At 44.3% G+C, this 72089-nt stretch overlaps 2 protein-coding genes across 5 annotated transcripts in view; one reads left to right on the top strand and one right to left on the bottom strand.

Moving 5' to 3' along the window:
• The first annotated feature begins 17627 nt into the window (after window positions 1-17627).
• On the top strand, window positions 17628-46122 carry NOCT (nocturnin). Of its 2 annotated transcripts, none has more exons than XM_068269966.1 (3): window positions 17628-17991; window positions 41710-41970; window positions 45204-46122. In XM_068269966.1, exons 1-3 carry the CDS (start codon window positions 17730-17732, stop codon window positions 46037-46039), a joined length of 1359 nt encoding a protein of 452 aa, XP_068126067.1. In that variant the 5' UTR covers window positions 17628-17729; the 3' UTR covers window positions 46040-46122. The 2 variants fall into 2 exon arrangements, with proteins under 2 accessions (XP_068126067.1, XP_068126076.1); XM_068269975.1 differs by lacking the exon at window positions 17628-17991 and adding an exon at window positions 37189-37322.
• Window positions 46123-69288: 23166 nt separating this feature from the next.
• ELF2 (E74 like ETS transcription factor 2) overlaps window positions 69289-72089 on the bottom strand; it is a 166574-nt gene continuing 163773 nt past the window's right edge. For all 3 annotated transcript variants that reach the window (XM_068279741.1, XM_068279734.1, XM_068279747.1), the window contains one exon: window positions 69289-71237. In XM_068279741.1, the coding sequence (XP_068135842.1) occupies window positions 70616-71237 (622 nt within the window). In that variant the 3' untranslated portion in view covers window positions 69289-70615. The remainder of the gene's footprint in view (window positions 71238-72089) is intronic.

The raw sequence follows: 72089 nt of genomic DNA, 5'->3' as shown, positions 1-72089 counted from the left end.
AGTGCCACAGGTATCACCACGTATACCAGAGAGGAACTTCTGTGATGGGAGGCTTGTAACGCGGGGACCTATGCATCCCTGTGGAACATAATCTGGGATCACATCAAGCTACTCACCAGGAGGGACAGGCGGGCCAGCAGGTACCACCGCCCCAGGGGCAATAGGGCAGGAGCACAAGTGAGGCTTAAAAAGAAAGGCCTGCATTCACCAACACCAGCCATTCTCCTTGCCAATGTCTGCTCCCTCCCGAACAAGCTCGACGAGCTGCTTGTACTACTTGGCAGCAACCGATCAATGGGCGTAAACACCCCAGTCCTTTGCTTCACTGAAACGTGGCTGAACTACACCATCCCGGACAACTCCCTTCAACTACCAGGTTTCAACTTCTTCAGAGCGGACCGATACAGTGCACTCTCCGGTAAACAGAGGGGAGGTGGCATCTGCTTCTATATTAAGGCCTCTTGGTGCACAAACACATCCATCATAGACAACCACTGTTCTCCAGACATTGAGCTCCTAGCCATCAACTGCAGACCACAGTACTCTCCAAGAGAGTTCTCCTCCTATGTTCTTGTGGGTGTATATATCCCCCCTAGCGCAAACACCAAGATTGCGGTGCGCATGCTAAGCGACACCATCTCATGGTGGGAGACATCGCTCCCAGACTCCCTCTTCATCATCTGCGGGGACTTCAACAGCGCGAACCTCCGCACGGAGATGCCTCGCTACAAACAGCACATCACTTGCCCCACCAGGGATCAAAACACCCTGGACCATTGCTACACGGTCCTCAAAGACGCATACAAGCCCACTCGTCGGGCACCCCTAGGTAACTCTGACCACTGTCTAATCCACCTTATACCCACCTACAGGAGACACCTTGAGTCTTCCAAGACAGTCCTCAAGACCGTAAGAAAGTGGACAGAGGAAGCTAAACTGCAGCTACAGGCCTGCTTTGATTGCACCGACTGGGAGGCCCTTAATGCACCCTGCCTGGAAGAATGGACGGAGAATGTCATCTCCTACATCAGCTTTTGTGAGGAGTTGTGTATCCCCACAAAGTCTTTCAGGGTCTACCCCAACAACAAGCCTTGGTTTAATGGCAAGCTACGCCGGCTCCGAAAAATCAAGGAAGTAGCGCACAAGTCGGGTACACCGGAGGAGTTCAAGGCAGCCAGGTACACTCTCAAGCACGAACTTAGTGCTGCAAAGAAGGACTACTCCAGCAAGCTAGGCCTCAGCCTTCGATCCAATAACACACGGGAGGTTTGGCAAGGCCTTAGGGCAGCCACAAACTTCAAACCTCCTCCTCAACACGTTCCCCCGAGCCTTGCACTAGCCGAAAAACTAAACGAATTCTACTGTAGATTCGAAAACCAACCCACCAACATCGGAGACCACGGGACCCCCCCCCGGGCACCCCCCTCATCCACTTCCCCTAGCGCGGACAGGGCCATCCCAGTCCCATTAGCAGTCCAGGGGACCGACGTCCTCAGGCACCTCTGGAAATTGAATCCAAGAAAAGCCTCTGGCCCAGACGGCGTGTCATCTATGTGCCTGAGAACATGCGCCAACCAGCTAGCCCCTGTACTGACTGCTATTTTTCAGAACTCCCTGACAAGGGGCAAAGTACCCTCTTGCATCAAAAGGTCCGCCATCATCCCTGTTCCCAAAAAATCAGGCGACACGGACCTCAACAACGACAGACCCGTTGCCCTTACCCCAACTGTAATGAAGATCTTTGAAAAACTGGTCCTCAGACATCTAAAAGCCTCCACTGATGCTCTCCTAGATCCACTTCAATTTGCGTACAGAGCAAACAGGTCCATAGAGGATGCCATTAACATCAGTCTGGAAATCATCATGGAACATCTGGACAGACCCAACACCTACGCCAGGATTCTTTTCCTAGACTTCAGCTCTGCCTTTAATACAATCATTCTGGACATCCTGCATAACAACTTATCGCAACTCGGGCTTGATCGAACTCTCTGCGATTGGATCAAGGACTTCCTCACAAATAGGACGCAACGAGTCAAACTCGGCAACTGCCTCTCCCCAGTGAGGACCACAAACACCGGCGCCCCCCAAGGCTGTGTACTGTCCCCGATCCTTTTTTCGCTATATACGAATAGTTGTACCTCTACTGCTGACTGCGTAAAGTTCATCAAATTTGCGGATGACACAACCATCCTTGGACTCATAAGCGGTGAGGATGAACGCTCCTATCACAGTAAGATCGAGCGCATCTGCAACTGGTGCAAGGACAACATGCTCGTCCTGAACGCGGCAAAGACTGTCGAGCTGGTTGTGGATTTCAGAAAGCGCCCCCCCCCCACTTAACCCGATCTTCATCGCAGGCACAGAGGTCACCAGAGTATCAAGTGTTCGGTTCTTGGGAACTACCATCACCAATGACTTGAGATGGAGGGAAAACACCACTAAATGCCAAAAGAAGGCTCAGCAACGGCTGTTCTTCCTAAGACAGCTAAGGAAGTTTGGCATGCCGCAGGAGCTGATGTCAAGCTTCTACACTGCCACCATCGAGTCTATCCTGTGCTCCTCTATCATCGTCTGATATGGCGGCGCCACCACAAGCGACAAGTACAGACTACAGAGAGTAATCAATGCCGCTGAAAGAATTATCGGTACACCCCTGCCACCACTGGACTTCCTCCATGCTTCCAGGCTGAGAACAAGGGCAAATAGGATCACGCAAGACCCCCTCCACCCCGGTGGTCGCTTCTTCAACCGCATGCGCTCCGACCACCGCTACAGAGCTATTTCCACCAGAACCTCCAGACACAGGAACTCCTTTTTCCCACAAGCAGTGCGCTTATTGAACTTGAGCCATGCACACAGCAAAGCTGAATAGCAGGGCTGTCACCCAGACCTAAATAGCTTGTATGTACTTAACCTGAGGCAATTCTTCATTTCGTGTGTATTTGCACCTAGTACTAATTAACTAAATAGCAGGACTAGCTGCTAAGCACCTGTTCTAGGTCTGTTCATTTTGCACATGTACTTGCACTACCTTGGTCAAATATCTGCATCTGTTATTCAATGCACTTCTGTATTGCTACTGGCTAGTTATGTTTTGATGTTTTGTTGTTGATGTTTTGTTGCTGTTTTTGTTCTTGTACTATGCTCTATGCCAATGTGTACCACAAATAATTCTGGGTGTGGCAACATAGATAAAAAAGGGTAAGGGGAGAAAAGTGATTACATAACTAAATAAAAAAGAAAAACTCTAGAGTGCACAGACAAAAATAACTAGACGGCTCGGTAGCAGAACATTCAATGAGTATTTGTCCAATCAAGGTTTGGGACCTGTAGTCAGTACAAATGTTCCCTTCAGTTTTATAATTTTAACATGCTTGAGTCCTCACCAACCAAATGTTTTAAAACACCTTTAATTGGTAAAAATATAATGAAAAAACAAACATTTAAAGGACTTACGAGGCCAAATCTCGAAATTTTGATCATTACCTGTTTCATATTAGAATCCATAGATGAGTTCCTCCGCTCCCTCTGTCCCATTCCACCTCAAATGTATTTATTACATTGCCCCCAGCCTGCGACCCGACCCCACAGCACGGGTCGTCTCCTATGCCACAATCAAGATGGCCGCTGCCAAGATCCGCGCCTGCGCAATACGCATGGAGATGTGAGCGCGCCCGCTGCCACGCTAGGAGGACGCTGACACCGAGTATGCGGCTGGGTGAGGGCGGAGAGCTGCGCAGCCATACTCTCCGGCATGCGTACTGCGCAGGTGCGGATCTTGGCGGAGGCCATCTTGATTGTGGCATAGGAGACGACCCGTGCTGTGGGGTCGGGTCGCAGCCTGGGGGAAATGTAATAAATACATTTGAGGCGGAATGGGACAGAGGGAGCGGAGGAACTCATCTATGAATTCTTTTTTTTTTCAAATTCTTTATTTTAACTTTTTCAGATACAAAAAATGTAGAACATAGCGAACAGTAGCAAGTCTAACAGGTACAGACTTATATAGGCATGTATAACACAGATAACGGGCAAAGGAGAATACAGCATACCAGCGCTGTTACTAATAGAGTATACATGACCTGCATTTCTGCCTGGTGACATCTGGCCCGGTCGAGAATTGTCCACCGCTGTTTGGACTGTGGGCTGTCGGGCAATGAGGGATAAGCTCCCTACACCCAACAGGGAAAATAGAATTGAGCTAAAAGTTAATGTCAGGTCCAGAGAAAGGGACTTATGAACATTGGAGATCCGGGAGCCCAATGGGATCACACAACCCGGAGCCACATCCATGAATTCTAATATGAAACAGGTAATGATCAAAATTTCGAGACTTGGCCTCATAAGTCCTTTAAAGAACAAACTGTTTTGTGTTTTTTTCCCTCACTGGTCATCCTGCTCGCACTAGCTGTACAAGTAACCTAACACCCAGGACCTGGAGGTCAGTCAAAGTGCAGACTATTATAAAGTTAATGTTTGTTATTGTAAGCAGTCATGTACTTTGGTCTATTATTAGTGATGTACCAGTGATTTGTAACAAGGCAATAACAAACTATGATCAAAATGGACTTTATACTTTTTTTTATCTTTGCTCTTGAAATTGTTCATTCCGAGAACTGCTGACATCCATTATATTTTTAAACTCACAAAAACACAGCTAATCATGTTGCTTATTATAACATATAAAGTGAACCGAGCACCATTTTTAGCACCCAGGGCATCTCAATAGCATATTAAACATGCATGCTAACAATGTGGCTCATTATTCAAAAAAACCTTTTTCTTTTTTACCTAATCTTTTTACATTTAAAAGTTTAGCAGAGGCCTTTATTAGCCTACTTCTGAGGCTTGTTCTACCACAGAAATTTCAGACAGATAAGGACTGCTATAATTATTTTATTGCACACATTTTCAGAGAATAAACAAAAACGCTTTCATCAGCAGGGGGGGGGGGGGTGGAGATATTTAACACTATGCTTCAAATAGTTTAGAGAAGCCACATATGCTATCTTCACACCTTTTCCTGGATAAATAATGGGCAGCTTGCAGGGTAGGGGGGAACATGGCAGCTCTTATAACTATTAGAAAGCACGAGAAACTGCAGGAAACTGTAACTGACCTTTGTGAAAACCACCTAGGCCTTAAATTCCCCCTTGGTGCTAAACCCTTTATGATGCCTAACTTCTCTACACCTAATTCTAATCTGCCCCATGCTACCAAGTACCTCACTATACCCATAGTGACCAGACGATGGGACAGAGGCCAGAGAAAAGAGGATTTTAGTGGTAATAGAAAAGGAAAGTGGTAGCATCAGTATGTGTAAAAAAAAAAAAAAAGAGCCGAAGACTCCCAAGCCCTCTCATTCCAACTGTGGGGGCGCATCCACACAAGTTTGCCTCCGACAGCAAAAAGTCTAGAACCGGCCCTGTACAGAGGTACAGTAAGTCAGACGTACTGTAACTTTTGAACCAAATATCAAGATTAAAACATGTAAATATTATTCTTGATTAGAGGACTATTCCAGAGGGAGTTGTTAATAATGTGTACCTTCAATGGCTGCAATCCAGTGTGATTTGAGAACTAAAGGGCCTCTTCCTCAGGGGAAATCCTTAAAGGACTACTGTAGGGGGTAGGGGGAAAAAGAGTTGAACTTACTTGGGGCTCCTAATGGTTCCCCAGAGATGTCCTGTGCCCGCGCAGCCACTCACCATTCCTCCGGTCCCCGCCTCCAGTTCACTTCTGCAATTTCCGACTTTAAAGTCAGAAAATCACTGAGCCTGCGCGTGGCTGTGTCCTCGCTCCTGCTGACGTCACCAGGAGTGTACTGCGCAGGTTCAGACCGTACTGGGCCTGCGCACTAAAGCCCTGGTGACGTCAGTGGGAGCGAGGACATGGTCACGCAGGCGCAGTGGTTTTCCGACTTTAAAGTAAGAAATTACAGAAGTGAACAGGAGGCGGGACCATTAGAAGCCCCGGGTAAGTTCAAGGTGAAGGGATTTTTCAACAGAAAAAAGGGGCACCATGTGAACCCCAAGCTTATTGAACCAAGCAAGAAGCCAGCACCATCAATGTAATTAATGCTTTTTTATTAGGGAAAGTAGGACATTCATGGCAACATTTTGGAGCTATGTCAGTAGCTCCTTTCTCAAGCCTCCCCACCTCCTTTAATGTTAACACGCACATTGTTCCACTTATATAATATCAAAAGCACTAAATCCACCAATAAGAAAACAGCACTAAATCAGCTCGTAACATGACATCAGACACCCCAAACGGACCTGATAGAGTACTACAGTCACAATATTCAAATTGCGGAGCTGCCGTCCAATGATAATTTACCTCATAGCATGTCAGCGCAGCTTTCTACAAGTTCTATAGTAGACAGAATGATCTAAAGCGTCTACCTGATGGAAGGAGCTCAAACAAGGTGTTTCCAGGGTGAGTTTTGTGCTTTTGGCCCTTCTCATACAGCAAGTCTTATACAAGAGTTCAGTGGCGTAGCTAAGAAGCTAAGGGCCCCAGTGCGCTGACACGGCGGAAGTCTTTCACAAGCGTAGGGAAGGAGAGTACCCAGCTTTGGTGCAAGCACCAGTAGAGGGAAATTCCCACCGGCAGATGGAGCTGTGGAGTCCAGAGGATTAAAACCCTCTGCACTGCCACAAATGCCAGATGAGAATTGTCCGAATTGCAACAATGCAGGGCAAGATAGCCCTTAAAGAGAAGAGCACAGAGATAGGCTAAATGTGTGTTCCCCAATCTACCCGCCACCCAGCGACGGTGAACACACATTCGCAGAAACAAAGTATGAACGCGATCGCGAGAGAGGCGATCGCCAGAAGTGACACAAGACTGACCAGAACAGAACACAAGAGTAGCAAAGGCACAGCAAACGACAATGAGAAAATAACGAAAAATAACAAACGCTAGCTAAACGCGAACACCGCACTCATTCACAACAGCGGACGCGTTTACAGCGAGATCTCCGCACGTTAAGCGCAACAGAGACAAGCACGCCTAACTAACCACCGACAGACAAACACGAAACAAAGAACGCGAGCGCTTGCTTAACGGTTACCTCACCGAGCCTACAGCAAGCGTTCGTATCAGACAAGACAGACAAACGGAAAACAGGAATATGAGAGGAAAGATCCACTGCTCTTTCCGTTAGAGCGAGTGCGATCCGAGTTCAGGAACAAGAAAGCAGATCAGAAGGATCCACAGCCACTACCGCTAGGGGCTAGTGCGATCCAAGCACGACAGACAGATGAGATAGCACAGAGCAACCGCTGCTCCAGCTATACTCCAAGAACAAAGATCAGAAGGATTCACAGCCGCTACCGCTAGAGGCTAGTGCGATCCAAACAAGACAGACAGATGAACAGAAGGGGCTACCAGTAGCGACCGCTGCTCTGGTTAGCACCCCAGACAGACAGAACAATTTCTTGACAACCACCGTTGGCGACAGGACAATCTCAACAGAGAGGCAATACAGACAAAACAGATAGCAAAGCTAACTGCACTAGGGAAGCTGCCTAGTGCAGTCCCAATAATTACTCTAAGATAACATTAACAAGAAATAGCATGGCTGACACTCTAGGAGTGTTTCAACAAACAATGAAGGAATGACCAGCAAAGGACTCTGGGAAACATAGCTCTTTATACTGCCAGCCTACACAGGAGTTAGCTGGGTGATTTGCATAGCCAATGTATGCAAATTCCTCAGCAGCAGAGCAGATCAGAAACTTGCAAAGGAAAGGCAGGTCTCTCTTCCAGAGACCTGCAGCCCACAGACTAGAGGAATGGTCAAACAGCTGTCTGCCTGTGCAGCCAGCTGAGCGGATCATTACAATCTATAGAGGTGATTATTACCAGGTTTCTTCATAGGAGGATCGATTTAAATCAAGTGAAGCCACAAAATAGTGATCTGTTTCCAAAATTTTAGTTTCACACTTTATTATATTCACACAAAATTATTTTTCTTCTTCAAAAAGGTAGAAAATTCTTTGTAAAACAGCAGAAGAATTTGTGGTACAGACATATAATAAAGCAATACAAAAAGCAGATCATAGACACTGTGTGCTTTGTTTGATGAAAAAAGATAATTTTAGTTCAGGCGACGACACTAGTCCATTTCGGGTTATTGACCCTTCGTCAGGCCTTTACAAAGCATAGAGAATTATCTTGACCAGAGAATATGTACAGTCATAAAAGGTCTTTTATGACTGTACATATTCTCTGGTCAAGATAATTCTGATGCCCAAAGCCCACCCTTAACACCCAGTGCAGGCATGGTGCCAAGTATTTACACCTATGTCACACTCAGTACCTGCACCTAGCACCCACATGGCATCCAGTACATGCACCCAGATCTCACATGGCACTAAGTACTTGCAATCAACACCGGCATGACACTTGATACCCACCCCTAGCCAGAACCCACATGACACTCTGTACTCACACCCAGAACCCATCTGGCACCCACCAAGCATCTGCATTCAGCACTCGCATGACAACAAATACCCCCTAACCAGAAATGAGGAGGGGGGTGTTGCGATGCCCCTTTTTAAAATGTGAGCACCCCCCACTTAAAGCCAATGGGTACCGCTAATGGAAAAAAAAAAGTCAAATACTCACCTAAGGAGAGGGAAGGCTCGGTCCTAATGAGCCTTCCCTCTCCTCTCCCGGTGCCCTCGGTGCTGCGCTGGCTCCCCCGTTCGCGTCCGCCGCCGCAGGGACTTCGGAGGTCTTCGGGAGCACTCGGGCTTCCGAAGACGGGCCACTCCATACTACGTACGCGCGAGCGCGTCATAGAGGGCGCTCGCGCATGCGTAGTATGGAGCGGCCGCGTCCTCGGGAGCCCGAGTGCTCCCGAAGGCTTCCGAAAGCTCCCTTCGGCATGCGGAAGTGGCAGTATTTGACTGAACTGGTCGAATACTGCCACGGGGGATCCTGCGCGGGACCGGGCACCGGGAGAGGAGAGGGAAGGCTCATTAGGACCGAGCCTTCCCTCTCCTTAGGTGAGTATCTGACTTTTTCTTTTTTATACCGGTAAACATTCACTTTAAGGACCCTCTGCATGGCCCTGGTACCCTGAAAATAAATCATAGCATTCTTTTTTAGGATTTTTGTGGATGCCCGAAATATAAGACCTACTCTGAAAACGCCTAGTTACAGTTCATAAAGAAGTAAATTAAAATAGTGTGCAGGCAGCTACAGTTTACATGTAGAACATTAAAATCAATTGGCAAATGGCAATAAGGTAAAATGCAGCAGGACAGGTAGACCATTCACCAAGAAAAGCAGACACTCTCAAAAGAATCAGGCCCTTATTCAATTCACCATACTGCGGCTGCGCTGTCCACTGCATTGTACCGGGACCATTTTATGAAGAATGGAGATAGACTCTGGGGCACGGGAGGTGCGGTAAGCCTATGCCCACCTCCACACACACACAGGGCGTCAATTTCAGAATGTATTAAGGGCTAAGGTATACTTTAAATTAGCACTAGTTTTCTTTGTCTTTAAATTACATCTAAGCAGATGTAAGATCAACTGAACAGCGGGTTACAGGGAGGAACGGGAAGATTCTATACTATCCAGGGCCTTCACTCTACTTAGGTAGTTAATTTTTTCACTTCAGGTTTGCTTTAATATGCATACATTTAAAAGCGCCAGATATTAAAATGGGAGCAAGGTCTACTCGATAGTACAATATTGATAATGTTATCGCCTTATCTTTTCCTATTCTCACACTCATTTTCCTACTATGTATGCCTAACTCTAACCTCCCCCTTCCTATACCTAACACTAACCTCCCCCCTACCTACACCTAACACTAATCTCCCCCCTACCTACACCTAACACTGATTTCCCCACTATCTACACCTTACACTGATCTCCCCACTACCTACACCTAACACTAATCTCCCCCCTACCTACACCTAGCACTGATCTCCCCCCCCCCACCTACACCTAACACTGATTTCCCCACTACCTACACCTAACACTAATCTCCCCCCTACCTACACCTTACACTGATCTCCCCCTACCTACACCTAACACTAATCTCCCCCCTACCTAATCTCCCCCCTACCTACATCTAACACTAATCTCCCCCCTACCTACACCTTACACTGATCTCCCCCTACCTACACCTAGCACTGATCTCCCCCCCACCTACACCTAACACTGATCTCCCCCCTACCTACACCTAACACTAACTTCCCTCCTACCTACACCTAACACTGACCTCCCCCCCCCCCCACCTACCACTGATCTCCCCCTACTTACATCTAACACTAATCTCCCTCCTACCTACAGCTTACACTGACCTCCCCCTACCTCCCCCTAGCACTAATCCCCCCCCTACCTACACCTTACACTGATCTCCCCCCTACCTACACCTAACACTGATCTCCCCCCTACCTATATCTAACACTAATCTCCCCCCTACCTACACCTTACACTGACCTCCCCCTACCTACACCTAGCACTAATCCCCCCCCCCCACCCCACCTACCACTGATCTCCCCCTACTTACATCTAACACTAATCTCCCTCCTACCTACAGCTTACACTGATCTCCCCCTACCTACACCTAACACTAATCTCCCCCCTACCTACACCTTACACTGATCTCCCCCCTACCTAATCTCACCCCTACCTACACCTAACACTGACCTCCCCCCTACCTACACCTTACACTGACCTCTCCCCACCTACATCTAACACTGATCTATCCCCTACCTAAACCAAACACTAATCCCCCCTACCTACACCTAACACTGACCTCCCCCCACCTACACCTAGCACTAATCTCCCCCTCTACCTACATCTAACACTGATCTTCCCCCTACCTGCACCTAACACTGACCCCCCCACCTAAACCTAACACTAACCTCCCCCCCACCTACACCTAACACTAATCTCCCCCCTACCTACACCTAACACTGACCTCCCCCTTACCTACACCTAACACTGACCCCCCCCCCCCCCCACCTAACACTGATCTATCCCGTACCTACAACTAACACTAACCCTCCCCCCTAACTACACCTGACCAGCACCACCATTCTTTGTAGCTGTCCGAAGTCACTGCCACAATCTCAGGTACCGAACTATTGTAGCCAAACTGGCACCGCTGCAGTCCCCGCCTCCAGTGCCCAAATTACCAGATTTATGCAGCTGAAGCACCGCTGCTGTAGATGTCACTGTCCATAGCCACAATGCCTAAATTAGCAGAGTTTTGCAGCTGAACCCCCACAACTATAGATGCCGCTGTTCCCAACCTCCAGCACATGTCACCGCGGATGTTGATCGGTAACGTGCTGATGCTTTTACATCAGATGTGTTACTTCTGGAGCATCGCACTGTATCAGGTATGAAATGTCCCATAGACTTTCATTGCTTTAGCGTTACCCTGTGATAAAAAAAAGGGTAACGTAACGCATTGAAAATGCTGTCGTGTGAAAGGGGCCTTAGCGTGTTTGCATTAACATTCATGGTATGTGTCCATTGCAGTTCATACACATTATAACATGTGTTATGCAACGCGTACAGTGTGAATTCAGCCTTAATCTTCAAGCCGTGTACTTTTGCACTACTGACAGAATAATGAAGATTTGCAAAAGCAAAGATTTTACAGTAATGTTACAGACAGGGTCGGACTGGGACACTGGGGGCCCACCAAAGAAATTTCAACCTGGGGCCCACACATACCATGATTGCAGTGAAAAAAGGGTGTGACCATGCACCAGAAGGTGGGCGTGGTCATGATGTATTATGGACAGGGCCAAATGTACATGATCTTAGCAGCATTGCAATTCAGAGACACTGCTGCCCAGCAAAACTTTGCATAGAGTCCCCTCCTTTAATATAAAGTAATATCCTACTTTGCAGAGGTTGTGACCACAGAGGTTGCAGAGGTTGCGACCGCATCGGGGCCCTTGGGCAAAGGGGCCCCGAAGGGCCCTCCCTCAACTACAGTATTACCTCTCTATTGGTCCTGTGCTCATAATAATCACTTCTATAGATACTTTGAACAGTGGTAATCATTAACAAGCTATTTCCCATCCCCCTTTTGCACCTCTGACACTGTAGTTGCCATGCCATTGGCAGGTTTTGGTGCGTCGTATCAATTGTTATGTATAGAGTGCTTGGGGGGGGCCCATTGTAAAATTTGCATCGAGGCCTACAGCTCCTTAGCTACGCCACTGCTCTCAGCATGAGTGGTGGCAGCACTGAGAAGAGAATTTTTTTGTGCTGCAGGCAGCAATTGGAGCTCTGTCAGACAAAGAGGTGACCAGAGACCTGGAGGCGGGGCCCACCGAGGGAAAAAACTGTACTACTGTGGCCCAGTCCAGCCCTGGTTACAGAGGCAGAGTTCAATTATGTTTACATATTTTAAAGCATACAGAACTAAAAAATAATAGTGCATAAGTATTCACAGACAAAGGGAAAAACTCAGCAAATTGAAATAATCCTACCGAAGCCCTGGAATCTGCATCCATGGGCTGCAGCCGTGTCAGGCACTGAGGGCGCAGGCGCAGAGCCACGGGCCTTGCCATGTGCGTGGGGGGACGAGGGTGCACGGTGGGGGGGGGGGGGTGGTCGCTGGTGCATGTGCCCACACGGGGGTGGCAGGCGTTTATGCGTAACTGTCCAGCACCGTTCAATGCGCTAAAATGACTAGTAACAAATAATCAAGCAAAACATATGTACATGTCAAGTTCTTTATGCCTAAAAATCCAAGTTACAAAATGTACAGCTCTGCAGTCTTTGAGCTTCCTGGGAAGACCTTGTCTGTGTCATTTAGCAACAAGATTACCAGTCCAAATGTAGCTACATATCCAGTGTAGCAGGACTTTTTGAGGAGCAGAACAGGGAGGGTCCCAGTTGTCCAGCCTGTCCCAGAAATGTTTAGGCTGAGTCAGGGGCACACTTTTTGCATTAACCTTTATTGTCAAACCCAATTTAGCAACATTTTATGCACAATTGGTTCTCTGATATTTCATAGTGGGAGAATGATACAGGTTTGAAAGTAAGGACATTTTCAATTTTCGACCAGTCTAGACACCGTTGTGATTCACTAGAACCAGCTATTACTGTTCTTTCTGAGCTTTGGGGAGTTTTAGGACAATACTCCAGTGATACAGACTGGGTAAACTGCTCCTTCATAACTAGCATAATTTTGAAAGCATGAAAATGTAAGGCATTTCTGCCCTGTGATCTGTGCAGGTCAGCTTAAGATCACTAGCAAGCTAGCTCTGACTAGCCTCATACATACTCTACTAGACTATTCTCAGCCAAACCAGCGGTTCTCTGCCATGGGGACTCCAAGTCCACACCAAACACGACTCAAAAATTGTTTTAACTGGATTTGGGTTTACAATGTATGAGTACATTCAAGATTTTCTATTTTAGTCAAATAAATCCTAATAAACCCCCAAAACATGCAACTGATATTTTGTAAGACAAGAGCCTAGTTTACTGGAACTCAGTATGTTTTTCTTTCTAATTATTATAGATAGATAGATTTATAAATCGCCAACATATTCAGTGGCGCTGTACAAAGTAAGAAACGAACATGGGGTACATAATAATACAGACAATGGTGTACACCAATATACAAAATACATAATTAGTGACAAATAAAGGGTATTTGTATTCCCCACTGAAAGCTACATATTTTTTTTACCTTTGTGAAGTCACATCGCTGGGATACAAATTCCACTTTCTGCATTAGGACTTAAAGGCCAAGGTGAGAGGTATATGGGGGCTGCCATATTTATTTCCTTGTAAACAATGCCAGTTGCCTGGAAGCCCTGTTGATCTTCTGGCATAAGTAGTGTCTGAGTCAAAACCCTGGTTTTGAGTCAGAGTACCTGATCTGCTGCTTGCCTGTTCAGGGTCTATGGCTAAAAGTATTAGAGACACAGGGTCAGGAGGACCTCCAGGCAACTGGTATTGTTTAAAAGGAAATAAATATGGCAGCCTCCATATAGCTCTCACCTCGGGTATCCTTTAAGCTTGGTACCCACATAAAGACTGCAGAAGATGGATCTGAGAACTTCTGGTGACCAGTGATCCGATGAACGCTCTTTCCCTGATCCATCTTCTGCAGTGGGTACAAATGACAGAACACGGCAGGTCTGACGCGATCACAGTACTTTCGTGTGGAAGTCTGGCAATTGGAACGATCAGATCCGCCGTGACGGTTGTTTAAAAAAAGCGATTGCTGTGGATTGCTACATCATGCAACATAATTTAATGAGGCTTTGTTAATCAATGTTGCAAAAAATTGCCATAAAAATCGCATTGTGGGTACGGGCCTTTAAGATGGCCATACACTCTTTGATTTCTCCCATCAACATCCAACTGATTTGATCACTCTGAATGAATCAGCTAGAAATTCAAGACTATTCAACCCATTTTTGGCTGAAATCAGTTGAATAGATTGGGTGGTCCAGGCTGAAAATCTAGGTCGATCGGCAGCAGTCAAGAGTGGCAGCAGATCGATGGCACATATTGTTGCACTGAATGTTGCAATGCTGTGGTTTGATAGATTCTATTGAAAATCTGCTCATTTTGTGTGGCACACATCAGATAGATAGCTGTCAAATTTGATCTAACGGGCATCTATCTATCTGATGGTCGAATCTGGAGACCATCTAAAAGTGTATAGCCACTAGTGATGTATGGGCAGATCGACCAAAAGACAGATCTCTCTCTCATCAAATCTGATCAGAGAGAGATCTGTTAGCTGCATCTACACCGCAGGCCGATTCCTGATCAATTTCAGCATAAAATCTCTCAATAATGGGCCTCTTGATACTGCCTGGCCGATGTCCCCACAAATGTTTGCACCCAACGGTGCCTGCCGCGACTGTCCATCTGCTCCCAATCTCATCCACTGCTTCACCATGAGTGCCGCCGACACCCACAGCCACCATGTGGTGGCCGCGTTTGCAAGTGGCACATGTGTGAAGTCACACACAAGCGCCTGGTGTCTGATGGTCGATTGGGCTGCAAAATAAAGAGATGTATAGACACCTTTATTGACAGTCTACAGGCAGTAATGGTGTGTACACACTTGAAAAATTAATGAAAGATCCACCTTCCATGATAATCTGCAGATCAGATCCACCAGGATGGATCTTCAGATCTGCAGATGATTGTCAGATCTGCAGATGAATGTCTGTTAAACAAGGTGTGTATGAGATCTGCAGATATCATAGACTATGAATGCATTTTGCAGGAACGGATCTTTTGCAGGAACAGATTTTTTTGCAGATACTGATCTGTTGCATATGTACAGCATCTTTGTGTGCAGCATCTTGCAAAGATTTTATCTGATGGGGAGTTCAGCTCAATAAAATAGACTGTGTAGAGTATGGCTCTCATACTACATGGAATGGGGTAAACTTGGTCTGTGATCTTGCCTTTTCCAAAGACTTATATCTCAAGTGTGTATGTAGCATAAGGCTGGCGAGCCGAATGCGGCCCCCTGAGACTTTTCCACTGGCCCTCAAACACAAAATGTATAACTTATAGATGTGGCCCACTGCACCTTTAAATATCAGCAGCCCGCACATAGAATAGCGGTGCTGTCACCACCCATCCACATACTATAGAAGCCAGCGAGCAGTCATTTGCTGGCTCCCAATCCAATTCTGCCTCAGTTGACACTGCTGTCCAACTGGATGGCACGGCAGATTGTCACCTGGATATGCTTCACTGTGTGGTGCACAAAGACTTTATTTTGGGCGCTGTATGACTGAATGGCTGCTACTGGGAGTTCTCTTCCAGGCATGATTGGGGGAATCAATACCTAGATTTAATGTAATGTTTTTCCGGCCCCCCAGCAATCTGAAGTGTGTTGACCTGGCCCTTGACTGAAAAAGTTTGGGGACCCCTGGTGTAGAGTATGCTCTCATACTACATGGAAGGTGGTAAAATTGGTCTAAGATCTTTCATTAACTTTTCAAGTGTGTACACACCAGCAGGGTGACCATCTGAGAGATGGGACTTCACAGAGGGAAAGTAATGGTATGATATTGTTCTTCACTAATTAACCATGCTTTCAATAACAAATACCTTTTATTTAAAAAAAAAACAAGACTTCTAGAACTCAGGTAGATTAAGTAATCAGCACACCGCAGTACTTTGCCCTTCCCTCCTGCCAGGGCCGGGCCGAGGCATAGGCTGGAGAGGCTCCAGCCTCAGGGCGCAGTGTAGGAGGGGGCGCAGAATTCATTCAACAGTCATTCCTAATTGTGTTTGAAGCAGAAAGAAATAAGAAAAGGGAACACCTAGCAGTGACTGCAAGCCATATAACTAGATATTAAGGTGCTGGGGAGGTTGTGGGCCCTGTGGCGCCTCTTAGTCTAATAGCAATCGGTGTGTGACAGCTGGGGTGAAAGGGATGGAGGGGCGCACTTTGGTGTCTCAGCCTTGGGTGCTGGAGGACCTTGTCCCGGCTCTGCCTCCTGCTCTCATAACCTTTTACCTAGTTCCCTGCGGGGACTCTTCTCTCCCGATTCAGGGAAGCCCTGGGTGAGGTTGTACCACTCTACAAGTTAGGAGGGGAAGGCAGTAAGGCACCACTGAAGCAAGAAAAATACTTTCCAACTTCCGAGTTTTATCACTGAGGACTCTGCCTCCGATAACACGTTATTTATTATCCATGCAAGCGAGAAGCCGTTCTTTCTATTCGTAGTGAGAGTGAATGACGTTTCACAGCTATCAGAGCACAACCTCCCTTCTCCTCTCGCAGTGGAACATGCCGGCCCGTGGGTGACGTAGCCGGTCCTCTGATGAAACCTTCTGGTGAGGACTAGAGATGGGAAGTTCGGATCTTTTCAATGATCCGGATGATTCGAATCGGATCATTGAAGAGATCCGGATCTTTGATCCGAATCTCGGATCATTTTACTACCGGAAGCATTCGGGGGTGAAATGAACAGCAGGACAGGTCTGTGGACAGGAGAAGGGGAGGGAGTGGACACACAGAGAAGGGGAGAAGATGGACAGAGGGCAGGGAGTGGACAGAGAAGGGAGGAGCAGAGAGCAGAAATGTTTGCACGTAATACCCACATGCTGAAGTCATATGCTTTACATATATTTCACCTATATGTTCATCTGTACACTTTGAAAGAAAAGGTCGCACAGTGAAAGAAAGCATTCCCAGAAGATAAGTGCAGCTGTTTAGTGCCGAGTGCAGGAGGATCAGGATCATATTACGCTGCAATCACAGTGCCTGCAAAGTTACTGAGCTATGCTGAGCCAAAAGCTTCCAATGTGATCACTGTGCAGCACTACGGAACAGCCAGCCTATAATGGGCAGCACATTGCAGCCAGTATGTGTGCTCTACACATATCTGGCAGTGGCACCCATGTCCCCTCTCTCTCATCTACCTGTCTCCCTGCAAGGCTGGCTCCCATCCAACAGAGCGATCCCTGCTTCCAGGACCCTGCTGCCCGCTGAGAGGGGGCGTGTCGCTCCTGGCCCCGCCCATTTTGCGATCCGAATCGTTCATTTTGATGATTCGGATGATCGACTCATAAAATAGATTCGGATCAAAGATCCGAATCGTTCATGATCCGGACAACACTAGTGAGGACTGAGGAGGAGCGGCTCAGATGCCGAGTAGCCGGTACACGCCGGGCATAGTTGCTGCACTGCGTGTATATCCTGTGGGCACAGCCGCAGAGGCCCGTGTTCAGGCATGTATCACAGTGCGGCAGGCAGGCTGTGCTCGGCGCTGAGAGACGTGCCCGCACTGTGCGCCTCCTCTCTGCGGCAACAGCCACACCACTCCCCGGCACGCAGGAGGACCCTCTCCCCGCCTGTCCTGGGCTCCCTGGCCAGCCTCGGCTGCTGCCATAGTTTGGCTGGCTGGGTGGGCGACAGCTCGGCTAAAGCTCCCCCGACCCCGGGGACAGCAGCGCCTCCAGCAGGTGGAGCAGCGGTCAGCGCCCCCAGATCAGGTGAGTGAGGTGTGTGTGTGTGTGTGTGTGATGGGAGGATGGGAAATGTACTGTCTCAGGACAGACGGTGTCCGCAGTGTTCGGCCCGAACGCTGCCCTCGTGATGATGATAGAACGTTCGCTGGTGTATTGCGTATTGTATTGCGTCCTGTCCTATTGTACATTGTGTGAGGATGCGGTTAGAAACCTCCATTATCTTACGTAATCAGTGCTATCTCCAGCTGTGGAGGAGGGGAGGGCTGACTATGCAGGGGCTCATCTTATCAGTACTGCAGTGTGGGAAGGGGAATCCATATGGTTAGGAGTCTGCCGGATAGAATCTGTAAACGGCCGCGTCATCTGTGTTTCATGGTTACCATGCACCAACGGAGTCCTAAAATTAAAGTGTATGTAGTACTGGAACACTGCGTAACTATGCCGAGTACTCGATGGAAAATAAAACCATTCTAAAGAGGACGGATTGCACACAATCTACATATTAGAATGAGATGGTTATGCAGATTTTTCCCGAATGGTCCAAAATAGATGCCTCGGTGGTAGAATGGATGTGTGTTTGATCTATTTACATACATCCCAACTTTTTGAGATGAGAAAAAGGGACACTTAAGCCACACCCCTGCCACACCCCTGATCACGCCCTCACCACGCCTCTAGTCATGCATACCATAAAGATTTCATAAGAAACATATGTTGTTTTATAATTCAAACCACACTGATCCTTTCTATCCTGGATCATTTTCCTTCATACTAACATTTTAAAATTAGTAATATATCAATTTAAAGGTTGGGAATAAAGTTTAGAGTCAATCAAACACATTTTTAGTACAGAAATACATATATTTACATAGAAAGAGGGACAAAGTCCTGAAAGAGGGACAAATGAGGAGGAAAGAGGGACAGAGGGACAGGGCTCCCAAAAAGGGACTGTCCCTCCGAAAAAGGGACAGTTGGGAGCTATGTCTATTTATGTTAACATGAATGGATAGTTTTAGGTAGTCACTCATTTAAAGTGTAACTGTTGTGAATAAAATCAAAAATCAATTCTTTATTTTTATCTGGTAAACCAGTAATAAGGATGCTAACCAGGCAATCCAAAAGTTAAAATCTCTATTACTTTTCTTGTTTATAAATGATCCTTCCCCAGTTTACCTGACTATTATTTGGTATGTTGCCGCACAAAGGAAGTTGCAGGGCATGCTGGGTTGGCTTTTTTTGCTTCATTTCCACTCAGACTTAACTAATGTACAGAAGCAAAAAAGGACCACACAGCATGCCCTTCAACTTCCTTTTTGCGGCAACATACCAAATAAGAGTCAGGTAAACTGGGGAATGATCATTTATAAACAAGAAAAGTAATAAAGATTTAAACTTTTGGATTGCCTGGCTAGCATCCTTATTGTTTACCAGATAAAAATAAACAATTGATTTTCTGCCCGACAGTTAAGGCCCATACACACGTCGGATTTTTGCGAACGACCCGTCGTTTGAACGTTCCGTCGTTCGCACGTCAAATCCGGCGTGTGTACAGACTATCGTTCGGGTGATGAGACTGGTTTTCGGCGATAACCAGTCTTATCACCCGAACGATAGTCTGTACACATGCCGGATTTGACGTGCGAACGACGGAACGTTCAAACGACGGGTCGTTCGCAAAAATCTGACATGTGTATGGGCCTTTACACTTTAATACAAATTTGGTGGTGTAGTACAATCAGGATTTTCATCGATGGGCAGCTTTATGCACCAGATTGTTTGACTGGAGTGGAAATTGTCATTTTGAGTCATTTGATTAGAGGAGATCCAATCTATGTAATTATTCAGATCTGTTGTTTTTTAAACATCATGTCGAGTTAAGGCCTATCTGCACGCTAGATTAAAGTCTGCTGAAGTCAGTGATAACTACTGTGTGATGTCATATCTGCGCAGTCTGTCAACCTCGCATTGCACCCAAGAGCGTCATTAGCAGGTTCTAATCCCCCATCGGGCGGCATCCATTTAACTTGTGCACAGGCCTTTAGTATTCCGCTAACTGCTTTACTAGTATTGTGGCTTATAGCAGGTCCTGCCCATCTTCTCCTCTCCATAGCAAAGGATTTGCTGATGTGTGTACTACAATCCCTTTAACTGCTTTCGGACAACACTTGTTGAAATCTGTGCCCTCTTTGGGAGCTGTTATCCCTGCTGAATACACATCATGTCTGTTGGTGTACAGAGGAGTTCCTACTCCCACCTTCTCCTATTGAAGATTTGCATCACAGGAGACAGATTATTGCCAATGACTAAATTTTGCTTTGATACAGGGACACTGCGTGGCTCTGAAATGTTGGCTTGTTCTTTTTTACAGAATTCATAAAGAATCATTGTTAATATGCCAGCTTTCTACCGATTTTGAAGTCACACGGGGTGTCATGCCTCTTTCTCAGCTGTAGCACATCCATGCAACACCAAGACTTTATTCTGTAGTGTGTGCGAGACAACACTAACTTTGATGGCTCCTGCCCCTGTGATCACTGTGAGCCAATCTTATTGGCTCACATTGATGACGGTCAGGAGCTAATGAAACCTGCTCCTGAGTGTCTCACAAAGCTCTGCTGTCATAGCAATAGCGGAGTGAGTAGACTGGGGCGGCGGTAGCCGGTGATGTCAACGAGCCCCGGTTTTTGGTGCCATAGTCCCTGGTCCTTAAAGTGGATCAGATGTGAACTTTTACACATTGCATAATTGTGTTCCTTTCCTATTGTTTTATAGGGCATTTCTCAAGCCAAATACTTTTTTGTTTTTAATACTCTAATTCCCTATAAACTAAACAAGCCACGCCCACAGGTTTTCAGAGAGCCAAGGCACTTTCGGACAGTAGAAAGGGTTCATTTGAGCTCAGTCTGGGCAGGAGGAGGAGGAGGTGTTACTAGCCATTGATTTCAGAGGCAGAGGGGAGGAGGAGAGGGGATTAGGCTGATGGCTCAAGATACAGATAAGCCTGCCTCTGTGTAATGTTTACAAACATGGCGGCTGTCATTAAATCACAGAAATAATCATATTATTTTAAAACTGTTTGCAGCTAGATTTGCTGTGTAAACCATCTAAACTTTAGATAAGATATATGTATGTGTATGTGTATATGTATGTTACTTGTTATAGTTAGTTTTTTTTATCTCGGATCCGCTTTAAGGGGCCAGAGATCGCTGGTACTGAAGTGGTTAAACATCACAAGTGATTCTTTTGGGTAACAGATATCTCTTCATTTATGTGTAGTTGTAGGTTGTTCTGTGTAATGCTAGGTACATACCATACAATTTTCTGTTAGATTTACCTGCCAGATAGCTTTTTCCCTGTTGTAGGTAAATCTAACAGAAAATTGTATGGTGTACCTAGCATAAGGCCACCGTGAGCACATCTAAGCTTGTGCATGCACTATTTGGATGTTGAAAACCATGTAATCCTAAAGCAGCCCATACACTCAGCCAATTTTCTGGCCGACCGATCGATCCCGATCGATCGATTGCAAATCGGTTGGCCAATCGACCGATCGACGGCCGATTTCGATCGATTTCGATGGATTTCCATCGAACTTGCAGAGTGGAAAATTTAGGTCGATCTGATGAGATTGCTTATCAGTTTGCATTGGCCTTAATGGAAATCTGATGGCAAAAAAATGCCATCAGATCGAATTTCAATAGATTTCAAACTGAAATCTATTGGAATTCTATCCTGGTAAAAAAATGTTCTAAAAACGCATCAGATAGATCATCAGATGCATTTCTTATCTATCTGCTGCCAATCTGACGAGTGTATGGGCACCTTAAAGGCCTGTACCCACATTGCGATTTTTCAGTCGATTTTCCCAACGACCATTGTTTTGAGCGGATGGTTGTTTCCGTGATCCTGTGACGTGGGTACAGGTGCATGGTCACACGAATGTCGTTTAGCGGTGATTAAGACCGTTGTGGTGCATCGGATCTTTAAGATCCCCGACACCACCTGCGCAAAGTAACGTGATCGATTGAAGTCATGTCCCATTGCGCATACACGCCGGCAGGTAGATGGATCGGGGATCGCTTGTCTTCGTAAGATGTTTCTGTGATCCTTCTTTCTTTGTCGAGAGGTAAGTATTCAACTTAATATTGATCTTATATCGCATTGCCCCTTGTGATACCAGTTCAGATTTGCAGTGTACAGCCACAGCCATTCATTCTTGTGCTGCTCCTGCCTGTAGATATCTTCCCTGGTGTTTATGTAGAATCTATAAATGTCTCTGTGTTAAATGTAACCTAAACCGAGAGGGATATGGATGTTTCCTGGCAGTCCTGATGACCTCTTTGGTTGCTACTAGTGGCTGAATCACACACCTGAAACAAGCATGCAGCTAATCCAGTCTGACTTAAGTCAGAGCACCTGATCTGCATGCTTGTTCAGGGGCTGTAGCTGAAAGTATTAGACACAGGATCATCAGTCAGGCAACTGGCATTATTTTAAAAGGGAAAAAACCATATCCTTCTCAGTTTAGGTTCCCTTTAATATGAAATGTGTATGTACAGTCCCAATCTTAAAGAACCTGTAACAAAAAAAACCTCCCCTGGGGGTACTCGCTTCGGGTGGGGGAAGCCTCCGGATCCTATTGAGGCTTCCCCCGTCCTCCTCGGTCCCACAGCAGCAGCAATAAAGCTCCCCGAACAGCGGGTATGTAAATATTTACCTTAACGGCTCCAGCGCAGGCGCAGTATCTGCTCTCCGCACTGAGATAGGCGGAAATAGCCGATCAATGTTGGGCTGCTCTACTGCGCAGGCGCAAGTCTCCTGCGCAGTAGAGCAGACCCGACAGATCGGCTATTTTCGCCTATCTCCGTGCGGAGAGCCGCAACAGCGTCCCCGCTGGAGCCAGGAAAGGTAAATCGGAGCTTGTCGAGGGATGATTCCAGGACACTTCGGGGGAGCCAGCGCTGGACTGCCTGCAGCTACAGGGGAGGGAGAATTCTCGTTGGGACCCTGAGGCTTCCCCCTTCCGAGGGGAGTACCCCCCAGGGGAACGTATTTTTTGTTACAGCTTCTCTTTAACCTCCCTGGCAGTATGAGAAGTGCGGCTGCGCAACCGCGGGAGGGTTTTTTCACTTTTTTTTTTTTTTTTTAGCATGCAGCTAGCCTAGCGCTAGCTACATGCTCCCCCCCCCCCCCCCCCCCTGCGGCGTCCCCCCGTAGCGTCCCATCGCCGCTTGCCCATAAGGAAATCCCGTTCTGAACGGAATTTCCTTGAGGGCTTCCCCCGTCGCCATGGCAATGATCAGAGTGACGTCATCGACATCGCCGACGTCGTGACATCACAGGGAATCCCGATCCACCCCATAGCGCAGCCTGGCGCCAATTGGCCAGGCTGCGCAAGGGGTATGCGGGGGGGGATGCGACGGGCATCGGCGGCGCCGATCAGACCAAATGCGTGTTTGAAAAAAAAAATTATGTAAACCGGCCCAGCAGGGCCTGAGCGGCACCCTCCGGCTTACCCCGTGTCCAGCACGGGGTTACCGCTAAGGAGGTTAAGTAGAACTGGGAGCTCTGTGAAGATGGCCCCACTACAATCAGCACAAATAAAAATTCCATAATGCTTGGTTAGTGCTAAATTTGTGCTGCTTTCGTTTTGAAGAATAGCATTATGTTTTCCAAAACAATATCACCTAGCCCATGTACAAGAATCTATAGACATGAAATTGGTATACATGGGTAGTGGGCTGAGTGAACTTTTGACCTTCATAAAAACATGAATATCTCAAACTATAAAAGATAGAAAGATGATTTTGCAGCACAGATGTCTGTGTACCTGCACAGCACTACCCATGCATACCAGTTTCATTGTACAGGTTGTTTCATTGATGTAGAGATGTGCAGATTGTTGTACGGGGGCTGGGTGATGTTTTTGAAAATATAAGTGCTATTATCTTCAAAACAAAAACAGCACACATCTTTAATTTTTGCAGCACAAATGTAGCACTAACCAAGCCTGATGGAAATTTTATTTGTGCTGATTGTAGGTGGGCCAGCTTAACAGACCCAGAGCAACTCTGTATTCATGGACGTAACCATAGGGTAGCAGCGACTGAAGGGGGCCCCAACTACTACACTCCCTGCGATAAAGGGGCCACATCCTTCAGGTTAGGGTTTTTTGTAGCTACGCTTGTTATGGGTGTGAGTATTATGATGTCCACACTTGCATCACCCCTGCAAGAATGGTCTCTAGGCTGTGAGGGTCACCTGGGGTAGGTAAGGGTTTGAACCAACCCAAAACTGGCTGCCGACAAATCGCTGCACGGACCCGTCTCGCCCATCGTCACAGGCCCTTTGTTTTGCCATCACTATGACTGCAGAGCTCTGTGAGGTGCTCAGGAGCAGATTTCATTGGCTTTTTACCCTGGCGGAATTACCGGTCTGCCTAGCAGAAGATTCAGGTGGTGTGGGAAGATGGCGAGGGACTGGTCAGCCTGAAGGGGGCGGGAGGAAACTCAAAGGTATGTATAATTTCATTCTTTTGCCACATCTCAGGTTCTCTTTAAAAACAAAATAGGGCTGTCGGTTTCCAGGAAACTATTATTTAGGTTTAGGACTAAAGTCTAACAATACAATTTCTATAGAACAATCGTTCACTACACCATCAGCTAACCAATCTTTGCTTCCTATCTATCACAACCAACAAGCAAATCCAAATTTTGGTTTGACAAAAATCCAAATCGGATGATTATTTTAAAATTGTTCGTAATCGATTGTGCCCATCAATGGATATTTACAACAATCCGGTCAGAATTTCTGATCGCTCGAACGATTTTTCGCTAGAAATTGGACCGTTGGTGGCCACCTTTAGGGCCCGTTCTCACCTGAGCGCAAACCGCTAGTGGTTCTCCAAGACCCACTACAGAATGTAGCGAGTGGCAGTGTTCTCGCATGCAGCGGTTTGCCGACGACGAGCGTTCCTCGATTAGCGATCGTAATTATCGTGCATAGCACGCTAATTGTGATCGCTCCAAAACCGCCGCAGTGTCCAGTGATTTTTTTTTCCACGCTAATCGCGGGAAAATCACTCCCGCAATTCTGTGATTTGAAGTGTGAACGGGCCCTCAAGATACAATTTAGAGACAACTGTTTATTGCATTACTTTATTTTCTCTGCATGTTTGCTTTAACCTGTGCCTGAAATGGGGCCATAGCAAAAAATATACATACCTGGGGCTTCCTCCAGCCTGATTGCTCCTACGCTGTCCTCTTCTGACTTCCTGTTTGCCTGTAACTGACCCTGGAAAATCCTCCAGTCAGAGGACTTTCTGGGGCCAATTGTGGGCAAACTGAGTCAGAAGAGGGTGGTGTGGGAGTGATCAAGCTGGAGCAAGGTTTGTGTGTCCCCATCTCTGGTTCCCTTTAAGTGTGGAAATCCAAATTTAGATCACTACCATCTAGCTTTACAGATATGATCTCCATCTTTATACCACCATGTTTAGCTGTAGGTGACCATTTTCTGGTCTCTGGTGATGATCGGTCTTTGCCATGAAACCATTCTCCTGCACTGGCAATCCATTGGTGTAACAAATTGCCTGCTGTGCTCAAAAGTTCGTCCGCATTCACTGAGTAATAACAATCCTTTGTTACTGTATGCACGCAAGTCTTATTACAACAAACAGTGCTGTGAAGACATCCTACGCATTTCAGATCATATGGTCCTTAGTCATGGCTCACAGTGCGAGCCGTGATTGTATTTGCATGTAAAAGTTGGACTACTGTTTAGCAATTTTTAACATGGCTGGCAAGCTTGCGAGCAGGGATGTGATTCTCACTTGGTCTGATGCCACTGTTCTCCATTGTAGCCTTGGGCGGTTACCGCTTTATAAGTGCTGTAGTGAGTGCAGTCTGGCTATTTATGAAGTAGCACTGTGATGACTACTTCATAAATACGGCAAACTGATCCAAAATGCTAATTGATTTCTGGCGATGTTATAAGTAGCTGATGTTTTCAAAAGAAGAAGAAAACTGAATGCCTTGTGTAGCGCTAAGGACACTTTTCTGGTGATCAGCTGATTTTGTCTTGTATATTCTCCTCTGTGTTGCCCCCGGTGCTGTGTGCTGTCTTCTATTCAGCTGTGTGCCATAGAATAATATATGGGTGCTGTATTTCAGTGCATTTTCTTACAGCAGTAGTATTTTCAGTTGATTTTTTTTTTTTTTTTTTTTTTTTTTTTTTTTTTGTGAGGGCGGTTTTACAGCATTCACTTCTTTCTTTGTAATAATGCGTTAGAGCGTTTTTGGCAAAAGGTCCAAAATACCAAAATAACAGAATCCTACACATACAAAACCTGTATTATTTGGCAATGAGGCCTTTTTGTTTCTGTGACAGGAATAGAGATGGTTTCTTTTTTATATTTAAAAATGTGATTTTCAGAGTAGAGTGTAATTATATTTTCTACTTGAGATGCATTACAGCAAAAGTAGGCTGCTTTTTCATCATAACCAGTGGCTGAGGGTAAAATGGTGTCATTAATCTGTGTTGCTACAATGAGTCACCTGCATCATGAATAGATTGATGACTGCCTCGTGTTCACTAGAAATGCCATCAATTATAATCAGTTTCCGACTGAGTCATTTATAACGCTCATAAAGGACTCTTGCGTATGTCTGTCATGCATTATAGTCTGTGCATGAAGCAGAACTTATTTCAGATTAAAAAAGTAGGTCAGTGCATAGTAAAGTCATTGTAGTAACCATGTTTAAAGCCTGTCTACAGATGGCTGCTTCCCCAGTCCTGTGTGGCTGGCCTTCAGTGACAGTACGTGTTTTACCTGTGTATAGGCACCTTGACCAGCGGATGATTGGAATGGTGCATAAATAAGCAGTTTCCCTAAATTCAGGTCACTTGCCAGGATTGAACTTCATACTGTGTGGAACCCCGATGCTGAACAGAGGCATTGCTAGGCAAAAGCTAAGTGGCGTTTTATGTGTGTGAAGAACGGGCTAACCACGCAGAGAATGACTGAGAAGCTTCTGCAGGTGGGGCAAGGAGGGAAACGATGGGTTTTACCATTGATTGTTTAAAGCAGAGGTGTCTATGCACTTAAATATACCTGCCCTAAAACCTAGTTTGGACTAACCAAAAATGTGCTTAAAACCTGAACAATTGACCCTTTTTATCTTTCCTGCTCTCAGAAGCCATTTTCTGCTAAGAAAATGTTTTATAGTTAGAATTTCTTACCAGGGAGGGTCACACTGTAGTCACGTCCTGTCTGAATCGGGGCTGAGTCAGCCTCTTACATACTTGATGTTTAACTCTTTCAGGCAGAGAAATAAAAAAAAGGAACACAGCATAGTTATCTGTGTGCTAGGCACTGTACATACACGTCTCATCACGTCACCTTGGGTATCCTTATTTTTTTTGTTTTGTTTGTGATTACCTTCTGTTACTGGTACTTATGTGTTCTGTTATTTTTAATATTGAATTTTATGATCATGGTTGTTTCCTCTAGAATACCATTGTGATACATTTTTGTGTTCCTCTACAGTGATGGTTTTTATATATTACTGGGTTAATGCTATGGACTCATGTGCTTATCTTTGTGAGCCCTTTGGGCCGCATTGCTTGCATTTGAGGACTTCCCTTTATGGACACAAGGAGAAGCCGAAAGATGGTGCACCCTGCTCTAGCTATTCTGCTTTATTTTGAAACCTCTTGCTCTCCTGCTTATTTTGAAATCTATTCCGCTACTGATAACCTAACTTTCTTTTTTCCCTGTGTAATTCGGGCTGGAACACAAATGACAATTTTATAGTAATTTGGCCTCTGGCTATTGCCTCCGTCCATATTAGTGAATGCCGCCCAAATTACCAGTCTCGATTAGGATTACTGGGTGGCTTATATAGCCTCATATGCACTTACCTATATATATATAGGTATATTTTTTTCCTTGCATTTAGTTATTAGACTAAAATTTGAGCCCAAGCACTTTATCTGTATCCTGAACCAGGTTTAATCCTGAGCTACACAGATAGCCTATCTAGCTATATTTGCCTCATACTAATTTCTACCTAATGTAAAACAGTGGGCCAGTTACGATGCTGTTAATATATTTGAATATGACTCATGAATATGATAGTTAGCCATTAAAGGATACCAGAGCCCAAATAAATATGAGAAACTGGGAGCAGACATGTATGGTGAGGTGTCCTGAAACTCACCGCTCCACCTGTTCTCCATTCTGCCCCCTCCGCTGCCTGTAATTGCCCTTCCGGCACTCTCTTCTTGTCGGGCATCAGTGCTCCTGTGCTGGCCCGACTGCACACATTCGAAAGTACTCAATGGCGGTGGCGGCCGGGAGTGCTCTGTGCATGCACATAACATCACGACGATGCCATGCGCACAGCGCTCCCAGCCGTGTTTGTGTATTTTAGAACGCGTGCATCCGGCACAGGTTCACTGATACCCGACCGGAAAAGGGTGCCAGAGGGCAATTACAGGCAGCGAAGGGGGCAGAATGCGGTTTTTTTTGTTTGTTTTTTTTTTTATCGTTGCGCTGATTAATCACGAACACTCAGAAAAGAGCTTATGGTGTGTCTGAGCCCTTATATGTTCAGTGTGCTCACTCAATTTACCCTTCTACTACAGTCTGTACAGTCAAGAATGTATCTATGATGAAGTGTACAATGCTAAAGAAGCCTGTAGCTTCTGCTTGGTGTGATTGGCACATTTTCATATTTTATTTTTTTATTTTTTTTTATAAATTTGGAGTTGGATTTTTTTCTTTTTGTTTTTTTTAATTTATTATTATTATTATTATTATTATTATTAATAAATCCAACAAAAATCTGTTGAAAAGTAAGGGCAGCAGTGTGTGATCAGGGTTTCCATAGCTTTGTGCTAGATTTGTAGATTACAGAAATTGCTTCTAATTGAACATGCATTGTACATACAGTGCACGTCAGCATTACTTCAAAGATGCTTATCGTAATTACATTTTGCATCTTTATTGCTAAATGGTCTCTAGATGAAAGGGACACTTTCCTACTTTCCTAATATAATGAAATGACTATAGAGGGGTTACTGGCTATTTCTTCTGAATATTACGTAAGGTTTTTAGTAAGTTACAGTACTTTTAATTCCCAGTTTCAAATGCTGCTGTTGGGACGATGCTCATTCCGCAGCAAATTAGTGGCTAGTGCATAGTTCAGCCATTCAGATGAATCCAATGACTACAGTACAAAAACCAAAATGGAATTGGTTGCCTGGGTTTGGCTGTCCTGGACATACACAAACTACAGTGCTTGTCAAGGTTATTGAGGAAGTAGTAATATTGATTTTATCCAATTCATGGGTTCTTTTTTTCTTTCTAATTTTTGTTTTGTAGCTCAAATTATCTGTGCTTTGTCAGTCCTGTTATAACTAACGTCGGTAACCTGCACTGTTAATTACTCAGCTGGAAGAGAATGACGTGTAATGGAGGCCTGGGTTGTCTTTTTGGAATTTAAAAATAAAAAAAAAATAAAAAAAAATCTGTGGTAGACATTGCTCAGACAGAATTTTATGAATGCCTAGCTATACAAAATGTGTTTGAAGCAGGACCTAGGCCAACACAAAATACATTTGATTGATTTGATCTATCTGACAGGATGGAAAATCTAAGTCGATCTGCTGGTCCACCATGGCTTAGCTGAGACCCATTAGGCCTTTTTTCCACAAGCGGCTCCTGCGTGCTGCTGTACTGCACATTCTGCATGGTGATGTGGCTCTGTGCATATGCAGTATGGGAGAAGGGGAGTGGAGGCACTGTGTAAACCCTAATGCCCATTAATAACCGGGCCTAATGGCTAGATTTATATAAAATACGAATCTTGAGCTGCTGTGGGTTGGGAAAGGGTTTGGAGGGGGATATGGAGTGTGCAATGACCCCTGCCTTCCTTGGTCAGTTTGCATACTTGTACCTGAGGCTAGGATAGGCATGGGCAAACTCGTCCCTCCAGCTGTTACGGAACTACCAGTCCCACAATGCATTGCAGGAGTCTGACAGCCACAGTCATGACTCATAAAGGCAAATGCATTGTGGGACTTGTAGTTCCATAACAGCTGGAGGGTCGAGTTTTCCCATGCCTGGAGCACACTTGGCAGTGCAGAAAAACCATGCATTCAATGTATTTGTGTGGTGGGTTTTTTTTTTTTTTGTTAAAAAAAACCATATAAAAATTCCTCTGTCTCCATTGAGATACATTATGTGCGTTTACATGCGTTTTTAAATAGACACTGTAACGAGAAAAACGCCCCCTGGGGGTACTCACCTTGGAAGGGGGAAACCTCAGGATCCCAATGAGGCTTCCCCCGTCCTCCTCTGTCCCACGGGGTCTCGCTGCAGCCCTTCAAAGCCATCCGACAGCCTGTTCAATATTTACCTTTCCAGGCTCCAGCAGGGGCGCTGTTTTGGCTCTTCTGACTGAGATAGGCAGAAATAGCCGACCTCCGTTGGGTCCGTTCTACTGCGCAGGAGACCTGCACAGTAGAACAGCCCGACCGAGATTGGCTATTTCCGACTATCTCCGGTGGAAGAGTGGATACTGCACCTGTGCTGGAGCCACGGAGGTAAATATTTACATCGCCGCCGCTCCGGGAGGATTTTCGCCACCACCGTAGGACCGAGGAGGACGGGGGAAGCTTCAATAGGATCCAGAGGCTTCCCCACCCGAGGTGAGTACCCCCAGGGGACGTTTTTTCGTTAAAGATTTTCTTTAAAAATTATGCTGTTGTAAGTTTTCAAAAACACAATGTAAAATGCACATGTATATATTTTTCCAAGCGGCTCATAGTTTCATTAGTGGCAAAAATGCTAGTGTTTCTGCCTAGTGTGTTCCTGTGGGTCTGATCAAACCTCCAGGAAGAGTGTATTGAGATGGAACACATTTGTTGGCTGGTTTTGCAATACTGGTTACCTTGCATGCTGAGGGTACCGTGCTGAACCGGATCTGACCTGCTTCTATTGCTATATTCCTTTCCAGTCTAGTTATAATCAGTTGTTTGCCAGACTGGTCCACTGTTTCAGTGTATGACTAGCTTAGGTGGCAATTAGATGGCTTTTCTCTCTAGTATCCAGCAGAACATGAAATACTGGTTGTGAATGGATTGATACTTTCGTTTGATTCTTGCAGGTCGGCATATAAAGAAGTGATTGTGAATGGAGTCTCTCACTATTCCCTTTCCTAATCCATCCCCTGACTTTCTCACTGTACATTTGTACTTGTTAGGTTTTGTTTGAGGTCTGTCCCCTTTTGTAGAGATTTCACCAGTCTGGTTGTTAAATTACAAGAAGTCTTTTCTCTTGTGGCAGCAGATACAACTTTAATCACACTTTTATTGCTCTGTCTGCCCCCATTGTAGGTATCTGCCATTCTTTGCTTCTTTTCTCATTATGCTGGGTACACAATATACAATTTTCTGATTAGATTTACTGTCAGATTGATTTCTTTCCAATAGGTCTGATCTGATTTCCAATCATTTTTTTTCACTTCTATAGTGTCTGAATAGCACCAGTTACAAGTGTCAGGAACCGGCCTGCGGCACGCCTGCGTATACAGTTCCCGACTGCGGGTTTGACCAGATCAAGCGGGGAGCAGCCTTATTCGAGCTAAAACAAGGCTGGGACCCCTCAGAACACCTCACTGCCACCACTAGCGCTTCGCTAGACCCTTCCACTCTGCTGTCGAGTCCTCAGCGCGCAATCCGCGTTTTTTTGTATTCGGGTCAGCTTTGCGCTTAGGCCGAATACGAGAACGCCACGCACCCACACACACACAGTTGCAATCTTACACTGTAGTGAAGCAAAACCACTAACAGTCGTTCCGAACGATACTGTTAGCTACTCGCACTGGCGTTTTCGTATGTTGGGTCAGCTGCGCGCTTTAGGCCAACGTATGACAAACGCCTCCACACACAATGCAATTACAATTTCATATGGTAATGTTGCTAAAGCATACAATTAGGCATGGATTTATACACAGTTGCACTGAAATCTCTTCTAGGCTATGAGTGTTAGTTTAGTGCAGCAGAAGTCAAGCTTATTAAATAATCATTCATTATTCCAGGGAAAAAAGTGGAACAATGCAGAACAGACTATATACAAAAGATTACAAAAAACAAAGTAAAAAGTTAAAGATAAGTTACAAAAATACACACCAAGCAATTTGCTTACCCAAATACAGGGATCCAGATAGAAGAACCTTGGACTTTTGTGGACGGACACAATTCTGGTTAGACCAGGAGTCCACTAGCTTGGGCCAGGAGTCCAGCTGCAGCTACCGTCAGGAGGGGACTGATTTGAGGTATCTGTCCCCTGGTTTTTATAATGAAATAATCGCCTTGAGGCTGTAAGCCTGTGTGGACAGGGGGGGGGGGGGGGAGGATGACGACGACTGGATTTAATTACATCCTCAGTCAGAATTGGATTTCCAGAGATCTAACATCCACATGTGAAAAATGTACTATAGCGCACACACACAACAAAAGACTTCTTTAATCCAAGTTCTCCAGGTAAAAGTCTATACATCAAAAGATTGTGAAGTGAGACTTTTCAACTCCATTGTTGACCGTATTTCCTAGCTGATCAAAGATAAGGATATAGTTTGCACCTCCACCAATAATTTCCTCACAACGAAATAGTGTTTAACACACAGGAGGCTCTTCCTGGCTAGTCTAGAGTTCTTGACAATGCTTTAAAGAGAAACTCCAACCAAGAATTGAACTTTTTCCCAATCAGTAGCTGATACCCCATTTTACATGAGAAAGACAATGATTTTCACAAACAGACCATCAGGGGGCGCTGTGTGACTGATTTTGTGCTGAAACCCCTCCCACAAGAGGCTCTGAATACCGCGGTATTGCTGGCAAACTGCCACAATGTAACAATGTTCAGAGACAGGAAATAGCTGTTATTAGCTGTCTGTAACAAAATGAAGCACTTTTTTTACTACATTATTTTCACTGGAGTTCCTCTTTAACAGCCTTCATCAACAGAAGTGGTAAATGTTTCAGTTGTCAATGACTTCCAAGCTTCCACTCCAGTTAGGTAGAACAAAACCCTTCAATTCTGCCATTGTCAAATTAACCAATGTCTTTGCTGGAGGCTAACACCCCAGCTCTATTCACTGAAGTCCCTTTAGATGCAAATGTAGTACAGCCTGATGACCATCGCTTCAAAGCAGAATACACATGTGAGATATAGCAGGCAGAAAAATGACAAATATGTTCCTGTATTCCCTAATATCATCAGCACCTCAATATATCACCACAAGCATGCGGCTCATCTTGTTAGATCTGACAATATCCCACCTGATATGCTTTATGCTTGCTCAGTCTATTTTATAATCTCATTTGAATGGCATGCTCGTCCACATGTGCATTTTTCCATGATTTTAAAATTGACAGCTTTCTGCTTTTCCCCACATGACACACTAGTTCCTAATTCAAACGTATTGTATTTTACAGCTATCTGGCAAATTGTAAACAAATGAGTAACATTACGTGTGGAAAACAAATGCGATTGCTGTGCTCCGGAAACACTGAAAAAGGGTATAAAGTGTGCTTCCTTAGCAACCCTGGTCAGAGGAGCCGATGGCAGCCAGGTGCTCAATAAAACTGAAAACTGACAATTGCATGAAAAGCACAGAAAAATGTTGTTGTAAAATGGAGAAATAGTGATTTGCAATGTAAAAATGAGCCACCTATACAGTATATATCAGATGCGTAGTAAAGTATGTTGATGATTCATGAATGAGCAAGAAGTTTTTAATCAGGATGATGCCTGAAGCTTTTCTGAGGTGATTCAGCCTCAATGCTTAGTATAGGAAAGTGGAAAATCTCTCTAAAAAGCGCTAGAACAGCGAATGTGTATGTGTATGTGTATATGTATGTGTATATGTGTGTGTATATGTGTGTGTATATGTATATATGTATATGTATATGTATTAGCTGTACACTGGTAGCTGGACAAAATTACAAAATTGCTACACCAAAAGTCTTTAAATAATCGCTATGCATGTATAGAATCGCTTAGAAATATCACTTCTATAAACACAGCGTTCACAATTATGCTAGCGCTTTTAGGTGTGCACCAGCCCTAAGCAAGCTTTCGGCTGTACAGCCTTCATCAGACTCAATCCTGAAACAGGTTTCACAGCCGAAAGCTTGCTTACTCATATTCTTTTAACTTGGCCAATAAATGTATCATCCTGATTCAAAACTTCTTGCTTTTTTACTAAGGGCCCTTTCACACCAGAGGGCTTTTTCGGCGTTTTAACGCCACGGCCGAAGTTGGCGTTTTCCTAGGTAAAAAGTCCATAGACTTTCATTTTACCATTCACACTAAACGCTGCGTTTTGGAGCGTTGCGTTTCAACGCTCCCAGGCGCTTTTTCTGGGCCTACCGCAGCGTTTCTCATTGCAATTGATTGTAATGTATAGGCATTAAAACGCCTTCAAAACGCCTTGAAAACGCCTGCAGCCAAAACGCAGCGTTTTAGCCTTTCACCGCTGCCTGTAGTGTGAAAGAGCCCTTACCTATGGTACAATACTCTATGACTACTTTTTATGAATAGAGGTGTAGTTGCACAGTTTATCCTTTTTTCCACTAGATGTCACTATGAGCTTTACAATGGATAGCTTGTCCATGTGACCATGTAGTTTGAATTTCAGTGCATGCCCCTGTTAGGAACCAGAAGCGTCTGTGAGCTGTTAAAATTTTACAGCTATTCTCAGGTGCGTATGCCAGCTTTTTTACGCTCTTCTGTACATCTCTTATGGCTGCATTGCAGAACTTGTATTAAAGATGGCCCACAGCTGCAGGGGTGGATTGTATGTTTGTCATTGCTCAGTTATGTATGTTTGAGTGCATTTCTTTGTAAAAGCCAAGCAAAGGGACTGTGATTGCTCTTCAGTGGGTGTAGCTAAACACATGCTGCCTGTGAAGTGAGTAAAGTCAGCGTTTTTCACTCCTGCCAAGGTCATTGAGGTTGAGCAGAGCAGGGAGGGGCCTAGCCTCACTCTTGGCTTCCATAACTCAAACAAAAGTAATCTTGTGCAACTCTGCCCTTTACTGTCTGTAGCATGAAGTGTTATTTTTAGATGTCTCCTCTTGGCTGAATCTTGCCTGGTCTAAAAAACTGGTCTTTGTATTGGTCTTATGGCTGTACAATAACATTCATGGCCACTTGTTGTTTGGATTATGGTGGGTCTTTTTAAAAAATATTTATTAATGGAAAAGTTTACAAAACCCAAGCATGTTGCTTTCTTTACCTGTTGTCTTCAAATCAAAGATAGCTTTGACATGACCAAGATTCATACAGGCATTGCTAAAGCTGGGGGGAGGGGGACATGGAACGGGGTGGGGTTGGGGTACAGTGGGTTTAGCAGTTCATGGACATTTTTAGGTTTACAGTTCGTTTATGCTCTTCTGTCTGTGGCATGCTGTGACATAGTGTGCAACGATTGTCATTGTGGACTCCTCTTCTCCTAGTAGAATGTCTTCTCTAGATTTTAAGTTCACACGGGCAGTTATGTATTTTTTTTTTTTCCCTTGACGTGGTACTTATTATCTCCATCATGTTCCTGTATTGCTAAATTGAATCATCATACTGTGCATGGACATGGGTATACATTTTGTACTTTGTACCTGAATTTTGCAGCTGTGCATGAGCACTTAACTCGACAACCATTCCAACACCCATACATATACATGGATAATAACCCTTAACTCCCTTTGGAGTTAGTATACCTTACCCTCCTTTAAAGAGAACCCGAGGTGTGTTTAAAGAATGTTATCTGCATACAGAGGCTGGATCTGCCTATACAGCCCAGCCTCTGTTGCTATCCCAAACCCCACTAAGGTCCCCCTGCACTCTGCAATCCCTCATAAATCACAGCCATGCTGTGAGGCTCTATTTACATCTGTAGTGTCAGTCTCAGCTGCTCCCCCACCTCCTGCATACCTCCGGTCCCTGCCCCTTCTCTCCAATCAGCAGGGAGGGAAGGGATGCAGGCAGGGACTGGAGTCCTGCAGGAGGCGGGGAGAGCAGCAGACTGACACTATAGAGATAAACACAGCCAGCTCTGACAAGCTGTTTGTCAGCAGCGTGGCTGTGATTTATGGAGGGATTGCAGAGTGCAGGGGGACCTTAGGGGGGTTTGGGATAGCAACAGATGCTGGGCTGTATAGGCAGATCCAGCCTCTGTATTCAGATAATATTCTTCAAACCCACCTCGGGTTCTCTTTAAGGTGCCTATACCCTGTGATCTCTCTGATTTTCCCCCCCCTTCCGCGGCAAATTCGATCACAGTAGACATCAAAGCCCCAACGTGCTGCCTGATTTGTAATTTTCAATTGATTTCTGGCTATAATTGATTGACTTTACAGAACGGACATGATGCATATATGCCAGGGTCCTAGAAGTCCTCCCCAGCTATACTGCTCCCTGGGGCCCTGGCAGAGTATGAGCACAGCGGAGTGCAGTCATGTGTCCAGCCGGTGCACTCAGTAGTGTGTGTGTGGCCTTCACCATTTCCCCCCCCCCCCCCCCAGCTATACTACTACCTCGGGCCCGTGCAGAGTATTAGCACAGCGGAGTGCACTAATGTGCTTCGGGCGTCCACATCTAAATGCCTTTGAATAGGTGTAAGTAATTGTATACTTGAGGTGCAGTCAGCGATGGAAAAAATGTTTATGGTGTCATTTTGTAGCCTGGTGAGTTACTGCATGAATACAAACTGTAGTTATGTCTTTATGTTCCTGTTTACAATCATTCTTAGATCATAGGGGGTATATATATTCAGACCTGGCTGATTAAACACATGGCTTTGCTCGGAGGTCCTGTATTGGCAGTCATTCACACACATGCACTATTATTGGCCAGGATTCATGTGAGGAATATAAGGACTTCTTGCTACTCAGCCTGGTAAACATTGCTTTTCCCTCTGCCACATATGATCGAGCATTTGCAATAATCTATTGCACAAGTTTTGTTTACTTCCCCCTTTCAGGAACATATATGTTGTAGCAGTGACAGCATCAGACAGTGCATCTTAACCCAAATAGGATGTCCTTGACAGTCACTGATGTGGTTGAACGTGCTGAACTTTTCTTATCCTCTGATGGGTTTAGACAGATTTAAAGGCAAGGTGATATAAGTCCTTCCGCATTAACTGGAGCAGACAGGACAGCAGTGAAGCCACTGAGCATATTTGTGTCTAGTGCATTTTGCATACAGAGTGATACAGGTGAAATGGATATACAAATTGCAGTACGAATGTCACCTATGGAACCAGGGTACCATGTTATGTCTGCTCAAGGTAGGATAGACCTCTTTTTGGTTCGTAAATGCGTATTTTATCCTAATTTGTTAGTATTTTTGTGGTTTATGTAAACAGACATGTCAGTCAAATAGAGCTGATATGCAGATCTTTAAAGAGCTTCAGTGTTCTCCCCAGAATTTTTTTTCCAGCCAGGTGGCATGAAATAGTAGCCGGGTGGCATGAAAAAGTAGCTGGGTGGGGCGAGTTGAAAATGCAGGGCAACTGTGCTTACAGCATAGGAGGAGGTAAGGAGGTGAGCCGATGACAGCCGGGTGGTCACCAAATCTAGCCGGGTGGAGCACCCGGCTAAAAGAGCCTGGGGAGAACACTGAGCTTCATAGCTGGTACAGAAGTAAGGATAGTTTGTATGTTCTCAAGCTGGCAAAGATATTTTTTTTTTTTTTGTCCAATGGCATGTGTGGTTTGTCTTAAGGTGGCCACACACGATATAATAAAATGATCCGATTTTACAGTAATTCGATAAACGATCGTATCTCCCGAAAAAATCGAAAGCTTTTTTTTCATTCGACTGAAAAATCTGATCGTATTTCCCATTTTCTTCGATTTTAATCGATCCGGACTGCCAGATATTTTTCTTCAATCTGTCTAAAGATTGTCAATTTATTACTATACACACCCTAGCAATTTTGTTAGTTTCCAATCATTTTTATCATAATTGGGGGGAAAATTGAACATAGGTGTGTGGTACATTGTAACATTTCAAAAATATGACCAATCAGTCAGAAAAATTGATTGCAATTCTTAAATTGAACAGATATTTAAAAAAATTGTATGGTGTGTGGCCACCTTAAGGCTCCACACACACCATACAATCTAAGTTGTTCAATCTTACCTCTTAGTCTTAGTCTTAGTCAGGAAATGAGTGACCGGAATAAAACTGGACAGAGGTTCCATGTCTGTTCTAGTGTATAATGAAAAAAATGTAGAGCAATCAATAGAGAAATCTGTCCACTTTTCAGACTAGTACAGTGTTCTCCCCAGAATTTTTTTTCCAGCCGGGTGGCATGAAAAAGTAGCCGGGTGGGGAGAGATGAAAATGCGGGGCAACTCTGCTTACAGCATAGGAGGAGGTGAGCCGATGACAGCCGGATGGTCACCAAATCTAGCCGGGTGGAGCACCCGGCTAAAAGAGTCTGGGGAGAACACTGTAGTAATCTCAGATTAGGACGAATTGCTCTAAAATGCAAGCTGTGACATTTACTTTTCACACGGTGTGGAAAGTGTTCCCTCAACCCAAACAATTGTTTTTCAGCTGGAAATCGAATGCGTTCAGGTGTTTCCTGGTGTTTATAGCCTCCCTAATAGTGATCCATCTAGTTCTGGTCAGTTACTATTCCCCGATGTCTTTTGTTTCCTGCGAGAATATCAAAGGAAACTTTGGCAGCAAAATTGCTGCTAGGGTTTGCCATTTCACCATCCCTACCAAATGCTAGCGAGCAGCTGACTGAGTGAATTCACCATCTTCAGCCTCCTGTGTGAAAGAGAGCTGAATTCCAGGCATGTTAAACCAAATAGGATGTCCTTGACTGTCACTGATGTGGCATGTGGTTGATCGTGCTGAACTTCCCTCAAATAGTAAAGTGGTAGTGGCTGCATGTTTAGTCTCTTTTACATTTTTATTTTGCGAAGTGGCAGTGGAGAAATTATTTGCATGACTACAGTTGGGTACTGCTTTCGAACACCCACTTTCTTTATCAAGGCATTCAGCTCAATGTTAAAGATCTGTAAGTAGGGAAAAAGTTGGTGGCAAATGCTGGTGCAGGCACAGGGGTGGGATTCGCATCTCCATTTTGCTCAGGAGTGATTGACAAGAAGTTACTTACAGATCTTTGCCATTGAGGTGATTGCCTTCACAAAGAAACCCTCAAATTGGATTTGTGGTTTGACTACTAAACAGTTATAGAAAGTGCCAGCTTTATCCATAGACTTTTTTTTTTTTTTTTTTTTTTTTTTTTTTTTTTTTTTTTTGGTAGGGTGGTGTCATAAACCCCCAACTTAACCTAGAACATGCTACCTCATCAGTGTTGGCCTAGGAATTGTGTGCAAGATATACCCACTATCCTGTCGGGCTCTACTTTCAGCCTAGACTTTCAGCAAAATGCAACCAAGTATATGGACTTTACTTCCTTTCTATGCATGTTCTATTGCATAATAAAATCGCATGTGAGCACTGCGTTTCTTTACAAAGCATATGAATATGTGCACATTGCATAAACCCAAACAGGGCTTTGGAGTTGGAGAAATTTTGGGTACCTGGAGTCCTTGGCAGATTTTGGTGTGCTCTATCAATTGGTATGTATAGAGTGCTTGTGGGATCCAATGTAAAACTCACACTGGGGCCCCAAGCCCCTTCGTTATGCCACTGATTGGTCACGTTAATCCTACCTACCCAACATGTTTTTCATCTAGCACAGTTAGGTCAGGGAATTCCCACACAGACATGCAGTGTCTGTAGATGGCATTCATCATAAAGTAGGTCTTAGACGGCCATTTTGGCTAACTGTCCTCACTGACATAAACCTAAATCATGACATATCCATAATCCTTCTAACTAGGTTTGTAGACTGAGGCATGTGCCTTGCATTACTACATAAACTGTTACCTCAATGTGGCTATATCGGTCTGATATAGAGATAGGTATAGGTGTCTCTGTCACAGTTTATGTAGTAATGCAAGGCACATGCCTCAGTCTACAAACCTACTTAGGATTATGGATATGTCATGATTTAGGTTTATGTCAGTGAGGACAGTTAGCCAAAATGGCCGTCTAAGACCTACTTTATGTTTAATGCCATCTACAGACACTGCATGTCTGTGTGGGAATTCCGACCTAACTGTGCTAGATAAAAACATATTGGGTAGGTAGGATTAACGTGACCAATCATCAGTGGCGTAGCGAAGGAGCTTGGGGCCCCAGTGTGAGTTTCACATTGGGCCCCCCAAGCACTCTATACATACCAATTGATACAGCACACCAAAACCTGCCACGGTCAACCACAGTGTCAGAGGTGCAAGAAGGGTATGGGGTACAGTTTAATGATAACCACTAACCCAAATGGAGCAAGACAAAAGCAGGACAACTTTTGACAGTCTGCTGGGCTCACGCTTGCCTGTAGAGCACCTCTATGCACCCCTCACCCAAAAACCATGGGGCCAGCTATGAAAAAAGTTTGTGTGTGTGTTTCAGTGTTTCCATTTGGGTTCCTGTAAAAAGAATGAACTTGTATCGATAGTCGCCATAACACCACACGGGGAGACGACCACTGACTGACTCCTGGCCATTATTTTTGTTAGTCGGAGGATTTGCACCAAAAACCACTTTTGAACTGAGAATAATTTTGTTTAATAAATGGTAAATGGAACAGGTCAATGAGATGCGAACAATTCAGTGTTGAAGTACAGAGTGTAAGTTACAAGGTTGTGCTTAGGGATGGTCAGTGAGATGCTGGTTAAATGCACATGCATACAGTTCAGAAATGGAGCAGCTGCTGGAAAACATATATTTCCCCCCCCCCCCCCCTTTTTGGGGGGTGGGGGCCCATTAACACTCGCTGTCAGTTGCATGATTATTCCAAACCCTTTAGAATTCAATAGAAAGCAAGATCTCATTTGATTAGTCAACCCTATCCTTATTACCCTTCAAGAAAGTTCTGTTAGTGCAAATACATCACATATAGCGCACAACCTGTTTTTCATGGTACTGTACTGCCATATCTTATTATGGATGTTTTACCTTTTTATACTAGTAATAGCTTGGTTCTGCTGAAACATTTACAGTAGACTCTTGTTATAGTAAACTCTGATATAGTAAACTGTCCCCAGGTCCTGGCAATGTGCCGATATGTATATACAATATTTGACAAATTCTGATATACTAAACTACTTGGTCAGGTCCTTTGAAAGTCCCTATAAAGGGAAGATTCTACTGTATGTGGCTTCATAGTGCTGCCTACATTTTCCATTTGTTTTAGGGTTATCCTGTGCTATGCTGTAAATATGTGGATGCATTTCGTGCAGTTTATGTTGAAAACTTAATTACAGGGAACAAGTCACGTGAGTCCATTACAAAATAACCATGTGAAGGAACTTTGTGGCTATATTATGTAACGGTTGCACAGAATGCACCCTTATTAGGTCACACACAGATGTGTACCAGTTGTAGTATTCATTGTTGGATGACTGTGACATTTTCAGCACTTAGTTCTGCATTGGTAATTAAGTTGGTCACGTAGCTCTCTGCTTGGCTGTAATGTATAGTCTTATATGGTTTGTAATGTAATTGCTTGATGCATTGCTTAACTGAAGAAACTTACTAGGATTGTGATGCTTTATACTTATAGCTTGTGTTTTGCCCTTCTTACAGTCTGTTCCATGGGAAATAGTACCAGCCGCCTTTACAGCGCTCTTGCCAAGACTCTTAGTACAGCTGCCCTCCCCCAGGATTATCTGGAGCAGCCAGAGCATGACCAGCCGGATCCGCTGGACCCCAAGGATCTTCTGGAGGAATGCCAAGTTGCCCTACAGGGAAGGCCTTCCCGGCTTCACAGGGAATTGGTCTCCCAGGTGGATGATTTCCGAAGTCCTCCCTCCTTTAGGGTGATGCAATGGAATATCCTTGCTCAGGGTAAGCAAAACAGTTAGGATAATTCTGCAGCGCCCACTGTGTTAGAGCAGTGTTGCCAACGCATTCCTTTGACATGTATAAAATATACAGGTCTTGTGGCTAGTTAGATGCAGTATAAGCACTATGTACGTAGCCCCAGAACCTGCATAGATTAGACTTGTCAAAGGGATGGTTTGGCAACCCTGGGGTAGAAGAATATTGCACCGTGTACATTTCATGTGAATTCAAACAAAAATATTGTCTTATACCGTATGATACTTTGTTTTAGGATGAGAGGTCTGAGGCTGCCATTCTTTACTATTGTCAAGCTGAACTCAAACAAGTGTATGGTGCACTGATGCTCACTGGGTCAGCTGCATTGTGCAGTACAAAGTTTGCAGAAGCAAAATCAATATTGGACGGTATTTCTGCTGAAATTGTCTGATAGTCATAGACTGGGTAAAGATCACTCTCTGGAAGATACAGATAATTTACCTGATCCAGCACTTGTCTAGATAGAGTATATACTGTATGAACAGCATTAGTTTGAGGCACACCAACAGAGGGCTATCTAAACACCTTTTTCTTTTGCAATATTAATACTGTACAACAGGGCTGTGGAGTCAGAGCAATTTTAGGTACCTGGAGTCGGTGAATGGTTTTTGTACAGACTCCACAGCCCTGCTGTACAATTATTAATATTGGATATATATAGATGGGCAGGTTATGTAAAACGTTCCATTGTGTATGTAGTATAAGGACACTTCTAATAACTGGATGTAGTGGTTAAGGGCTCTGCCTCTGACACAGGAGACCTGGGTTCGAATCTTGGCTCTGCATGTTCAGTAAGCCAGCACCTATTCAGTAGGAGACCCTGGGCAAGTCTCCCTAACACTGCTACTGCCTATAGAGCGCACCCTAGTGGCTGCAGCTCTGGCGCTTTGTGTCCGCCAGGAGAAAAGCGCAATATAAATGTTCTGTGTTTGTTCTAAGGAATCTATTGTTCGTGCCAGTGTTTTCTTGCAAGTTCATACTAGTACTTCAGGATAATGCAGGCAACTGAAACGGGCTGTTCAGTCACTTTCCATCACTATCAGTCTCCTGTTAGAACATTGAAATCCATTGCGTAGGAGTGCTTTCAGGCTATATAGAGGTGGGGAACATAGAGCAATCTTTTGATGCACTGTGTGTGGTTAGTGTAATGGAGTTTGGCTTCTTGAGGAACATTTTTTTTGTTTTGGAAAATTTTCTTTCACTTAACCAGTTCACCCCCAAGGGTTTTTATCCTAACGGACCAGAGCAATTTTCAGTTGTCAGCGCTCCTCCCTTTTATTCCCTAATAACTTTATTACTACTTATCACAAGAAAATGATCTATACCTCGTTTTTTTCGCCACCAATTAGGCTTTCTGTGGATAGTACATTTTGCTAAGAATTTTTTTATTCTAAATGCATTTTAATGAGAAAAACAGAAAAAAAAAGAAAAAAAATCATTATTTCTCAGTGTTCAGCCTTTATAGTTTTAAAATTAAACATTCTCCTGTGGATAAAACAAACACGTTTTATTTGCCCAGTGGTCCCGATAATTAAACCGTTTAGATTATGTCCCTACCACAATGTATGGCGACAGTATATTATTTTGAAATATAAGTGGTTATTTTTCTGTTTGTTCTGGCCATAATTACAAGCCCCTATGTAATAAATTAAAATTAATTTTCCCCCATAAAATATAGAATAAAAAAAGCTGAGTCCCTAAGGCAACTATTTATTTATTTTTTTAAGCTGATTTTTTTTTTTTACAAGTGTTTTTTTTGGGGGGGAGGGTTGGAAGTGTAATTTTATTAATGATGTGTATATACTTGAAAATGTATGTATTTTGTAGGTGTAATATACTTTTTGGCCACAAGATGGCGCTAGTGAACACTCATAGGCCGTGTTCATTTTTTTTTTTTTTTTTTACACACTTTATTAAACTGTTACATTTCCTGTTTATGTGAATGGACGTAGCCGCTGTTCGCGGTCACGTCCATTCACTCCAGGCACTGCGATTGGGTAGAGGACTGTTCAGTCCTCTTCCCCAATCGCCCAGCACGGGATCCCGACGGTAATGGCGGCGGACACACGGCGGTAGCAGCGGCGGGAATGCGCGACGTATTAAAACGTCATGTTGCTGTTAATAGCGGTAAGCATGACGTTTTAATACGTTAGGATGGCGGTAAATGGTTAAAGTGAACCTTAAGTTAGGAAAAAATGAGTTTTACTCACCTGGGGCTTCTACCAGCCCCCTGCAGCAGTCCTGTGCCCTGGCAGCCACTCACTAATCTTCTGATTCCCCCGCAGCCAGCTAGTTTCGTTTTTGCCGACAGGCCTGTCAGGACTGACCACGCGTAGCTTTTTCCACATTCCCGACTGCAATTAGCGCTATTGTGGGCCGCAATGTGTACAAAAATACGCGTTGCCGCATATCTATGCATTCGTAATGCGGCAGCGCGTATTTTTGTACACGTTGCAGCCCGCAATAGCGCTAATTACAGTTGGGAATGCGGAAAAAGCTACGCGTGGTCAGTCCTGACAGGCCTGTCGGCAAAAACGAAACTAGCTGGCAGCGGGGGACCAGAGGATTAGTGAGTGGCTGCGAGGGCACAGGACTGCTGCAGGGGGCTGGTAGAAGCCCCAGGTGAGTAAAACTTTATTTTTTATTTTTTTTTTCCTGGCTTAAGTGTCTCTTTAAGCTTTGTACACATACTAGATTTAGAGCATTGTTCTCTCCACTTACTCCACTTGCTGTGTAGCGTCACCCACGCCACTCCGAATGTCAAATTCTGAATAAAACAAGAATTCTAATGGTTGCTCTGGGCAACTGCTCCATTTATCTGCCCCTGACTTTTTAAATCTACCTCTCCTTTTTTTCCAGTCTCTTATTTTCCATTAGCTGTTCTTTTTCCTGTAGCGCCGCCATCCTTCTCATTGCTGGTTGTGATCCTTAACGAGGCAGAATGACTGACCTGACATTCTCTGAATGAAGACTGAAGTCCTGACAGCTTGTAGCCATGGCAATAGCCCCACCCCCTAGCTTGCCCTGAATGTGGCAGGGGTTCCACGTTTTTGGTCCCAATAAAAACAATGTATGCAATGCCATTATGGGTCCAAAGCAAAATCATCATTGCTGTGTATTTCTTTATATTCAGTATGCATATTTTGACAGATAAAATGCAAACTTGTCTCTCATTACACCAATGTTTTCTTTCTTGGCAGCTCTTGGAGAAGGCAAGGACAACTTTATTAAGTGTCCCATAGAAGCATTGAACTGGGATGAAAGGAAGTACCTAATCCTGGAGGAAATCGTCATTAACCGTCCGGATGTTTTGTGCCTGCAGGAAGTGGATCACTATTTTGACACTTTCCAGCCAATACTTAGTAGGTTAGGCTACCAGTGCACCTTTTTGGCGAAACCATGGTCTCCTTGCCTTGATGTTGAGCATAACAATGGACCTGATGGCTGTGCCTTGTTCTTCCTGCAAGACCGATTCCAGCTGGTCAACAGTGCCAAGTACAGGCTAACGGCCCGGAGCTTGAAAACCAATCAGGTGGCCATTGCAGAAATCCTGCAGTGTAAAATGACTGGCAGGCTAGTGTGCTTTGCAGTCACTCACCTGAAGGCACGCACAGGATGGGAGAGGTTCAGACTTGCACAGGGTTTAGATCTCCTGCGGAATCTTGAGTCTCTGACACAAGGGGCCAAAATACCGTTGGTTGTATGCGGGGATTTCAATGCAGACCCAACTGAAGAGGTGTATAAGCGTTTTGCTTCCTCAAGCCTAAACCTCAACAGTGCCTACAAGGTGCTTAGTGAAGATGGAGAGACTGAGCCTCCCTACACAACCTGGAAGATCCGGACCACAGGAGAGTGTTGTAATACCCTAGATTACATATGGTATTCCCAGCATGCTTTAAAAGTTAATGCTGCCTTGAAAATGCCAACAGAGGAGCAAATTGGGCCAAATAGGCTCCCATCTTTTACCTACCCATCAGATCACCTGTCATTAGTCTGTGACTTTAGTTTTAACACTGATCCTGACAGACTATTATAGTACTACTTGTTTCATTCTGTGACTGTGAATTGTGACTTATGTAAAGTGATGTGAGGTCAAATACAAGCTGCTCAGTGATATAAGTTCTTATGCCTACATGTGTGCAGGATGAACCTATTTATTTTAAAACCTCTATTAAAGTCTGTAAATCTTATAAGCTTATTTCCTCTAAAGGGTTCTTTGGATTTTGTATGCCTCCTGCTTGAGGAGAAATCATGTTTACTTTTTTTTTTTTTTTTGAATACTTGCTCTTCCATATGTAGAAATGAGACCTAAACCAATCAAAAGGCCCCATTGTGATCAGTGTATGCTGAGTAAAGGTGCATACATACTCGCCAGTCATGTCGCTTATCAGGATTTAGCTCAATCTTACAGGCAACACTGCAGAGAATGGTGCTGTACAGCTTTATCCCTCTAGTAAACTAGGCCGTTGCATACTGTTGCTACGGTGAGAGGGAGGGAGGGCAGTGCAGCACAAAATGGATCTGCTTGCAGTGGGCAGGGTAAGGAGGGGAACAGTGCACTTGAGTGTAGCATATACATTTGAAATCTGCGCCGGTAGACTTGGGCGCAGGATACAGCCGGTATATAGCTGATCCTGCTTCTGCACAAGTCCGGGCCGTGTTAATTACTATTCCCCCTCCAGGCTGCCATGGATAGTGGGGGAATTAAATAATTTGGCTTCCAGCGATTGCTGGAGGCCGAATGTGTTTTTTTTTTGTTTTTTTTTTAAGCAACTTCAGCTCCTCCTCTGACAGAGCCGACGTTATTGAGTGCCGCTGTAGATGTGATTCCCATTGTAGTCTATGGTGGCGCTGGCTGCGCTCAAATCTAGCAGCGCTGAAAAGCACTGTGTGCTGTGTGCCGGATCTTAAAACATGGCCAGGGGACACATCACGTGTACCCACACTACATTGTTGGCTGAGATGGGACAGAACAGCTACCTTATCAGAGATTTGTCTGGAGTACACAGCTTAGCAGGTATGCAGAAATTGCTTGTAGAGAGAATTTGTTACTCATATGTGCTAATTAACTGTAAAAATGCCAATTCCCTCTGACACTTTTTTTTGAAGCAGAAAAGGAAATCAAGCTAATTTGGTTAACCAGCAACTAGTGATTTTTTTTTTTTTTTTTTTTTTTTTTTTTTTTTACTCCCTAGACCAGTGAAAATATTCACTAGGGATGAGCAGAACTGTTTTTTGAGATGCATGTCGCGCTACATGTATATTTCAAATTGTATGCAAACCACTTTGGAATTGGGCCAATCAGATGCAACAGGAAATTCATTTCATTGGCCCAGTTTCTAGCAGCATGTAGTGAATATTCCTGCAGATAATCTTAATTGACTGTCTCCAGTGAGCAGGTACATTGGCTACACATTTCATACAAACTGCTTAGAAAATTCTAATTTATGAAATGCTCAAGAAGCTAGCCTTCACATATCTAAACTTTGCAATTTTGTTACCGTTTCCCCTCACACTATGTCCATTGTGGCACAATGGACAATATAATCACATGGAAATGTGATGCAATCATATTTCAGTGGGGCTTTCACAGTGGAAGCACATCCATTAGGATAACCTGGCAATGGGCACGGTTTTGGACACAGTACAGGCATAAATCTATAGACTGTATCCTGCACTGCCGCATTGCATCGAAAACATATGATGTGACTTTCCATCCTATTTTTCCGGATGTGCAAAACGATGGAGCCCTCCTGTCTACAAAACTAAACACTGAGGAGAAAAAAATACAAATGCAGGTTCCTGTAACTCAAACTAATCATTGCATGATCTACGTAATGCTCAGCTTAAATGTGCATACACTTAGCATGGATGTTGCACAGCGGTTGAGACTTGATCCCTTAGCCGAATACTGGTGCTATGGGGGGGGGGAGGGTGATGGTGGAGCGTACTCCACAGGCAGGGTAAAGAGGGGAGCAGTGAGGTGAGACACCAGTCGGCTGCCTCTGCTGAGTTTACGATAACTGCCATGTTGATTTCCTTATAAGCAATACCAGTTGCCTGGCTGCCCTGCTGCTCTATTTGGCTGCAGACCTGTTTCTGAATCGCACCAGAAACGAGCATGCAGCTAATCTTGAGATCTGACAATGTCAAAAACACCTGATCTGCTGCAAGCTTGTTCAGGGTCTATGGCTAAAAGTATTAGCGGCAGAGTATCAGCAGGGCTGCCAGGTAACTGGTATTGCTTAAAGTGGATCAGAGATGAACTTTTACTCATTGCATAATTGTGTTCCTTTCCTATGGGTTTATAGGGCATTCCTCAAGTCAAATACTTTTTTTTGTTTGTTTTAATACTCGAATTCCCTATAAACTAAACATGCCTCGTCCACAGCTTTTCAGAGAGCCTTGGCATTTTCAGACAGTAGCAAGGGCTCATGGGAGCTCTGTCTGGGCAGGAGGAGGGGGAGGTATTACTAGCCAGAGATTTCAGTGGCAGACTGGAGGAGGTGGATTAGGTTTTTCACAGGCTGAGTGCTGAAGATACAGATAAGCCTGCCTCTGTAATGTTTACAAACATGGCTGCTGTCGTATCACAGGAAGAAATAATCCTATTCTATTGAAGCTGTTTTCAGCTAGATTTGCTGTGTAAACTATCTAAACTTTAGATAAAATTTATAGACAAGCTACTTGTTAGTTAGTTTTTCATCTCGGATCCGCTGTAAAAGAAAAATGAAAATGGCAGCCTCCATATGCCTCTCGCTACAGTTGTCCTTTAACTTATTTCTCACCCCTTTCCCTATTTGCCTGTTTACAAAGCTTAATTTACAAGTTGATTACATAAAATTAGGATTAATAACACAAGTATGAGGAGATAATTAAAATAAGATAACTTACTAGTGAATGTAGAGATGCTTTGCTGTGACTTCTTTCATTTAGGCCCGTTTCACACTAGGAATTAAGTGGCAAACGGATCCGTGAAAACGGATCTAATTACTGGTCATTCGGATCATTTTCACTCTGCTGTTCAGCTGCTTCTATTCCATTTTCCTATATTACCCCTCCTTCCTGACCCCCATCACCAATGTGGGTTTTGCGGTCTGGAACGGTCAGTTCCTTCACTAGTTTGAAGAACCCTTGCTTTTTTTTTTCATTGCCCCCAAAGCAGGGTTTCAGCTTCAGTTCCCATTCCGCTGGGCCCAGCGGTCCGGAAACATTGCTGCAGAACTAAATTTGCAGTCCGTTCAGCGGATCATGCAGAACGGAAACGTTCTTACAGACTAATGTGAACGGATCCATCTTTACAGATGTCATGATCTGTGAATGGACTTTTTTTTTTTTCTGGCAGTGAGAACCGGGCCAAGGAGAGAGCACACTCCATTAGTTGAAGTTTCTATTTTCGGCTATTGGGTTTCAAGCTGGCCACATGGCGAGCAATACTGTCCTATCACTCTCTGTGTGAATGTAAAACGTGCTTGACAGGCATAACTGTAACACAATTCTTTCTCTTCTTTTAATCCTGTTTCCTCTCCACTAGGGTTGTAACATTTTCAAAACCAAATGCCTTTTTGTAAGTAAGAGGTGCACATCTATTTATTTTCTTGCTAGATAATGATTTGTCACTTTTCAAAGTATTTATTTTTCTACTTAATATAAACGGTAATTATCAATATTTGAATTCTATCTTGTAATTTCAGAGCCTCGGGCTAGCTGGTGCACTTTTTAGTACAGAAATTGAATCTTTTGAAGTGCAATATTCTAGATTTGCCAGTTGAAACATTGGTCCTGCAAAGGGATCCATTGTTGATCGTACTTTGTATATCTAGTGTATGTTGACCATGCCAGTGTCTTTATTACTAAGGAACCTGTTTCATTCATGTTATGTTAATGTTTCATGTTGATAGATGCAGATTTTCATATAACTATGAATAATTTAAATTTAGTTTTAAGGAATCGGATACTTGAATGTATTGGACGTCACTTCAGTGCAATGTGCAATTCTGGTTATGGTCTGTATTTCACACCAATGATCACTTTAGTAACTAAGGACCTAGTTATTTGTATTGCTGCAGCATTGTATTAGATGTTTCATGCAGACCAAAGTACCATATTGTTTCTTATAACACAATTAAAAATCTATTCAAAGATGATTGTGACTATTTATTTATGCTGCTATATTTAAACTGCCAACCATAATGTTCCTTCCCTCCTTTAGTGCACAGCATATTGATCTGGTTGTTTGAAATTTCCAGTCTGTTTTTTGCAGAAAAACTTTTTTTTAATTTTTTTTTTTTTTTTATAGCTGTCATTTGATACTAATGGTTCCATATTCCTTCATTTCCGTACCTCCATCCTGCTTACACTAGTTGGTGCTTATCTATTCAGGATAAAGGGCTTTATTTCAAGCACAAGCTCTTAAAGGATACCAGAAGCCAAAAGGCTCTGGTAAAATAAAACCTGCACCCAGTCTTCAATAGATGCCGGGGGCTGGGCAACTATTCTGACCTGGATTATCTTCACTTCTGCCCGGCGCATAATGATGGGCAGAAGTACGCACACTCCCCCGCCTCCTCTGTCCTAGCGTCTACGCTCCACTGAAAAGCAAGCCTCAGATGCTAATCACTTAGCGTGATTAGTTCTGTGCACAATGACATGCCTCAGTGTCCTTCTAGTGGCTCTGCTGCCCCCCCCCCCCCTGCAAAATAGTGCCAGGCTAGCGAGAAGTCTGATAAACCTGCATCTTGTCAATCAGTGTCTTCCTCTACCTCCCCCTGCATTGCCTTTCCCGCCTCCTCCATTGAATGGCTCCTTGCTTCTGTCATCTTTCTCCAATCGGAAGCTAAGCCACGATCCGGAAGTACTTTCTTGGTCGCGGCTTAGCCTCCAATTGGAGGAAGCTGACAGAGGCAGGCAGCCATTCAATGGAAGAGGCAGGGAGGACACTGTCAAGCTGCCAGGTAAACAGAAGGCTAGCGACAATCAGATTGCCAATCAAACACAAACATTAGTGCAGCACTGGATGTAAAAGGTCAATAAGTTTGACTCCTGACAGAGCTTCCACACCGACTAATTACAAGAAAACAGATCGCAGGTCAGGATGGTTACTTTTTTTGAAAGCCATTAAAACCAGTTTGTGTCATGTGTGCATGGTATGAGTCCAAATCACCAGGGTGTGTAAACTTTTTGATCAGGGTCATTTTAGTAGTTTGTCTACAGATTTTTGCACTAATTATGATTCCTAAAGAGTAAACACAGTTGTTTAACCCTTTCGGGACCGGCTGCCTATTCTTCCCCCCCCCCCCCCCCCCCTTCAGGACCAGGCATTTTTGCAGAAAGGGGGGGGCAGGCAGCCGGATCCCTGCAGGGTCTGGCTGGGCAGTGTCCCCCTGTGTGCAGCAGCCTTCACTCACCTTCCAGGCTCCAGCGACGAGCCGCAGCGGATCCCTCCGCTCCAGCTGGAATCTCAGCTCCTACTGCCGCTTAGTTCCGGCACCCGGTGCTGATGTCAGGAGCAGAGATGTCGGTAAGAGCGGTGGGGGGCGGCGCCGATTGTTGCTGGAACGGCAGGGAGGTGAGTGGATCCTCTTTCCCCCCCCCCACCGCTGCAGCTGTCAAATTGATCACTATGATCTGACGGCGATCGTGATCAGCAGCCATACGCAATGGCTGCTGATCACCTGAGGGGAGATGCCAACTGTCATGACAGCTTAATCTCCCCTCTCCGGTGCGCACGATCGCATCGGGACGGTTCGTTAGTGCGGACGTTAAATCAACGTCCGGTCAGAACGGTAGCACCACCTGCTGGACGTTGATTCAACATACCTGATCCCCAAAAGGTTAATAACTGGCTTCAGCCAACCATGAGTAAAATGTTTTCAATCATTCATATTTTATGAATAATGGTTATTTATGAATTCTGCTAGAGTATGTAAACTTAAGAGCCTTACTGAGGAATAGAGGGACACTACTTTCCCTGCTCAGGGCATGGAGATTCTTCTTTGCTCAGCTATATGCTGTCACTGCAAGGTTCAGCCTCGCCAGTCAGAGAGCTAAAGATGGTTAAGGACAACTAGCAAGAGGTATGTGGAGGCTGCCATATGTATTTCTTTTGAAAATTGTCTGGCTGCTGGTCTTTCCTGCTGGTCTATTTTGGCTGCAGTAGTGTCTGAATCACACCAGAAAGAAGCATGCAGCTAATCTTGTCAGATCTGATGATGTCAAACATTTGATCTGCTGCAGGCATGTTCAGAGTCTATGGTTGTATATCTTAGAGCAGGGATGCCCAATACGTCCATCGCAATCTACCGGTAGATTGTGGCAGCGGCCTGTCATATATTACTGCCGGCTCGCTGCTCTTGATCACGGCCGCCGCGGTCTGTTATATTGTGCTGCCCAATGCAGAGCAGCACACAGCCAATTAGAGTAGCCAGGGGAAAGGAGTGGCAAGGGGAGAGACCCATATGAATGAGAGACAGTGTCTTCCCCTCCAGAACTTCCTGTGGAGATAGCCGTCCTTCGCCTTTCAGGCTAGTTAACGTGGTTTAGGGAGGAAGATGAGCTGTTGATGAGTCGCTGTGTGAGAGGAGCCACACAGAAGGTGATGAGGAGACACACAGAAGGTGATGAGACACACACACAGGCTGCAGGTGAGTATATGTTTTATAATGCACATCATGGATTTGGGGAATGCTGCACTAGTAGTAATACAGCTTAGCAATTAGTAATACAGCGGACAGTGCCGGGGGGGGGGGTGCGGGTGTTCTCTGAAGCATACCCGATCATGCACAGCAGGGCTGCAAGCTAAAATGGTATATCTACACCGCCGTGGCTTGGAGGATGCCACAGGTGACGTAGATAAACTAGCAATGGAAAAAGTGGTTAAACATCTCTTCCACATCATGGGCTCGAGGCATACCAATTATGCATGGATTGATCTCAGCCATAAATCGATGAAAATTAGGATCAGGCAGACCCATTGTGACATCTGTCAGATTATTATTGATTTATAAAGTGCTAAAATATTCTGTGGTGCTTTACAAAGTAAGTAAAAAAAAAAAAGTGGTACAAAATACAGACAACGGTATAAATCCATTGAATCCTTATGTTTAAATTTGCGAGAGATTGATGCTACATATCGTGTAACTTATGAATGGTTTTTCAGTTTGCTGTGACATAGCTACACTACAAATCGTGACATTTGACTGTGTGCCATAGCCCTCATGGTCTATAGCTGTCTAATTTTAAAAGCCCTGCTTCAGCCTCACATTCAATACATAGAAGTAGCAGACGAGTAGTGTACTGTATTCATCGGTAAAAGCAAGGATGATACCATTTATTGGCTAACTTACTGTATATACTTGTGTATAAGCTTAATTTTTCAGCATAAAAAAAATGTGCTGAAAAGTTACTTCCTTGGGTTATATGCGAGTCAGTGGAGCAAAACAGATGGTGGAGCAGGTTTCGTTACTGGCAGAGGAGTGTAAGGATTGTGCACTAGTGATCCTGCTCTTGCCAGCTGGCTTCCAGCTCTGTCTGTGCCCTCCATCCCCTGCTACATGGTGTGCAGAGTGTGCTGCTCAAGACTACCTGTGTACCCTGACTTGTGGAGTGGAACGTGCAAGCAATGTGTCAGCGGTGCAATATTCCGGGATTCTTCCTGTGTTTGCAATCGCTGTCTCATTTCTATGACGCCATCTAGTGGCTTCTTGAGACACAGCTGTATGATCCTTGGGCATGTCTGGCTATGGGCAAGGGGGCTGAATTGAACTAGAACATCTGGCTACTGGGGAGGGGGCTTAAACGCAAGTCAATCACTTTTTCCTGGTTTCTGAGGGAAAAGTGGGTAACTTGGCTTATACATGGTTCAGCTTATATGTGAGTAAATACGGTATTCCCTAAACCTCCCCTCAACAGCTACCCATTCTAAAACAGACGATTGTCAGGAGTTCTTTAACCTCCTTAGCGGTATGCCCGACACTGGGTCGGGCATACCGCTCTCTATCCTCAGGAGTGCTCCAGGATGAATTAATTTGCTGCAAAACCTTTAGCTAGCACTAGGCTAGCTAGTACAAGTGCCCGGCACCCACTGATCCCCCGTTTATACATTATGCAGCCTCCCCGCACAGCTCCAGTCTCTCTATGGGGAGGATCGGGTTTGTGCATGACGTCTCTGACGTCATGTGCGATCCTCCCCATAGTGAAGACCAGAGCTGTCTGGGGAGGCTGTGCTGATCGCTGGAGCCAGGCTGGGTAATGTATAAACTGGCTGGATCAGGGGGTGCCGGACACTTGTACTAGCTAGCCTAGTGCTAGCTAAAGGTTTTGCAGCCATTATAGCCAATTCATTAATCCTAGGGCACAAAGTAACAAAACCTCCTGAGCGGCGTAAAGCTCAGGAGGTTAAATAGGCATCAACAGTACGGAACATTGCCCTGCTAACAAAAAAGTGAGACCTGCAGACATCTAATCCACGGACATGATCTCAATACCAGGTACACAACAGGAATGAGTAAAGGTGCATACACACGATTTTTTCCAAACGACCGGTCGTTTGGACATCAAATCGGCCGTGTGTACGGTCGGTTGTTCACCTGATAAGACTGGATTTGAACGATCCGCCACAACCAGTCTTCTCAGGTGAGTGAACGACAGACCGTACACACGGCCGATTTGATGCCCAAACGACCGGTCGATTGGAAAAATGTGCGTGTATGCACCTTTAAAAGCACTTCAGATTTTCTGTGATTCTACTAATCTAGTATGATCATGTGTGCAAAATGCCCCAAAGGAACTTGCGTGGGAGAAACTGGACAAGCTCTGCATAAACTTATAAACAGACACAGGTATACTATTAACGATACCTAATCTCCCAGTACACACACACACACACACACACACTTTCGTTTTCATGGACACAGCTTAGATGATCTTTAGGTTACTGCAGTGGAGGATGGCTTTATATCACAGAAAGAGACTAGTAGCAGAAATAAAATGTATACATTGTTCAATATTTACAGATTTGAACCAAAGATACCAACTTCTTAAATTGGTATGAGGTTGATATTTAATATCATTTTCAGCCTAGACAAACTGCATCGATTCTGCTTGTAGATGACTCTTGAACTTGGAATTTACTATGCCTCTGTTACCAGGTAAAGATGGAGAATGGGGCTTTCTAATGTGGCTGAGTGGAGTGCAGTGGAAACTCCTCTTGCTCTAATATTCCTGATAGCATCTTTCCTAAAGGTGGGTACACACATCAGATAAAAGTCTTTGGAAAATGAAAGCTTACAGACCAATTTTACCCCCTTCCATGTAGTATGAGAGCCATACACTACAGTCTATTCTATTGAACTGAATTCCCCATCAGATAAAAATCTTTGTGAGATGCTGCACACATGCAAAAAATCAGTTTCTGCAAAATGCATTGATAGTCTGATATCTGCAGATCTCATACACACCTTTGTTTAACAGATATTCATCTGCAGATCTGAAGATCCATCTGATCTGCAGATGAATGTCTGTTAAACAAGGTGTGTATGAGATCTGCAGATATCAGACTATGAATGGAATTTGGCAGATGCTGATCTTTTGAATGTGTACAGCATCCTGCAAAGATTTTTATCTGATGGAGAGTTCAGTTCAATAGAATAGACTGTATAGGTATAACTCTCTTACTACATGGAAGGGGGTAAAATTTGGTCTGTAATCTTGTCATTTTTTTTTAAAGACTTATCTGGTGTGTACCCACCTTAACCACTTGAGGACCCACCCTTTACCCCCCCCCCCCCCCCCCTTAAGGACTAGTGCTGGTTTAGCTGATCTGTGCTGGGTGGGCTCTACAGCCCCCAGCACAGATCAGGGTGCAAGCAGAGTGACCAGATTGCCCCCTTTTTTCCCCACTAGGGGGATGATTTACTGGGGGGTCTGATCGCTCCTGCCTGCCTGGGTGTTGCGGGGGGGGGGGGGGGGGCACCTCAAAGCCCCCCTCCCCGGTCAAATTCCCCCCCTCCCTTCCCCGGAGATCCGAGGCTGCACAGGAACGGATCTGTCCTGTGCAGCCTCTAACAGGCTCCTGCCTGTCATGTGACAGCGATCCCTGGCCGCTGATTGCTCATCTGGTACAACGCTGCTACTGTTAACAGCGTTGTACGGATGTAAAAGCGGATTATTTCCGTTTGTGTTTACATTTAGCCTGCGAGCCGCGATCGGTGGCCTGCAGGCTATTCTTGCAGCCCCCCGCCGTGAATTGACAGGAAGCAGCTGCTTGCGCGGCTGCTTCCTGATTAATTAGCTTGCAGCCGGCGACGCAGAACTGCGTCGCTGGTCCTGCAGCTGCCACTTTGCTGACGCGCGGTAGGCAAGTGGTTAAGGCTCCCTGCACACGGCATGTGATTCGGATTCTGCTTTTTAATCATTTTTTTTACATCCGATTCCGCTTTTTGATCTTTACTGCATGCTGCATTTTGTGATCAGTTTGTCTGTTGAATGTATTCAGGGAAAATTGGAATTGAAAATCTGAATTGGAAAACGGATTTGTAGTGTGCAGGAAGCCTAACACCTTTTGTTAAACAATTTCAACATTTGTTGAAGAAATACCTTGCTTCTGAAAATGACTATAACATGAGTTATTATAGAGTGTGCAGATAGCAAGACCCTTTACAGTGGAACTGTGCTAGACACTGAAGTCAGCTGCTGATCAGCAAAATGCTCATTTTTCTGGCATGCATTTAATTGGTCCATTTCCAGGCAGTACGCAATTCTTAATCGCCTCTTGGAACATTAGCTAGCACTAAAAACCTAAATCTTGTCAATTTGCCCTCATTCTGGGCTTGTTCCCACTAAGGGCTTTTTCTGCCTTTTTTCAAGCGCAGGCGATTTTAAAAATCTCTCACAAACCGCTTGTACAACGATTCTCTATGAGAAGGTTCATATCAGCGCGGTTTGTCCTTTTTACGCTCCGTAAAGCGATGCCTGTACCAATTTTGGGGTGATTTTGCTGTAATGGAAGAGCACTAAAGGCTTACAAAACCGATTTGTGCAGCAATTGCATTTGATTTTAACCACTTGCCGACCGCACACTCATACCGTGCGGCGGCAAAGTGGTAGCTGGAGGACCAGCGACGCAGATCTGCGTCGCCAGGTGCCTCCCTAATTAATCAGGAAAGGCCGCTCGCGCAAGCGGTCGTGTCCTGTTAGATCACAGAGCGGGTCTCCGTGAATAGCCTGCGAGCCGCTGATTGCGGCTCGCAGACTAAATGTAAACGTAGGAGACATATGTCTCCTTTGTTTACATTGTACAGCGCTGCTGCGCAGCAGCGCCGTAAGGCAGATCGGCGATCCCCGGCCAATCAGCGGCCGGGGATCGCCGCCATGTGACAAAGGACAGCCTGTCACTGGCTGCACAGGACGGATAGCGTGCTGTGCAACCCGGATCACCAGCGGGGAAAGGTAGAAGAGGGAGGGGGGGGGGGGAATTTTGCTGCGGAGGGGGGCTTTGAGGTCCCCACCCCCCCTGCAAACCTCAGGCAAGCAGGAGCGAACAGACCCCCCCTGCACATCATCCCCATGGGGGGGGGGGGGAGGACAGGGGGGCAATCTGGTCACTCTGCCTGCACCCTGATCTGTGCTGGGGGCTGCAGAGCCCACCCAGCACAGATCACTAAAAACAGTGCTGGTCCTTGGGGGGGGGGGGGAAGGGTGGGTCAAGTGGTTAAGAATAAATACACTGTATTATTTTCCGGGTCAAGCAGTTCACTTCCTGACTTGTGTCAGGGAGTGAATTAACCACTTGATGGCCCAGCCTTTACCCCGCTGGCGCCACTCATCTTCCGCTCGATTCCCTGCCATTGTCCACTTGTGGGGAACGAGCAGGGAATCGGAGGCGGTGAGATCGGACCTGATGCGGCTCGATTGATAAGCTACACGACTACACCTTAACATGGAGCTTTTCGAGCTGTGTTTGTTTGAGTTCATGTAAATTGTAAGTAGGGGACAGAAGACGGGTGTGCCTACTGTCAAGGCGCACTTTCTAACCTCTTATAGTATTTTAGATTATTTTATAGATGCCAAGGAGAAAATTCCTCTGTTCAAAAAGATAAGCAACAGCATAATAACCTTTAAACAGAAACCTTTTTTAAAGTTAATACAAATCCTGCAATAAATCTCCAGTGTGTGTACTTTCTGCTTTAATGGAAGCAGACATAGGATGAACATCCTGTGTTTACAAATTAGCTGCTCTGCTGAGGCAGCCAGCTGGCACAGCTGAGAGATCAAATTACAGTTGTGATTAGTCACAGATGAGGGGGAATTAGACTGGCTAAACTCCCTATATACATACAGGGTGCATTTCTATATCTTTAAATGTGACAGGCTTTCCTGGGTCGTCTCTGTGTAATGGGTGGAAAGCATATGGGCTGCCCTACAGTGGTCAAAAAAAGCTTCATTTCCGCATACATTAACGAACAATTACCACAAAGTTACCGACCGTTTTATCGCACTTTTATCGAACATTAATCACACTCGATACTCAGAAAAGTTGGTAATTATCACTGGAGGTATTTTTCCGAACAAAAAAGTGTTACCGCACGTTATTTTCAATAGAGCCCTATATGTTGTTAAAAAAAAAGTCATAAGCAGGTTTCTCATTTTGGATGCATTCATGCTAAATGAGAGGTGCTGCTACTCTGTCAATGTGCAGCATTCATTAAGGTATGTGGATAGTGTTTGCCCTGTGCTTTTTTTTTTGTTTTTTGGTTTAGAACTTCAATCTGATTTACAATATCATTAGTTTTGGTGCAGTTTCAATGCAACCTTTTAAATTGTACAAAACATGTTTTTCAGGCTCATTACCCATTACGGTCTGTGTTTACAGTAATTCCTTGTATTTAGTTTTTGGATCCATTAAAGTATACAAATCCCCCAAATTAGTCCTTTGGCCTCTATTCATAAAGCATTTCCACATGCGGTAATGCTCAAACAAGCTGACTTTACCGACGATTTAGCAATGTGTCCATTCATAAAAGCGGTTTCCGCATGAAAAGCTGACATTCCTGAGTAGCGCGGGAAATTACCACCTTATGCGGTGATTATCACAACACATGTCCATTCATAAAGATTAGAGCAGGTGGTATTGGGAATGGAGAATACCAACTGTTTAGAAAAAGAGATAAGCCAGCGATAACAGGCAAGCTAATGGAGACAGATCTCCCAGGCAGCAGTGAGAGCAGAACAAAAAAAAAAAGGAATCACAGAATACCCAGGCTGTGTTTAACCCCTTGGGTACCTGATTTCAGATAAATTTCACATCAGAAAGCCTGCGTGTGTAACATTTCTTGAAGTTCTTCTAAGCTGCAGCAATTAAATAGATAGTTTAGAAAGACTAATAGACAGATTCAGAGAAGATTCAGGGCAAACAGAGGCAGTTTTAAAACAAAATGCACATCTAAAGGGAAGTTGGAGCTGCCTCCTTTATAGTAAGGTCTCATTTCCACTATTGCAGTGCGGAAGCGCCTGGATTCCACCGCTGATGAAATCGCATGCGGATGCGATTCTGCATACTTTTTTTGCCGCAAATTTGCATAGGTGAGGGTATATGTGATTTTAACCATGTCACTGCCTGTGTGAATTTACATTGGTACTTATGCGAATTTGCGGCGGAAACCGCATGCGATTTCCCTATTAAATACATTGCATGCAATTCGCATGCATTCCACTCGCAGGCGAATTCTGCAGCTTTTTTGTGCGTTTTTTTCACCGCTGAAAAAAACTGCACCTCAACAACGCTACAGTGGAAACAGGCCCATCCACTTGCATTACATGTGCGAAACTGCATGCAGATTCGCGATAGTGGAAACAAGCCTTAACTGTCTCTGCACAGAGAAAATGCATCAACTCAGCCAGCACCGCTAGTTTAGTGCAGGAATTCCCCAACCGTTTATCGCAAGTGTAAACTTGTAAAATGTTTGAAAAAGCTACCAAAAACACTTGGTGTGCACTGGGCCTGAGCTCTACGAACCCACAGGACAACTGCCATTGCCAATTAGCAGGCATAAATTCGTAGTGCTTGCTATGATACTCTGATAAGGCGTGTTAACTTTGATAAGGTGTGCTATTTATCATATCACGGTTTAGTGAATCAAAATCAAGCCCTACATGTGAAGCACTGGTACTATCTGTGAATAGCATTTGACAACTCTATTTGGTTGTACGATACAATGAATGATGCTGGAATCCTGGCAGGTTGGCAATAAATGGAGCCATTACCACTTGACCACTGTGCAATTTAACCAACTCTGAACGGGCCCTAAATTGTCAAATGTCTCTTCACTGGTTTAGGACACATCTAGTCTCTACCTGCACAGGTTCCAGATGACCAATTCCTGGAAATGATGCTGGGTGAGAATAATCTACCTACCAGGAACTTTTACCAGAAATGAAAATGTGGTAGTGCTCACTGTTACATTAAGTGCAGAGAAGCTTAATTTGTTTCCATTAACCTAATAATTGCAGTATTTGAAGCAGACACAGATTTCACATAAACTTTAGTAAACTGCTTCCCTGAGGAGGAGCCCGAGAATAAAGGCAAATATGTCTCCATTTTTAAATTTATATAAACAACCCAAATTCAAATGTAGCTGGCAATCGAAAGGTGCATACACACGCACTACTTCCGCCAACAACTGGTCCGTCAGACCCTCCCACTGGGCGGACGTTCAGCGACAGTAGCACGTGTGCTACGCGCCAGTTCTTGGACGGAAGTAGTGCGTGTGTACGCACCTTTAGAAAAGGCAAGAAAGGCATTGTTTTCCTGCCACATAGGTGAACAATAGTTACTTATCAGTAGCCTAAAAGGTTCATACACACCTACCATCTGCCAAACTTGTCTGTTATCCTCCTCAGCGGTATGCCCGACACTGTATCGGGCATACCGCTGGCTGTCCCCAGGAGTCCCCCATTATAATTTTAAGCAATAGGCTAGCTGTTATAGCTTCAGCTAGCACTAGGCTAGCTAGTAGTGGTGGCCGGCGTCCTCAGATTACCTTTTACCCCCCCCCCCCCCCCCCTCTGGATCCAGCGATCGGCGCAGCCTCCCTGCACATCTCCGGTCCTCTCTATGGGGAGGATCGGGTCTGCGCATGACATAGTCGACGTCATGTGCAATCCTCCCCATAGAGAATAGCGGAGCTGTGCCCGGGATCTGAGGATGCCGACCACCACTACTTTGTTGTGAAGCAAGTTGAAACAACTAAAAGAAGTCTTTTACTATTGTTCAAACAGCTGATGAGACTGATAAGACATCAATCCAACTGTTGGATTGACTTCTTATCAGCTTTTTGAACAATAGCAAAAGGGGGAGGAGATAAAGTCTTATGTCACACACACGCACACACACATACACACACACACACACAGAGTACGTGAAAAAAGTATACTTCTGTACAAAATGCACACACAACGTGCATTACATTATTTCAACAGCACTACTGAAGTGCCAAAGTGAACATCCTATTATATACAGGTCCTTCTCAAAAAATTAGCATATTGTGATAAAGTTCATTATTTTCTGTAATGTACTGATAAACATTAGATTTTCATATATTTTAGATTCATTACACACAACTGAAGTAGTTCCAAGCCTTTTATTGTTTTAATATTGATGTATTTGGCATACAGCTCATGAAAACCCAAAATTCCTATCTCAAAAAATTAGCATATTTCATCCGATCAATAAAAGAAAAGTGTTTTTAAAACAAAAAAAGTCAACCGTCAAATAATTATGTTCAGTTATGCACTCAATACTTGGTCGGGAATCCTTTTGCAAAAATGACTGCTTCAATGCGGCGTGGCATGGAGGCAATCAGCCTGTGGCACTGATCAGGTGTATGGAGGCCCAGGATGCTACGATAGCGGCCTTAAGCTCATCCAGAGTGTTGGGTCTTGTGTCTCAACTTCCTCTTCACAATATCCCACAGATTCTCTATGGGGTTCAGGTCAGGAGAGTTGGCAGGCCAATTGAGCACAGTAATACCATGGTCAGTAAACCATTTACCAGTGGTTTTGGCACTGAGCAGGTTCCAGGTCGTGCTGACAAATGAAATCATCTCCATAAGGGCTGGTTCAGACGGACGTTTGTGCAGCGTTTACTGCCAGCGTTCGGGGCTTGGTGTTAAACGCTCCCATTAAAGTGAATGGGAGCGTTTGTACCAAGCTTTTACGCGCGTTTACACGAACGCGGCGTTTGGGTCCCGATTTTCCCTGGCGTTTAAGGAGCCCCTGGAAGCTACATGTAGCTTCCAGGGGCGGTTAACCGCGACGGGTAATGTCCCCCTAGGGGAAGAAAACCGCGACCGCATACGAACGCAACGCAAACGCTGCTGAAAGCCTGAACGCATCACGAACGCAACGCCAACAAACAACGCCTCCGAACGTCTGTCTGAACCAGCCCTAAAACTTTTCAGCAGATGGAAGCATGAAGTGCTCCAAAATCTCCTGATAGCTATCTGCATTGACCCTGCCCTTGATAAAACACAGTGGACCAACACCAGCAGCTAACATGGCACCCCAGACCATTACTGTGGGTACTTGACACTGGACTTCAGGCATTTCCCTCTCCCCAGTCTTCCTCCAGACCCTGGCACCAGGATTTCCAAATGAATTGCAAAAGTTGCTTTGATCCGGAAAAAGTACTTTGGACCACTAAGCAACAGTCCAGTGCTGCTTCTCTGTAGCCCAGGTCAGGCGCTTCTGCCGCTGTTTCTGGTTCAAAAGTGGCTTGACCTGGGGAATGCGGCACCTGTAGCCCATTTCCTGCACACGCCTGTACACAGTGGCTCTGGATGTTTCTACTCCAGACTCAGTCCACTGCTTCCACAGGTCCCCCAAGGTCTGGAATCGGTCCTTCTCCACAATCTTCCTCCGGGTCCGGTCATCTCTTCTCGTTGTGCGTTTTCTGCCACACTTTTTCCTTCCCACAGACTTACCACTGAGGTGCCTTGATACAGCACTCTGGGAACAGCCTATTCATTTAAAATTGTCTTTCTGTGTCTTACCCTCTTGCTTGAGGGTGTCAATGATGGCCTTCTGGACAGCAGTCAGGCCGGCAGTTTTACCCATGATTGCGGTTGAGTAATGAGCCAGGCTGGGAGTTTTTAAAAGCCTCAATCTTTTGCAGGTATTTAGAGTTAATTAGTTGATTCAGATGATTAGGTCAATAGCTCGTTTAGAGAACCTTTTCATGATATGCTAATTTTTTATAGGAATTTTGGGTTTTCATGAGCTGTATGCCAAAATCATCAATATTAAACCAATAAAAGGCTTGAACTACTTCAGTTGTGTGTAATGAATCTAAAATATATGAAAGTCTAATGTTTATCAGTATATTACAGAAAATAATGAACTTTATCACAATATGCTAATTTTTTTAGAAGGACCTGTAATTGGATTGTGTTTGCTTTGTGTAATGCACCCTGTCAGTGTGAAAATAGCCTGAGAGATTTCTTTACTTCAATAGTTACAGATTACCTAACAAGCTTGAATCCTCATCAGTGCATGGCATGAGTTCTGGTTCACCATGAGCTTGCTGGGTAATCTGTACCTCTGAGTGCTTCAAGTCCTACTCCATAGAGCCATATTTATCCATGCCATGCACTGATGAGGATCAACCAATCCGAAACAGTATGTATGCATGTAGGATTTTTGTGGCTCTGTACAATTAAACTTATATCGTTGCATTCCAACAGTGCTGGAGGTGTGGTTAGCTTACAGGTACAAGAATTGATAATTTGCATATTCAGCAGTGAAGCATTGTGGGAGACAAAAGGTGCGTACACACGCACTACCACCGGCAACGACGGTCCACCGGACCCTCCCGATGGAGGGTGTACAGTCAGTATGTCAGACTGATAAGGCAGCCTTATCAGTCCGCCGGCAGCACGTACACACGTGCTACTGTTGGCTGAACGTCCGCCCAGTGGGAGGGTCCGGCGTTAGTGCGTGTGTGCGCACCTTTATGCTCACTCCAATCTGAATAATCACAAATACCTTCTGTTTTAAGATAACAAATTTGTTTTGCTTTACTTCAATAGTAAAGAGACCCTTTTCTGCTCACAAAATTCCCAGCCAGATCGGGAGGTGGAGATCCCAAAAACTAAATGTTTATCTGAAACAAATGTATTAGTTTTAGCACTAAAAAGAATAGCGCACAAAATCTATACAAAATAAAAGAAAACAAGACTAATGACAGGTTAATATAAAAAGGAGGTATTTAACTAACGGTGCCCCCTAATAGTACATTTTTCAACTACATTGTCATAAAACAATCACCATTAGAATCAACAGCCTATTTGGGATTTCAACAAGGTTTATTTTCTGCCAATCTGATTTCGCATTTATCTGATCAGTTGGCAAAGGCCCCATACACACATCAGACCATAGTCTTTTGAAAATGAAAGATCACAGACCAATCTTACCACCCTTCATGTAGTATGAGAGCCATACTCTACACAGTCTTTTCTATGGAGCTGAACTCCACATCAGAAAAAAAATCTTTGCAAGATGCTGCACACACAGATGCTGTACAGACACAAAATATCAGTATCTGCAAAAGATCTGTTCCTGCCAAAAATCCATTCCTGCAAATTGCAATGATAGTCTATGAGATCTGCAGATCATCATACACACATGGTTTAACTGACATTCATCTGCAGATCAGATCCACCAGGATGGATTTTCAGATCTGCGGATGATTGCTTGATCTGCAGATGAATGTCAGTTAAATCATGTGTGTATGATGATCTGCAGATCTCATAGACTATCATTGCAATTTGCAGGAATGGATTTTTGGCAGGAACAGATCTTTTGTAGATACTGATCTTTTGTGTCTGTACAGCATCTGTGTGTGCAGCATCTTGCAAAGATTTTTTTCTGATGTGGAGTTCAGCTCCATAGAAAAGACTGTGTAGAGCATGGCTCTCATACTACATGAAGGGTGGTAAGATTGGTCTGTGATCTTTCATTTTCCAAAGACTATAGTCTGATGTGTGTATGAGCCTTAAGTCTTTGCTGAAAATTGTACCATTAGTGGACACCTTTACAGATATGGGCTACCACAATAACTTTACCTCAAATATTGCAGTGATTTAATTAAACAAGACAGATAAATGGATGATTGCTGAACACCCCCACGCATTCTCAGACATTCCAAGAAGCAACTGACATCACAGGAAAGACCACTGCTTACTGCTGTGCACTTTGCAAATATATTCTTGACACTTAGACGGAACCTGTAGCAAGAGGTATATGGAGGCTGCCATATTTATTTCCTTTTAAACAATACCAGTTGCGTGGCTATCCTGCTGATCCTGGCCTCAGTATTGTCCGAATCACACACCTGAAACAAGCATGCATCTAATCTTGTCAGATTTTTGTTATAGACATCTGATCTGCATACTTGTTCAGTCTGTGGCTAAATGTGTAGAAGACAAAGGATCAGCAGGACTGTCAAGCAACTGGTATTACTTAAAATTAAATATGTGAGCCTCCATATCCCTCTCACTTCAGGTTCCCCTTTAGCCTTCCGCCTTCTACTTAAAGGATACCCGAAGTGACATGTGACAGACATGTGCATGTACAGTGCCTAGCACACAAATTACTATGCTGTGTTTTTTTCTTTCTCTGCCTGAAAGAGTTATCAGGCATGTAAGTGGCTGACTCAGACAGGAAGTGACTACAGTGTGACACTCACTGATAAGAAATTCCCCTTTCTATCTCTTTCTTGCTCTCAGAAGCCATTTTCTCCTAGGAAATGGTTTTATAGTTTTGACACAGTCGATCATGAAATCTTACTCAACAGGCTACAAGAGTAGGCATAGATGGCATTGTTCTCCGGTGGTTCAACTCCTTCCTGGCTGGCAGAACACAAAGGGTAGCCTTAGGGCCCTTCCTCTCCAACCCTGTACCACTAAAATACGGTGTACCTCAGGGCGCAATATTATCCCCTTTACTGTTCACCATATACATGCTGCCACTTGGAGAAATCATACAAAAACATGGCCTGACATATCATTGCTATGCTGATGACACCCAGCTATATTTGTCATTCAAACCTGATGTCACAGACCCTACTCCACAAATAAACGCATGCTTAGCTGAGCTTCAGGAGTGGATGAATAATAATTGGCTAAAACTTAATGCTGACAAAACTGAGGTTCTTGTTATCGAGGGCCAGAGCTCAACAGCAAAGCAGCTCCAGTCTCAACCAACACCGCTAAGGATAGGGAGCTCAGACCTGAACAACTCAGACTGTGTGCGCAGCCTGGGAGTACTGATTGATGGAAAATTAAGCTTCAGGAATCAAATCTCAGCTGTTGTGAAACATTCCTTCTTTCACCTAAGGAATATTGCAAGGATTAAACACCTAATTCCTTCAGAGGATCTTCCAACCCTAGTTCATGCCTTCGTCACATCAAGGTTAGACTACTGCAACGTCCTCTACACAGGCCTGCATAAGAAAGACTTACGCCGCCTGCAATTAGTACAGAATACCGCCGCAAGGCTGTTAACGAGCCAACCCCGCCATTGCCACATAACACCAACCCTGAGCTCACTCCACTGGCTACCGATAAAATGGAGAATTCTGTTTAAGATTGGCTTACTGACATTCAAATCCTTGCACAATCTGGGCCCTGGATACCTGAAGGACTTGTTGCAACTACATCACACCCCCCACAATCTTAGATCAAAAGGACGTAACACCTTGGTCACCCCCAGAGTCCACCTCAAAACCTTTGGAGACAGAGCCTTTTGTCATGCTGCCCCTACACTTTGGAACTCCCTGCCACACCCAATCAGGACAGCCCCATCCCTGGAAGCATTTAAGTCTAAACTGAAAACCTACCTTTTCAGTCTGGCATTCATGAACATCTGACTATCTCCTCTGTAACACAACCCAGCCTGAAACCCTGTATTAATCTGAGACACAGCTATGCGCTTTGAGTCCTATGGGAGAAAAGCGCTTTACAAATGTTATTGTATTGTATTGTATTATTGTATAGTTGGAATTTCTTATCAGTGAGGGTCACACTGTAGTCACTTCCTGTCTGAGTCAGGACTGAGTCAGCCACTTACATACCTGATATTTAACGGTTTCAGGCAGAGGAAAAAAAAAGAAAAACAGCATAGTTATTTGTGTGCTAGGCACTGTACAGGTCTATCTCATCATGTCACTTCAGTTATCCTTTAACCTCCCTAGTGTTCTGATTATTTGCGGCGCACGGCCGCGAGAGGTTTTTTTTTACCTATTTTTTTTTTTATCATGTAGCTAGCCTAGCGCTAGCTACGATTCCCCCCTCCCTGCAGCATCCCTCCCACCCCTCTGATCGCCGCCGATCATTCCCAACAGGAAATACCGTTCTGAACAGGATTTCCTGTATGGGCTTCCCCCGTCGCCATGGTGACGATTGGAATGACGTCATCGACGTTATGGGGAGTCCCGATCCACCCCATAGCGCAGCCTGGCGGTGATTGGCCAGGCTGCGCAAGGTGTCTGCAGGGGGGGCCTCTTTCGCGGCGGGTATCGGAACAAACACGCAGCTAGCAAAGTGCAAGCTGAGTGTTTGAAAAAAATGTATGCAAATCGGCCTGAGCAATCCACCGCGGCGTTACTGGACGAGCTCGTCCGTAACGCTCAGATGGTTAAAGGAATACTATCGTTCACATTTTTTTCAATTGGCACAGGAATTTTTTGGGAAGTGCTGCTAAGCACTGGCGTATACATTTTAGTAGCAACCTCTTTGTTTACGGTTATCAAAATACTTTCAAACTTTACTGTCGCCAAAACTGACGGCAGACTGAGCCATGAGGAGAGGGAAAATTCCCCTCACACTTGATCAGCTAACTCTATGTGTAAGGGTGCATGCACACATCCGACCATAGTCTTTGAAAAATGAAAGATCACAGACCAATTTTACCCCCTTCCATGTAGTATGAGAGCCATACCTACACAGGCTATTGTATTGAGCTGAACTCTCCATCAAATAGAAATCTTTGCAAGATGCTGCACACAAAGATGCTGTACACATTCAAAAGATCAGTATCTGCAAAAGATCTGTTCCTGCAAAAGATCCATTCCTGCAAAATGCATTCATAGTCTATATCTGCAGATCCTCATACACACCTTGTTTAACAGACATTCATCTGCAGATCAGATCCACCAGGATGAATCTTCAGATCTGCAGATGATTGTCTGATCTGCAGATGAATGTCTGTTAAACAAGGTCTGTATGATTATCTGCAGATATAGACTATGAATGCATTTTGGAGGAACGGATCTTTTGCAGATACTGATCTTCTGAAGGTGTACAGCATCTTTGTGTGCAGCATCTTGCAAAGATATCTATCTGATGGGGAGTTCAGCTCAATAGAATAGACTGTGTAGGTATGGCTCTCATACTACATGGATGGGGCTAAAATTGGTCTGTGATCTTTCATTTTCCAAAGACTATGGTCTGATGTGTGTATGCACCCTTACTCTGTGTGTGACAGAGAAAGCTCCCAACAGCTGCAGCTCCTGTGTTTCTGACTGATCTGTCTGAAGAGAGCAGAGGAAATGTAACTAATTGTCACAGCTTTTTCATATTGTTTTTGCTTTCAGAGTTTGATATGTTTGATATTTGCTTTCTGTAGTCTGATGTGCAACTCTGGCTGTGCATTGAAGCAGACACCCCTTCTGCAATTGATTTGTCCCAATATAGCTAAATCCTACCCTCAATAAATTACAGTTTTTGCCTCTGATATTTAACATGAAAAGTAGGAAAATGTTACACAGCCACTTAGACATTATTTGTACATTGTCATTTTAGAACACTTGGGTATTGATAGTATTCCTTTAAAGCATTCATTGAGAAGGGGCCGTGGTCTCCATGTATGAGCACAGCCATGCTGCACATGCACTTGTACATGGAGGGGAGTGCAGCCACAGGAACATTTCCGATAAGCTCGTCTGAAATATATTCGGAGGGACCCTGCACAGCAGCGGTGGGCTCAAAGATGGTTCGGATAGCCTTGGACCATCCTGAGGCTTCCCTTTATGTAGGAATGCATCTAAAAAGGTTCCCTTTAACACCATCAACCTTCAAAATCGTGGCTGAATTCACATTTTTGTCTTTTGCTCACCATTTATCAAATGGCGTAGTGGGCGCGACATCATCTAAATATGGCCCTACTGGCCAGATTACATTTACGGTCACAGGCAATAGAAAAAAGAAAAAAAAAATTAAGGACAAGACACAATGAAACTTTGTTTTCTATATTGCAGTAAAATCTACTTGAATACACTTTGAAACAAGAGTACAACAAAATAGAATATACTTCAAATGTTGAATATACAAACTATTGTAGTTCATTCTGAACACTGGTACTTTATCCCCATATCCTCCCTAAAGTGTCCCTGTCTCAACTAGGAAAAAAAAAAAATAGGTTCAAATCCCTCTCTTCAATAAAAAAAAAAAAAAAATGAACTCATGCGTATGGTGACCTTTTTCAAACCAATAGCAAAGATTGAAATGTATGTATGGGTAATATGTGACAGAAGCGTGCGAGTCGCCATAAAGGCTTGTCCAACCGCTGCTGTCCCATGCCCACCGTCTCACCCCTATCATGTAATAGCTTGCATTTCATTATGCTTGTAGACCTCGTAGCATCTCAGCTACATACATTTTAAACGAAAGAAAAAAAGCCAGACTTTTATCTACCATATAAAATATGTTACATGTAATTTCTATGCCAATACTGTGCTAGGTACAAGATTTTTTTTTTCTCAGTATTTTCTATAATATATTTATATATAAAACGATTGCTTTACACAAACAAGCTGTTAGCTTATTTCAAGAAAAAAAATAAAAATAAAACTGACTCAGTCTAAGGCTTTCATATGAAATCTGCTTCTTAACACAAATCTCATTTGCACTTTGAGCGTCACCAACTTAAACAGGAGTCTGTTTGTCTGGACACAGCAAGCCTGGCGGTCCTGCAGAGTTTATATGTAGCACCGGTTAAGTGAGGGCTATTTGTACACAGTGGTATATGTTTGCTGGTATTTAAAAAAAAAAAAAAAAAAAACAATTATATATATATTGAGTGTGTATATAAAGCAATAATAATAAAAAAAAAGAAAGAATTTAGAAAACAAAAAAAGGTAATTTACAATTGCCGTGTTGACCTAATCTCAGTTTCTACTTTGGGAAAACAAACAGCCACTCTGAAAAGTAATATTAGTGTTCCACTTTTTACTTAACATAATCTAAAAATATATATTTATATATAAGTATTAGTGAACGCTTTGGTCCCTTTTAGTTTTCATTTTGTTTTCCATAGCTGTTATTTTATATTTGTGATGTCAGATGCATTATTTCCATCCACACGTGAACAGAGATCCCACTGAAAACATGGGAGGGAAAATTCATTTCCAGTAAAACGTTCCTTTCCATTGAACTCCATGAACACACGTGGTCTATGATGCTTGCTTTAAAGTCTTGCAGGACTCAAACCTCCTTTTTCCTCCAAAAAATGAGAGTTTATATTACCGTCAGTTTGACCTGACACAAACCTTTCTGATATGTCACACATGACTGTCCCTTTCTTGTTTCACAGTCAATGGTAAGGTAAGGCCAGAAGAGGGAGCACTAACCACCACAACACGCGTTACGGTTTTACTCATGTCTGCTGGCTTCTCCTCTTTCACTAGCTGAAATGTCTTCAATTCTCCATCTGGCCTGCTCAAAACTATGTCCGATTTCATGTCAGGTCCTTTAATAAGTGTACTGATGACCCGAGGTGGTGTCTGGCACCTGGCTTGTTGTGCTGGCATGGCTAGTCTCATAACAGGGGTGCCATGGGCAATTGACACAGGTGTAAGTGCTCTGACAGTCAGTGGAGTACCCACTAAGTTTAAGCCCCCTGCTCCGGTCAGGCTAGATTTTGTCTGCAGCTGACACTGGGTGAGCTGAGAGGTTGGGATGGTAATGATTTTGGCAGGTTGCATCGTGAACTTGTCACCATCCCCAGCAGCCGACATCATAGTGGGAATTGTCTGGATCACAACTTTGGGCGCTGTGGCCGTTGTGGGGCTGGTGTTGGCCATCAAGGGAGTTCCGGGACTCATGGACTGGACAGCCAACGTGGATATCTTCTGTCCCAAGGAAGTCATCACAACAGGCACTTGCATTGCAACTCGAACAGTCCTGTCACAAACGAAAAAAAAAAAATTCAAATGTGAATTCAACTTACACGCTCTCCTATTACCTCACCTCGTAATCCAAGCCTCTTTCTCAGGAAAAATAAACGGACTAGTTCTCTGCAGGATTTAAGTGCTCAATACTAAAATGGCCTCACAAAAAGAAAGTGAAACAGCAGGAAATTAACCCCTAACCTGTTCTTGTTCCTTGTCTGTTCTAAACGGCACCAACCTGATATAAAGGGCCATGGGCTTGAGGCACTAATCTCCAGTAAAGTTGCCATGAGCAAGGAGTGCACAGCAATTTTACCATGACTAGTGCAGGGAGAGCATAGGCCGTTAACCCATTAGCTCCATGCGCTTTGTTATGGTAGTACCCATTACCACAGCAACACGTGCGTTACTGTGGTAACACGTGACACCAATGGCCAGTGCTACTCCTGCGCTAGTAACAGTACAATTGGGAGTGCACGGTAACTACCTGTTAAGTGCATCAGGCCAAAATTTCCTTAAATTTCTAGTTTTCATTCTGTACAAAAGTGCAGTACACTTAAAGATAGTGTGGTTTAAAAAAAAAAAAAAAAAAAATCACATTTCTGTATCCTCAAACACTGATGTAGTCAGCAGCCAGGCTCTGTTCCTGCCTCAGAATAATCAGGGCGCGCTACCAGCTGTGGAACATCTCCACTAGCATCAAGAATGCCCCTTCATCCTCCGGAGAACTAAAAGGCAGCAGTTGGCTACCAGCTGTAGAATGTCCCACTAAGGGTCAGAAAAGCAGCAGTGCCAGTAGCTTCACATCCAGCTGCCATCCCCTTAGCCATACTGCAGCAATGGGAGCTACCAACTGACACCATCT

The sequence above is a fragment of the Hyperolius riggenbachi genome, chromosome 1, assembly GCF_040937935.1.
Source record: "Hyperolius riggenbachi isolate aHypRig1 chromosome 1, aHypRig1.pri, whole genome shotgun sequence".
Classification (NCBI taxonomy): domain Eukaryota; kingdom Metazoa; phylum Chordata; class Amphibia; order Anura; family Hyperoliidae; genus Hyperolius; species Hyperolius riggenbachi.
Note: the sequence above shows the minus strand (reverse complement) of the source record. Positions and strands in the feature narration are given on the sequence as shown.

Bases quoted from the DNA above. Each gene is read 5' to 3' on its own strand.
- NOCT (XM_068269966.1), top strand. From the start codon at position 17,730: ATGTATCACAGTGCGGCAGGCAGGCTGTGCTCGGCGCTGAGAGACGTG. The intron at 17,992-41,709 runs GTGAGTGAGGTG...CCCTTCTTACAG, and splicing joins GGTCAGCGCCCCCAGATCAG to TCTGTTCCATGGGAAATAGT. The intron at 41,971-45,203 runs GTAAGCAAAACA...CTTTCTTGGCAG, and splicing joins ATGGAATATCCTTGCTCAGG to CTCTTGGAGAAGGCAAGGAC.